The sequence below is a fragment of the Anomaloglossus baeobatrachus genome, chromosome 12 (assembly GCF_048569485.1).
Source record: "Anomaloglossus baeobatrachus isolate aAnoBae1 chromosome 12, aAnoBae1.hap1, whole genome shotgun sequence".
Classification (NCBI taxonomy): domain Eukaryota; kingdom Metazoa; phylum Chordata; class Amphibia; order Anura; family Aromobatidae; genus Anomaloglossus; species Anomaloglossus baeobatrachus.
Window position 1 is genome coordinate 48,102,986 of NC_134364.1, and position 72,089 is coordinate 48,175,074.

The 72,089-nt window shown below is 44.2% G+C and overlaps 2 protein-coding genes across 3 annotated transcripts in view; both read left to right on the forward strand.

The window, feature by feature from the left end:
- Window positions 1–2,988: 2,988 nt before the first annotated feature.
- Window positions 2,989–45,670, forward strand: LOC142257548 (potassium channel subfamily K member 1-like). Its single transcript, XM_075329697.1, has 3 exons — window positions 2,989–3,349; window positions 26,881–27,276; window positions 45,149–45,670. The coding sequence occupies exons 1-3, from the start codon at window positions 2,989–2,991 to the stop codon at window positions 45,406–45,408; spliced, it is 1,017 nt and encodes a 338-aa protein (XP_075185812.1). The 3' UTR covers window positions 45,409–45,670.
- A 13,572-nt stretch (window positions 45,671–59,242) lies between these two features.
- Window positions 59,243–72,089, forward strand: part of SLC35F4 (solute carrier family 35 member F4) — a 304,748-nt gene continuing 291,901 nt past the window's right edge. The window contains exons 1-2 of one of the 2 annotated variants that reach the window (XM_075330919.1): window positions 59,243–59,739; window positions 63,964–64,422. In XM_075330919.1, coding sequence (XP_075187034.1) covers window positions 64,320–64,422 — 103 coding nt within the window. In that variant the 5' untranslated portion in view covers window positions 59,243–59,739; window positions 63,964–64,319. The remainder of the gene's footprint in view (window positions 59,740–63,963; window positions 64,423–72,089) is intronic. The other variant, XM_075330921.1, reaches the window with a different exon arrangement.

Sequence of the window (72,089 nt, forward strand, 5' to 3'; positions counted from 1 at the left end):
TCGGGTTAATTAACCCGATGTGTACTTCAGCTACATGTGCAGAGAGCCGGAGCCGGCAGCACAGGCAGCGTGAGAGCTGCGGAGGCTGGTAACTAAGGTAAATATCGGGTAACCACCTTGGTTACCCGATGTTTACCCTGGTTACAGCTTACCGCAGCTGCCAGACGCCGGCTCCTGCTCCCTGCTCGCTTCATTTCGTCGCTCTCTCGCTGTCACACACAGCGATCTGTGTGTCACAGCGGGAGAGCGCCTTTGAAGAAAACGAACCAGGGCTGTGTGTAACGAGCAGCGATCTCACAGCAGGGGCCAGATCGCTGCTCAGTGTCACACACAGCGAGATCGCTAATGAGGTCACTGTTGCGTCACCAAAACCGTGACATAGCAGCGATTTCGGTAGCGATCTCGCTATGTGTGAAGCACCCCTTACCCTTAGACCAGCCTGAAGGAGTTCCTGGTTCCACCTGGTTTATCTCAGCATCGCCCGGGTTACCTCACAAAAACACCTGAAAGTGAGTAAACAAGTTGAAAGACTTTCTGGACTGTGACTGAGTTATTCTGCAACCTGTTGTTCTACACACCGGAGCCCTTGGGGCCAGCCTCACTCACGGGAGGCCATACCACCTGACTGCAGACCCCATCAGCCCCAGACGCTCGTTAAATCTGCAGTGGCGGTCACCTATAACCCTGACCGCAAACCGTGAGTGGCGTCACGACTCCCATGATAATAAACCTGACATACCTGTTGCCAGCAGTAATCAAGTGGAGCCCCTGTGGCGTCCCCGAAGGTGGAGTGACGTCCCTGAGGCGACCGCTACAGGTGGGCGACACACTACCAAACCAGGGCAATAGGTTCAGTGCCAGTGTCGCGGGCAGAGGGGACGCTGCGCTCGCTAACGCTCGGGTCCGGCGCTGCTGCTGCTGCTGCTCGGTGGCTCGAGCGGTGGGCCGGATCCGGGGACTTGAGCGGCGCTCCTCGCCCGTGAGTGAAAAGGTGGTTGGTTTGTTTTGGGGATTTAGTCTGTGACGCCACCCACGGGTTATGGTGAAGATGGGCACCACCGCTGCTGATGACGTGGATCCCGGGAGCGATGGTAGGGAGAAGCTGGGATGTTGTTTTCCCCCTCCATGGGTAGGGGTTGGTGGTCCCGGTGGTGAGACGGGGAGGCAGGGTAGGTGAGTTGCAGGGTTGCAGGGACAGCGCGGCGTGGTGCCGGATGGCACGGGTGTACTCACTCAGCAAGAGATGCACAAAGTCCTCGGTAAACCAAACGGCTGGATGGACAGGTCCCACAGCCGGCTGCAGTGTTTCTCCCTGGACAGGTGATGACGGCTGTCTTTCCCTGCACCTTTATGTACTGTCTTGACTACGATGGGTCCCCAACGGTAGTCCGCTCCCCGGTGTATGGATGCCAGAGGAGCCCGTTTTGCCCGCAGGCGCTGGCCCTTGGGTCTCTAGCCTTTGGCGGTAGCTGTATACCCTCACGGTGCGGACGGTTGCCTTCTAACGGGTCTTTGATTGTTATGAAACCCCTGGGGTTCCTGTCACACTCGGATTTGACTGTTGCCGGTGACTCCAAGCCTAGTCGGGGTCCGATGGCCCTGCCTGTGTGTGCTGGCTTCACTTTGCTCCCCGGTCGGTACCGGCGGGCCACCGCCCGACCCCGGTCCTACGGTTCCCCGTCAATCCACCACTCCTGCAGACGGCCACCACCGTCTGCAAACCTTGTTGTCAGTGCCTGGGCCACAAACCCAGACATTTTCCACTTCACTCCTCACACTTCAACCTCCTGGACAAATCTGTCTTTTTCCCGCCTTCAGGCCTGTGAACTCCTCGGTGGGCAGGGCCAACCGCTTGGCTCCGCCCCACCTGGTGTGGACATCAGACCCTGGAGGGAGGCAACAAGGGTTTTGTTGGCTAATGTTGCTCTTTAGTGGGGGTGGGGGTGTGTGTGTGTTACCTGTGACGACCTGGCTAGTCCAGGGCGCCACACCAGAACTGGAGCATCTAATGGAGGTGCCACTTATGGGGCGGCTGCGGGTTGTTATTTTTAGGCTGGGAAGGGGCCAATATCCATGGACCTTCCCAGCGTAATAATACCAGTCTGCAGCTGTCTGCTTTACCTTTGCCAATTATCAAAAAGGGGGACTATGTGCATTTTTTTTTTTTAATTTCATTATTTATTTGGTTAACTGTACAATCTTTGGTTAGCTGTACAATAACTAACTTTGGTTAGCTGTACAATCTATTTATGTATATTTGCACATCTTTAAACACTTAAAAATCTGTGATTTTTTTTTTATGCAATCAATTTTTGTACATGTCTTAGGACTGCACACGGATATCACATGGATGTCTTTTGTGTGCGGTACTTGTTTTTCACGGACCCATTGATTTGTATGGATCTATGTGATCCATGCTGCTGGAAAACAACAGCCCAGTCCCCATGTATTTCTCACAGAAACCTATTGAATTTAATGGGTCTACGTGTGTCCGTGTCTCCGTTACGTGTAAAAACGGACATCACATGTACCGGAGACACAGATGTGTGAAGGAGGCCTAAGGCTCGTGAAACATGTATGTGTTTTATGCGAACATGTGAAAGAGGCCTTGTGTAAAGCGCCCCTCATCCCTTTTTCATGCAGAAGGTCTCACCAGTTGTATGAAGAACATCAATAATAAAAAGCCTGAATCATGGTAAGATCACCCAAATTTTCGACTTTGAGAACATTTACATCATGCTAGAACTTGTAGTCCCATAGGATCTGTCTTGAATTCAACTAGCAACAGTCCTTGTGCACAAATATCAATGACTTCAAATAGAAGTATTTAGACCCATGATTGGTGCAGACAGTTCATCATGATCCATGCCAGGTCTTATTGGCGTTTGGAGCTAGTCAATTGCTATGTGAAGTAATCTCTGACCCAAGTTCCACCTCAAACCAGGTTCTTCCTGAATAGCTCACCTTGATTTTAAACCTTGACCGAAAATGATCAACCAGGTCCATTCTGAGCAGCTCCATCCAAGCAGTATTATTGTGAGCCACCGTCCGCTCTTCTTTCTCATGCTTTTGCTTAGTTATGTCTTGTACTTAGTCATCGGAGCCTTTGTTTTCTCCACTCTGGAACAACCCTATGAGGACCAGCTGAGGAATAAGGTGGAGGAAATGTGGAATGATTTTCTGAAGTCTCACCCATGTATATCTGAGGAGCTTCTAGACGACTTTCTCCGGAAAGTATTGTTTGTCCGGAGCTTCGGAGTGTCAGTTCTACGTAATACATCGGGATTTGGAGTCAAGTGGGATTTTGTGTCATCTTTGTTCTTCACTGCTACTTCACTTACCACTATAGGTAGGTAACTAGACTACAACATTTGGGGTTTTTCATTTTTTTTTTCCCCACTGTTTGTTAAGGCATTTTTTGAAGTCTATCAATTAGTGAAAAAAATGCTTTGAGGTAAAAATGTTTCCAAATTGCTCAAAAATTTTCATTTTTTTCGCCTTTCCATTGACTTTTATTATAAAGTATGGGGTGGCTTCATATGGAAAACCGCTGTGGTCAGGTAAACTTTTCACCACTTGGTATTTTTGGATACTTAAAGCGGTTAAAAAAAACCGACTGAACGTATGAACAACAGGTCGTTTTTACATAGAAATTAATGTTTTATTATTTTGGACGTTTTGTTGCCTGAACATACCCTTAGGATATTATTTTTACTCAAATCGGCATTCTGTAGAAGTTACTGAAATGTTTCTCAGATCTGATAAATATCAAACATTTGTGATTTGCTTGGGCGCTGTTTTATATGGACCTTTTAAAGGGACTGCCATAGAGCTCCATGATGCCTCTCCAGGAGTTTGTCTCGTTCAGGGCATATTCCATTGTATGTACGGAGATATCTATTTGCACATGCAATTCCACATGACTCAGAGCAGAGGCTGAGCCCCTCTGTGCTAAGCATTGCTGACTGGGCTTCAGGCACTACCACACGAGCTGTGAGCACAGAGACCTAACCACAAGGGGGTCTAAGGCTATGTGCAAATGGTGCCTTTTAGATACCGATGAGGCCGCCGAGTATTCCCAGGTGAAGTCGCTTTAGAAAAACAGCCACTGGCAGCTTTGCCCTGTACTCTGAGGTATAGGCTACTTTCACACATCCGTTTTTTGCCGTCAGGCACAATCCTACGAATTGCGGATAAAACGGATCCGACAGCGGATCCATTTTTTTCCCCATAGTTTTGTATTAGCGCCAGATTGTGCTGCATGGCTTTGCATTTAATCCGGCAAAAGTTGTCTGTGCGGCCGCCGAACAGGACGCACCATGTACAACCTCTTTTACACATTTTTTTACACCATGTGCAATCCGGCGATTTTTGAAAAAAAACGGATCTGACGCCAGATCCGTTTTTTTCCTCAGTTTTTGAGTCATATGGCCTTGCGTTTCATCCAGCGTGCGCCTCATCCGACAAAATTTGTCTGTGTGGCCGCCGGAAGCAATGTTTTTCGTGACCGTCAAAAAAACAGACGGTGACCGTTTTTGTTTTTTTTTTTTTAAACTGAGCATGCTCATTATCACCATGGATCCGTCGAAAAACGGAAGAAACAGATGGAAAAAAAAAATGATTCGACGGATCCGTCGCATCAGTTTTTTTCGCCGGATTGTGCCTGACAGCAAAAACCTGATGTGTGAAAGTAGCCATAGGCCTCATTTCCACTTGTGATCGGATCACAGCCGCGGAGAAGATGGAGCCCTTTCTTCCCATCTTCACTGCCTGTTTCTGCATACATCATACTGCGGTTGGATGACATGAGTGTAGTGCGATATTTCATATGCACCCATAGACATGTATGGGTGCGAGTGAACCGAGAATCTCTGAAAAATACAACATGATGCTGCGATTCATTTCTCAGGCCAGCATGGCGTGATAATTCCATTGCAGATGGACAGTGCCCCATGTTTTATCAGATTGCACTCGTCCTTGCAAAACGCAAGCGCAACCGAGCCCATAGAGAGCGTGAGCCTTCACAGCAGAAGACTCATCAGTAATGAGCATGTCCCTTCTTTTAGTTGCTTCAGGGTGTCTGTAAGCTAAAACAGAACATGTGCACTGCGATGTCTTTTTGACATTGCGGTGCATAGTGTTCACTTAATGGGGCACTTTTTTTAGATTGTTGCATGCACATATTATAAGGGCTCATTCACATGACCGTTCCGTTTTTGCGGTACGCAAAACACGGTCCGTTTTTCTCACAGATGTATAGGTGTGCCATCCGTTCCGTTCATGGGCCATGTCATCTGTGTGTCATCCATGTGCCTTCTGCTTTTTTTTTTTGTGGACCGCAAAACACGGAAGCAGCTAGATAGAGAGATGGATGAATGAATGGAGGGATAGATAGTAGATAATAGATGAGAAAGACCTATATAATGTCCCACTCCCCAGAATTTTGTAATCTTGCACCCTTTAGTGCCTTTCATGTGGCACTAAAGGGTGCTTAACCATGTATTCAGCCAAAAAAATAAATAATTTAAAAAAGCGAAGTGGGGTCCCCCTATTTTTTGTAGCCAGCTCGGGTAAAGCAGACAGCTGCAGCCTGCAGACCACAGCTGGCAGCTTCACCTTGGCTGGTAATCCATAACAGAGGGCAAATAATTTAAAACACAAAATGTGGGGCTACCCCAAATTGGATCACCAGCCAAGGTAAAGCGGACAGCTGTGGTCTGGTATTCTCAGACTAGGGCGGTCTGCGGTTCTTGGACCCTCCCCAGCCTAAGAATAGCAGGCCGCAGCCGCCCCAGAAGTGGTGCATCCATTAAATGTGCCAATCCCGGTGCTTTTCCCCAGCTCATGCTGATGTCATGGTGAGGTGGCAAACTGGGTAATATTTGGGGTTGATACCAGATGTGTAATGTCACTTGGCATCAAGCCCTGAAGTTACTGATGTCAAATTTCCTCTTTCACCAATTTATTAAAAAGAAAAAACAAACCCGGGTCCGGCGTAATCCAATAAGGGGGTCCCATGATGATCCTACTCACTGTCCCAGTCAATGAAGAACAGAATGTTCCCCATTGGGTGGGAGAGCAATGCAGTGACCTGTGCTAACGTCATGAGGTCAGCCCAGGTCACTGCAGTGCATGACCAGTGCTGACTTCATCAGGTTAGCGAGGTACATTACCTGCGGTGATGGAAACTGCTGCACTCCTGACATCAGCGCTGGTCACTGACTTCTATGCCCACCGCGTTGTCAGATCACCTCTTACGAGCGGCCCATGATGTCACCGCTAGTCACAGTCTCGGACCGCCCGCAAGAGGTGATGTAAGAACGCGGCGGTCATTGACAAGCGCTAACGTCAGGAGGGCAGGAATTCATCACTGCAGGTAATGAACTTACTAACCTCCTGACGGCAACGCTCATCATCCCCGCGGCTGCTCGCACCGCAGTGCGGGCATATGCGGACATGCTGCAGTGCGGGCAGTTGCGGGGCTGGTGCAGGAGCGAGACACAGACTGCACGGGTACCCGATGGAGGTCACACGGAAGTGCTTCCGTGCGACTTCCGGGGATTTTGCAGGTCTATTGACTTGTATTGAGTCACAGTCCGTTATTACGGAACAGAATAGGACATGTTCCATAATAACGGAACGGACATACGTCATCCGGTGTGTGGTTTTTTTTTTGTTTGTTTTTTTTTTTGTAGGATCGGATGCACACGTAAGTGCTACCATGTGTTGGCACCATAATACGCAATAACAATCTTTTCTGGTTATTGTATTTTTGCTGCTTTTCCTTTTTAATATATTTCCCCAGCTTTTCTGCAAAAAAAAAAAAAAAGCAGCCAATATTTGTAGCAATTTCACAATGTGGGAACTTGGCCTTTACTATTTTCAGACATTCGGGTCCAAGCATGGATCTCATGAGCATGCTGTGTGACTGATTGCTATCGGCAAGAAATTGAGCCAGAATTTGTGAGCAGAGACCATGTGCCACATTTATTAAAAGGGACTCTGTCACCAAGTTTTTGCTCCCCCCTATCTGTAGAGACAGAGACCCTGATTCCAGCGATATGTCACTTACTGAACTGATTGCTGTCATTTTGATAAAATCAATGCTTTCTCTGTTGCAGATCTAGCAGTTATATGTGCCGCCCCCACGTCAGCAGCTGGGCTGCTCTGATCCGGATCCGCGGTGGCTTGAGGGTCTCCGGACCCGGGGGTTGTGCGGCCACTCAAATAAAGGGGAATTATGTACAGGGGATGGTATAGACAGTTCGTGACACCACCCACGGTGTGTGGTAAGGTGGAGGACCACCACTGCTGTTGGGAGCGCCCGGCGGCGATGGCATGGCAGCCAGGTGTTTAACCCCTCCGTGGGGTAGGGGGAATGCCCCGGGGCTCTGTGATGATAGGGGGGAGCCGTGGGCTGTAGGCCTGGGAGACAGGGAGCAGAGAAACTCACAGTTGTAGTCGTGGTGCTGGATGAGGCTGTGCTGATTTGGTAGGTCAGTAAGCACACAGACTGTGATTAAACCAAACGTCCTGCAGTACCGCTGCCGCTGAGGGGGAGCACGTCCAGGTGACCGTTCCCTGTGATGTTGCCTGGTGTGTTCCAGTCTCTTTCGACCCTCCGGGAGCCTCTACCCTTCAGTCCCTCACTCTGAGGGCTGCTCTCTCACGTTGTTCTGGGAGCTCCAACTCCCCAGCCTGCTCTCCCCCCGAGAGCTACTAGAGAGCCACCACTCTCCTTGCTTCCCAGCCGACGACTGACTAGTCACCTCCCAGCCAGTCTGCTTAACCCTTTGGTGGGTGGCCCTTTCCTCACTGGACCTGCCCCCTGGTGTGTGTGTGTGTATGTGTGTGTGTGTGTTATTTGCATGCTGGTCTTAGCAACATCACTGGGTGGCACCTGGAACCAAGGAGGAGATGGGTACTGCACGGAAAGGAAAATTGTGCAATACTCTGTGATGACCTGATAGTCCAGGGGCGTCACATATACACAACTCATAAATATGCTGGACTACCTGGCAGCATACCAAGTAGTCCTGTTGTAATGGGATCAACCATTCAGACTGCATCATCAATGTAGAAATGGATTTGAACATTGCTTCAGCACTTGCCCACAAGGGGGCAGTGTCAGACTGTGCAATCACAGACACAGAGGTGGGAAATCCCCTACAGCTTGTGTGTTCTAACCAGGAAGAAAAAGAGCGGGAGGACTGTACAGACCCAGAGCTCAGCCAGCACCGAGCTAGGTGTGGTCTCCCTGAACAGAGGGCTCTTTTGCAACCGGATTCTTGGAAGAATCACCCTGTGAAAGTGGTTTCTGCCATCCCCGGTTTGCAGGACTTTGTTTTCACCGAGGATCTAACCGGACTGCAGAGCATCGCGCCTGGAGTGCATATCCAGGGGCTGTGACAACTTGACTGCAGAGCATCGCACCCTGAGTGCAAGTGCAGGGGCCGTTACCGACACAAGGGAGCCATCCGTGCAACCGTGACCTCCCTTCTTCTGCTCGGTGCCCCGGGACTAAGAGACTGACTAGAATCCGTTACCAGCGGGAGAAGATCAAAGGAGAAGACCGAGGAGCTGCATCCCTTCAGCGCTGCACCGGGACCCATCATCGTGAGACTCCAGGCCTGCGACGTGGGAGCGGCATCTTCTTTTGGGATAGACTGGTACGTGATTGTAGGGAAAGTTAGGGAAAGTTGCCGCCATTTCTTTGTGTTTTTCTCTTTTCTTTTTTTTTTCTCTTGCTGCGTACCCGGAAGGAGTGAAGATCCGGGGACTCCACCATACACATGTGCGCAGATAGTTCGGTTGACTGTGTTATAAATATGTTTCATAGTAAAGAAATGTTACTACCGGTAAAATCTGAGTATGGGGATTTTGTTGGAATAGAGCATACACACACACCCGCGGCCCTACCACCGGTCGCTTCACTGTAATGATAATTACTGCTGATTAATTAGTGATTTTATCAAAACTACACTAAGCAGCCCAGTAAGTGACACATCGCTGGAATCATGATCTCTGCCCCTACTTTTATGCTGCAGTCAGATTAGGTAGCAAAAACCTGCTGACAGATTCCCTTTAAAGGCTTTTTGACATGTTCCTGAGTAGGATAAGGAGTTCAGTATCTTAAAATCTGCAACTTTCTAAATTACTTAGTATATTAATTTGCCATCATTTTCCTGATATTTCTTATTTTGCATTTGTTTACAGCTTGTTGTCAAGGAGACAGACTACTGATACACTCTAGGAGTGTTGTTCAGTGCCTACCAGCTCTTTCCTATTAAGGCTGTTGGGGATCTCTACAGTGCTGGCCAAAAGTATTGGCACCCCTGCAATTCTGTCAGATAATACTGTTTCTTCCTGAAAATGATTGCAATCACACATTTTTTTGGTATTATTATCTTCATTTGTTTTGCTTGCAATGAAAAACCACAAAAAAGAATGAACCAAAAATCAAATCATTGATCATTTCAAATAAAACTCCAAAAATGGGCCGGACAAAAGTATTGGCACCCTCAGCCTAATACTTGGCTGCACAACTTTTAGCCAAAATAACTGCGAACAACCGCTTCCGGTAACCATAAATTAGTTTCTCACAATGCTCTGCTGGAATTTTAGACCATTCTTTGGCAAACTGCTCCAGGTCCCTGAGATTTGAAGGGTGCCTTCTCCAAACTGCCATTCTGAGATCTCTCCACAGGTGTTCTATGGGATTCAGGTCTGGACTCATTGCTGGCCACTTTAGTAGTCTCCAGTGCTTTCTATCAAACCATTTTCTAGTGCTTTTTGTATTATTTATTTTTGGTTCATTGTCCTGCTGGAAGACCCATGACCTCTGAGGGAGACCCAGCTTTCTCACACTGGGCCCTACATTATGCTGCAAAATTTGTTGGTAGTCTTCTGACTTCATAATGCCATGCACACGGTCAAGCAGTCCAGTGCCAGAGGCAGCAAAGCAACCCCAAAACATCAGGGAACCTCCGCCATGTTTGACTTTAGGGACCGTGTTCTTTTCTTTAAATGCCTCTTTTTTTCCTTTAAACTCTATGTTGATGCCTTTTCCCAAAAAAGTCAGGCTGGAGTTTGCCAAAACTTACCTGAGAAAGCCTAAAACGTTTTGGAAGAATGTTCTCTGGTCAGATGAGACAAAAGTAGAGCTTTTTGGGAAAAGGCATCAACATAGAGTTTACAGGTAAAAAATGAGGCATTCAAAGAAAAGAACACGGTCCCTACAGTCAAACATAGCAGAGGTTCCCTGATGTTTTGGGGTTGCTTGGCTGCCTCTGGCACTGGACTGCTTGACCGTGTGCATGGCATTATGAAGTCTGAAGACTACCAACAAATTTTGCAGCATAATGTAGGGCCCAGTATGAGAAAGCTGGGTCTCCCTCAGAGGTCATGCGTCTTCCAGCAGGACAATGACCCAAAACACACTTCAAAAAGCACTAGAAAATGGTTTGAGAGAAAGCACTGGAGACTACTAAAGTGGCCAGCAATGAGTCCAGACCTGAACCCCATAGAACACCTGTAGAGAGATCTCAAAATGGCAGTTTGGAGAAGGCCCCTTCAAATCTCAGGGTTCTGGAGCAGTTTTCCAAAGAAGAATGGTCTAAAATTCCAGCAGAGCATTGTAAGAAACTCATTTATGGTTACCGGAAGCGGTTGTTCGCAGTTATTTTGGCTAAAGGTTGTGCAGCCAAGTATTAGGCTGAGGGTGCCAATACTTTTGTCCGGGCCATTTTTGGAGTTTTATGTGAAATGATCAATGATTTGATTTTTTTATTCATTCTTTTGTGTTTTTTCATTGCAAGCAAAATAAATGAAGATGATAATACCAAAAAATGTGTGATCACAATCATTTTCAGGAAGAAACAGAGCATTATCCGACAGAATTGCAGGGGTGCTAATACTTTTGGCCAGCACTGTAGAATGTGCAAATGTACGGAGGTGGACTGGATGCTGTTGCATTCCTTTCCTTGAGGACAACAATCATATCATTGTATATTCAAGTGAATTATGTCCTGTATCTTTGGAAATATTGTTACATGTTGTATAGCAGTATTATTTGTGGTTGTTGGGCTATAGAGCAAGAAGCAGTTAAATGTTAGGCCTAGCCCAGAATGGGAGGAGTTAGCTAATAGGGAGAGAGACGGTTCCTTCTAGAAAGTTAGTGAAGACCCAGAGATAATACAAGAGAAGACGTATAGTCTGTAGGTCATCAAGGCCACGTGCAGTGAGCGGCGTGTGGCAAAAGAAGACCGGAGATGATAAAGTGTGATCCTGAAGCTGTCTTCTCGACTGACACTGGCATCCCAGTCCTCCTACTTCTAAGATGGTAGCTGAAATTGGAAGTCTGAATCTTGTACGAGGACTGGAATGGCCGTCTCAGTGGAGAAGGCAGCAAGAGGTAAATGGAGGGCACCAGATAGGGTTACAGTATATGACAAGATTACACTCACTGCTCAGTGTTAGGGTGGATGACCCCAGTAGTGCTTTTAGACATTTTTGTAAAGTCTCTAGAAAAGCAGATATGACTAAGGCTGGGCTCAGACAATCATATAATAGTACAGAAACTTTTCTTTCATTTGATGTCCTGTATGTCCATTTTTGATATCTGTGGGACGTCCATTTCATCCATCCATCAAAAATTGAAGAAAAAAAAGTTACACAGGCTCCTCAAATAAAAATGTGTATATGTGTATGTATATATATATATATATATATATATATATATATATATATATATATATATATTATATATAGTTAGGTCCAGAGATATTTGGACAGTGACACAAGTTTTGTTATTTTAGCTGTTTACAAAAACATGTTCAGAAATACAATTATATATATAATATGGGCTGAAAGTGCACACTCCCAGCTGCAATATGAGAGTTTTCACATCCAAATCGGAGAAAGGGTTTAGGAATCATAGCTCTGTAATGCATAGCCTCCTCTTTTTCAAGGGACCAAAAATAATTGGACAAGGGACTCTAAGGGCTGCAATTAACTCTGAAGGCGTCTCCCTCGTTAACCTGTAATCAATGAAGTAGTTAAAAGGTCTGGGGTTGATTACAGGTGTGTGGTTTTGCATTTGGAAGCTGTTGCTGTGACCAGACAACATACGGTCTAAGGAACTCTCAATTGAGGTGAAGCAGAACATCCTGAGGCTGAAAAAAAAGAAAACATCCATCAGAGAGATAGCAGACATGCTTGGAGTAGCAAAATCAACAGTCGGGTACATTCTGAGAAAAAAGGAATTGACTGGTGAGCTTGGGAACTCAAAAAGGCCTGGGCGTCCACGGATGACAACAGTGGTGGATGATCGCCGCATACTTTCTTTGGTGAAGAAGAACCCGTTCACAACATCAACTGAAGTCCAGAACACTCTCAGTGAAGTAGGTGTATCTGTCTCTAAGTCAACAGTAAAGAGAAGACTCCATGAAAGTAAATACAAAGGGTTCACATCTAGATGCAAACCATTCATCAATTCCAAAAATAGACAGGCCAGAGTTAAATTTGCTGAAAAACACCTCATGAAGCCAGCTCAGTTCTGGAAAAGTATTCTATGGACAGATGAGACAAAGATCAACCTGTACCAGAATGATGGGAAGAAAAAAGTTTGGAGAAGAAAGGGAACGGCACATGATCCAAGGCACACCACATCCTCTGTAAAACATGGTGGAGGCAACGTAATGGCATGGGCATGCATGGCTTTCAATGGCACTGGGTCACTTGTGTTTATTGATGACATAACAGCAGACAAGAGTAGCCGGATGAATTCTGAAGTGTACCGGGATATACTTTCAGCCCAGATTCAGCCAAATGCCGCAAAGTTGATCGGACGGCACTTCATAGTACAGATGGACAATGACCCCAAGCATACAGCCAAAGCTACCCAGGAGTTCATGAGTGCAAAAAAGTGGAACATTCTGCAATGGCCAAGTCAATCACCAGATCTTAACCCAATTGAGCATGCATTTCACTTGCTCAAATCCAGACTTAAGACTGAAAGACCCACAAACAAGCAAGACCTGAAGGCTGCGGCTGTAAAGGCCTGGCAAAGCATTAAGAAGGAGGAAACCCAGCGTTTGGTGATGTCCATGGGTTCCAGACTTAAGGCAGTGATTGCCTCCAAAGGATTCGCAACAAAATATTGAAAATAAAAAATATTTTGTTTGGGTTTGGTTTATTTGTCCAATTACTTTTGACCTCCTAAAATGTGGAGTGTTTGTAAAGAAATGTGTACAATTCCTACAATTTCTATCAGATATTTTTGTTCAAACCTTCAAATTAAACGTTACAATCTGCACTTGAATTCTGTTGTAGAGGTTTCATTTCAAATCCAATGTGGTGGCATGTAGAGCCCAACTCGCGAAAATTGTGTCACTGTCCAAATATTTCTGGACCTAACTGTGTGTGTATATGTATGTATATATGTATGTGTGTGTGTATATAATTATATATATATATATATATATACACATATACAAAAGCAGAATGAAACAGGGGTTCCCTTGCTGGTTTCCCACGCTGGTACTAACCTGACTGCAAACCGGACTGGCAGCACTTTAACAATTCTGGACAGGTGCGTATCTGGGTATGTGTATAAATACAAGACAAAAAAGGGGGACCAGTCGCACACCGTGAAAAACCAAAATAAATTCTACCTAAAAAATTATAACCGGAGGTATTTAGAATATTATAATGGCCATTGCAATGCTTTACCATATATAAATAATATATGTATGTAATATAAATAAATATAATATATATATATATTGCATAGCAGGGAAAAGACAGCTTATAAGCTACTTGAGAACATGGCTTTGGTGTGTCTGAAAAAAATGTAAAATTTATTAAAGCACTGCTTCAATTTTTTGCTTAACACATGGGAAATCTAAGCCAATTAATAAGTGGTGTCCAAGATCAGTCCAAAATCCAAGCGTCTGAAGATCCCTTATTGTAAACAAGTATTTCTAGGAAGCTCGTTTCTTGATAATTTTGCAGGGTAAACGGACCCAACAAACAAGAAAAAGGCTTTTTATTGGATGAAATTATTTTTAAGCAAGTCTAAAAATTATCCTTCTTGACAGCACATCATCTTTTATATACAGAACATATGCTGTCGAGAACAATGACAATCTATTTGCACAAAAATGTATGACTGTGGACAGGACTCGTGTCTAAAGGGGGCTTTACATGCTGCGATATCGCTAGCGATCGTACCCGCCCCCGTCGGTTGTGCGTCACGGGCAAATCGATGCCCGTGGAGAACAATATCGCTTACACCCGTCACACGGACTTGCCTTCCCTGCGACGTCGCTTTGGCCGGCGATCCGCCTCCTTTCTAAGGGGGCGGTTCATGCGTCGTCACAGCGACGTCACACAGCAGCCGTCCAATGGAAGCGGAGGGGCAGAGATGAGCGGGCAGAATATCCCGCCTACCTCCTTCCTTCCTCATTACTGGTGGACGCAGGTAAGGAGATGTTCGTCGTTCCTGTGGTGTCACACGTAGCGATGTGTGATGCCGCAGGAACGACGAACAACCAGCGTCATGCACCACCAACGATATTATGAAAAGGAGAGATGTGTCAACGATTTTTGACGTTTCTGCAATCGTTTATCGTCGCTCCTAGCTGTCACAAGCTGCGATATCGCGAACGACGCCGGAAGTGCGTCACAAACACCGTGACCCCGATGATATATCGTTAGCGATGTCACAGCGTGTAAAGCACCCTTAACGCTACATTCCTGTGATGAGTATTTTAGTTTCTGACTGGGTATTTTTGATAATGAAAGTGGATGGGATTTACAGAAATCTCCTGCTCTAATGGGTGCAATATCAAAAACTCCCCTAAGCCTATGTCGCACACTGTGGATTTGTTTCTCCAGCGCGCCTCTGGCAGAACAACGCACCCAAAAAACTGTGTTTTTACCGCTTTTTGGTACTTTTTTGTCCCTGCATTTTCTAAACATTATGAATATCAAAACACAAGGGGAAAAAATTAAATGCTGCTTCTTTTTGCTGCAGAAAAACTGCAGCAAAACCTGTTAAGAAAAAAAGAAGCAATGTGCTCACAGCATTTTGGATATCTCATAGACTTTGCTGGGGAAGAACTGCATGAGGTTTATGAACACAAACTGTACCAACTCTGCCCCAAAAACGCAGCAAAAAATGCAGTGTCGGCACAGGGCCTTATACTCCTCTCGGGAACCTAGTCTGCAGGTTATTTAACCACTGCTGATTGGTGCTTGGTTTCGGCTGCAGGTCATACTGTAAGGGAACCTTATGCTGACAATCTATTGTACAGGATTAGTAAATCTGCCCCAGAATGTTTACTACTTTATGTCAAAGATATGTTGAATACAGTTGATACAACAGATGGGGCACACTCCCTTTTAATGAACACTGTCTCTTAAAGGGAACATGCCACTTCCATTTACCTGCTGATATAGTGTTTTAAATCCTGCCTGTGTAACTGGAAATGCAGCTACAGGGAGAAAATAAAGTATGTCCTCTCTGCAGCTGCTTGCTTTCAGTCATGGGGGCAGAGCAGGGAGTGGTTACAGTCATCCATAAGCAAAGCTGGAATCACACAACCCAGTGCTTTTAACAGCCAGCTCTTCCCACACAGCACAGCTGGGGAGTAATAATGGCACACTCTGTGCAGTGAGTGGTGACTGTTATCAGTCCCTACACCACCCCAATGACTGGGACTGGAAGTGAGTGGCTGTAGGGAGGATTTAAGTTCATTTTCAGACATTCATGATTCCTATTTCTAAATAAAAAAAAAAGGGCACATAGACCAAAAATCAGATTATCTGTTTTTCTCATATGCAAAAAACCTGGATGTCTGACTAATTAGAATAGGTAAAACTTTTGACTTTTTAATTTTGCATCTGGTGCTAAAAGCAAATGGAGCATGTCTGGCATGGAGTGTGTGTTCAGGTTAGGGTCACACGACCATATGTTCTCCATCTGAGAACAACTGTCTGATTATGCTAATCAGCCTCTGATCAGACTGAGATCTGTTTGTTTTTTTTTTCTTGGATGTGGAGAACAAAAAAAGTCTCCATTCCTTGAATCTGTTAAAATAGGACCACACTGAAATGTCAGCCGTGTGCAGTCCAATACTTGTTCTTTTTCTCAGACCTAGACTTGAATGGCAACTGCAATCTAATTGACAAATTTCATTTTTTATCTTTTTTTTTTTTTTTTTCCTTTGGCCACACAATCCAGGGAAAAAATTGAACAAAAATTGATCCGAATACAATTCTTTCCCCAGGGGCAAGAATAAGTTTAGACAAAGTGGGACCTTGGGCAAAAGTATAAAGTGGGGCCGTAAATGCTCACATATTGCACCATCACACTCAACCATTTAGGTTACATATACTAAGTTCAGTCTGGTAAATGAGCGATCGACAATATTATGTCCTTCGGTGCATGCTCCCGGTCTGCAATACACGCATGTACAGTTAGGTCCAGAAATATTTGGACAGTGACACAATTTTCGCGAGTTGGGCTCTGCATGTCACCACATTGGATTTGAAATGAAACCTCTATAACAGAATTCAAGTGCAGATTGTGACGTTTAATTTGAAGGTTTGAACAAAAATATCTGATAGAAATTGTAGGAATTGTACACATTTCTTTACAAACACTCCCCATTTTAGGAGGTCAAAAGTAATTGGACAAATAAACCAAACCCAAACAAAATATTTTTATTTTCAATATTTTGTTGCGAATCCTTTGGAGGCAATCACTGCCTTAAGTCTGGAACCCATGGACATCACCAAACGCTGGGTTTCCTCCTTCTTAATGCTTTGCCAGGCCTTTACAGCCGCAGCCTTCAGGTCTTGCTTGTTTGTGGGTCTTTCCGTCTTAAGTCTGGATTTGAGCAAGTGAAATGCATGCTCAATTGGGTTAAGATCTGGTGATTGACTTGGCCATTGCAGAATGTTCCACTTTTTTGCACTCATGAACTCCTGGGTAGCTTTGGCTGTATGCTTGGGGTCATTGTCCATCTGTACTATGAAGCGCTGTCCGATCAACTTTGCGGCATTTGGCTGAATCTGGGCTGAAAGTATATCCCGGTACACTTCAGAATTCATCCGGCTACTCTTGTCTGCTCTTATGTCATCAATAAACACAAGTGACCCAGTGCCATTGAAAGCCATGCATGCCCATGCCATCACGTTGCCTCCACCATGTTTTACAGAGGATGTGATGTGCCTTGGATCATGTGCCGTTCCCTTTCTTCTCCAAACTTTTTTCTTCCCATCATTCTCGTACAGGTTGATCTTGGTCTCATCTGTCCATAGAATACTTTTCCAGAACTGAGCTGGCTTCATGAGGTGTTTTTCAGCAAATTTAACTCTGGCCTGTCTATTTTTGGAATTGATGAATGGTTTGCATCTAGATGTGAACCCTTTGTATTTACTTTCATGGAGTCTTCTCTTTACTGTTGACTTAGAGACAGATACACCTACTTCACTGAGAGTGTTCTGGACTTCAGTTGATGTTGTGAACGGGTTCTTCTTCACCAAAGAAAGTATGCGGCGATCATCCACCACTGTTGTCATCCGTGGACGCCCAGGCCTTTTTGAGTTCCCAAGCTCACCAGTCAATTCCTTTTTTCTCAGAATGTACCCGACTGTTGATTTTGCTACTCCAAGCATGTCTGCTATCTCTCTGATGGATTTTTTCTTTTTTTTCAGCCTCAGGATGTTCTGCTTCACCTCAATTGAGAGTTCCTTAGACCGCATGTTGTCTGGTCACAGCAACAGCTTCCAAATGCAAAACCACACACCTGTAATCAACCCCAGACCTTTTAACGACTTCATTGATTACAGGTTAACGAGGGAGACTTTTTCAGAGTTAATTGCAGCCCTTAGAGTCCCTTGTCCAATTACTTTTGGTCCCTTGAAAAAGAGGAGGCTATGCATTACAGAGCTATGATTCCTAAACCCTTTCTCCGATTTGGATGTGAAAACTCTCATATTGCAGCTGGGAGTGTGCACTTTCAGCCCATATTATATATATAATTGTATTTCTGAACATGTTTTTGTAAACAGCTAAAATAACAAAACTTGTGTCACTGTCCAAATATTTCTGGCCCTGACTGTATACACTGAGAGCACATACACATTTGTATGCAATATGAAACACATACATAGAGATGTCTTGAGATCTATTATACACCCCACTAAAAGTCCATACATTCTAGGATCCTCCAACACACACGCTCTCTCTTTTTCTCTTTCTCTCTCTCTTTCTCTGTCTTTCTCTGTCTTTCTCTGTCTTTCTCTGTCTTTCTCTGTCTTTCTCTGTCTTTCTCATACAGGACGGATCCTTCAGGGAGAGTCACTCTTTGAATCTTATACTCTGACAACAAGGAGTGCCTATATGCGACGCCCCTGGACTATCAGGTCGTCACAGGGTATTGTGCAATCTGCCCTTCTGTGCAATATCCACCTCCTCCTTGGTTATGGGTCCCCAACTACATGGTGTTGCCTACATCAGCCAGTTAAAATCCTAGGTACACTCTGCACCAGACACACCAGTGGACGGCATGAGTGGAATAGGGTCGCCCACTTGGGGGGTTGGTTGGGGAGGTCAGGAGTGTCAGTTAGTTGAAGTTGGAGAGGAAAGGAGAGAGGGGAGGAGGTCAGGAGCCGGGCTCCTTGGAAGTACTAGGTGGCAGACGGAGGTCTGGGCCTAGTAGGAGCTGGACCCCCGATCGCAGGGGATCGTGACAAGGGGCACAGCATTGTCGTGGAGGACAGCCGGCAGCCTTGTACCATCACCGGGCTGGGACCAGGGCATGACTGGGTACGTGGACCCTAGGTCAGGGAGTAGCTTCAGGCAACCTGAGAATTGACCCGACGAGAACGGAGCCTTCAAGATCCGCTCTCCACCCGCTCCAAAATCTGGGTACTAGCGTAATGAGGGGGATAGGACTTTCCACTAAAACGGTCCAAGAAATCCGAAGCGTGAACCCTGAGAGCAAGCTCCCTCAGATAGCCACACTGGGGAGCGGGACCCGACTAGTTTCATGCTACCGGGAGTAGTGAACTAAGTGCCAAGAGGAAGGTCACAGATCACCCGGCAACACCATCGGGGAAGGGACCCAAACTAGCTTTCCTCAGCGGCAGCGGTGTCCAGAACTTTGGTTTATCCAGTTGTCAGTGTCCGCTTTATGGACTGTGTGAGTATGAAAGTGTCCCTCTTCGCTCACTACGGCACTCCCATCACAGAGTCCCGGGGCATCCCCCCTCTACCCGTGGAAGGTTCTAACATCCGGCTGCCTCACTCCATCGCCCCCGGGTACTCCCAACGGCACAGGTGGTACTCCGCATTACCATACACCACGGGTGGCGTCATGAACTCTAAATATAACCCCCTGTAAATACCCCCCTTCATTTGAGTGGCCACACGACCCCCGGGTCCGAGTGCCCCTCGAGCGACCGCAGATCTGGATCCAAGCAGCCCCGCTGCTGACACGGGGGCGGCACATATATGCTTCATACTAAAGTGTATTTTTACACACAAAAAGTTAAATTTGAGATACAGTGCCTTGCGAAAGTATTCGGCTCGCTTGAATTTTTCAACCTTTTCCCACATTTCAGGCTTCAAACATAAAGATAAAAATGTTATCTTTTATGAAGAATCAACAACAAGTGGGACACCATTGTGAAGTTGAATGAAATTTATTGCTTATTTTAATTTTTTTTTTAAAAAATAACTGAAAATTTGGGCGTGCACTATTATTCGTCCCCTTAAGTTAATACTTTGTAGCACCACCTTTTGCTGCGATTACAGCTGCAGTCGCTTGGGGTATGTCTCTATCAGTTTTGCACATGGAGAGATTGAAATTCTTGTCCATTCTTCCTTTGCAAACAGCTGTAGCTGAGTGAGGTTGGATGGAGGCGTTTGTGAACAGCAGTTTTCAGCTCTTTCCACAGATTCTCGATTGGGTTCAAGTCTGGACTGTGACTTGGCCATTCTTAAGCTGGGTTTACACACTGCAACATCTCAAACGACATCGCTGTAACGTCACCGGTTTTATGACGCAATAGCGATGTCGTTTGCGATGTTGCAGTGTGTGAAACACATCAGCGACCTGGCCCCTGCTGTGAAGTTGCTGATCGCTACAAATCGTTCAGGACCATTCCTAGGTCCTTTGTTTCCCGCTGTGCAGCATGCATCGCTACAAAGTTTCAGTGTGTGAAAGACTTTGCAGCGACTTTGTTAGCAACTTCCCTTTCAAAAAGCTGCTTATCAACGTCCCCAACAACCAGCTAGGTCACTCTGCAGGTCCGGATCGCTGTTGCGTTGTTGGCCAGGTTTGCCTGTTTGACAGCTCACCAGCGACTCACCAGAGACTTAGGGAGGTTGCTGTTACGTCACAAAACCGGTGACGTTACAGCGATGTCCTTTGCGATGTTGCAGTGTGTAAACCCAGCTTAACACCTGGATACGTTTATTTGTGAACCATTCCATTGTAGATTTTGCTTTATGTTTGGGATCATTGTCTTGTTGGAACACAAATCTCTGTCTCAGTCTCAGGTCTTTTGCAGACTCCAACAGGTTTTTTTCAAGAATTGTCCTGTATTTGGCTCTATCCATCTTCCCATCAATTTTAACCATCTTCCCTGTCCCTGCTGAAGAAAAGCAGGCCCAAACCATGATGCTGCCACCACCATATTTGACAGTGGGGATGGTGTGTTCAGGGTGATGAGCTGTGTTGCTTTTACGCCAAACATATCATTTGGCATTGTGCCCAAATTGTTCAATTTTTGGTTTCATCTGACCAGAGCACCTGCTTCCACATGTTTGGTGTGTCTCCCAGGTGGCTTGTGGCATACTTTAAACAACACTTTTTATGGATATCTTTGAGAAATGGCTTTTCCTTGACACTCTCTTTCATAAAGGCCAGATTTGTGCAGTGTACGACTGATTGTTGTCCTATGGACAGACTCTCCCACCTCAGTTGTAGATCTCTGAAGTTCATCCAGAGTCATCATGGGTCTCTTGGCTACATCTCTGATCAGTCTTCTCCTTGTTTGACATGAAAGTTTGGATGGACTGTCAGGTCTTGGTAGATTTGCAGTGTTATGATACTCCTTTCATTTCAATATGATCGCTTGCACAGTGCTCCTTGGAATGTTTAAAGTTTTGGATATCTTTTTGTAACCAAATCCGGTTTTAAACTTCTCCACAACAGTATCATGGACCTGCCTGTTGTGTTCCTTGGTCTTCTTGATGCTGTCTGTGCTTTAAACAGAACACTGAGACTATCACAGAGCAGGTGCATTTATACGGAGACTAGATTACACACAGGTGGATTATATTTATAATCAGTCATTTAGGACAACATTGGATCATTCAGAGATCGTCAATGAACTTCTGGAGTGAGTTTGCTGCACTGAAAGTAAAGGGGATGAATAATATTGCATGCCCCAATTTTCAGTTATTTTTTAAAAAAGTTTAAAATCAGCAATAAATTTCGTTCAACTTCACAAATGTGTCCCACTTGTTGATTTTTCACTATAACATTAAAATTTTTATCTTTGAAGCCTGAAATGTGGGGAACGGTTGAAAAATTCAAGGGAGCCGAATACTTTCACAAGATACTGTATTAACCACCAACCTGGTGTTCCAAAATCCATATGACAACGCTTCTCGTCTTTGTGTTCTGTGGTTACTAGTAATGCTTTGTAAGTTCTGCCTGCCTGACATCAGCCTACAAATTTGGGAATTAGAATGTACCCTAACCCTAAATACATTTTATAGAAATTTATTTTTTTTTAGTTCCCCAGGTTAGTACGAGTATGCAGACAACCATGTTTAGTTTTTTCTTTATCTAAGTGGTGAAAACACAATTCTGAAATTTGTCAAAAAGAAAAAGAAAATTGTTGCTTTTGTCGCCACTTTCCAAAACGTGTAAGTGTTTCATTTTTTTGGGATATGGAGCTGTTTGCTTATTTTTTGCTCCTCGATTTTACTGATACAAAGTTTCGATCGTCTCTTATTGCATTTTATTGCAGCTACCTAAAAATGTAATTTTCGTGATTTGATTTTTATTTCTACCCCTACAGTTTAAAAATCAGATCCATTTACTTCTATAATATGATTGATTAGACTTTTACGAGCGCAGCGATAGCAAATATGGGCATTTTTTTTTTTTTTTTTTTTTAATGCTTTTATAAGTGTAGACCCTGGAGGGACGCCAAGGGATTGGGGGCCCTGGGTTGCCCTCCCATGCTTAACACTGGTCCTGCCCAGCGGTTGCAGCATTTTTCAAGTCACCGCCTGGCTCCATCTATTTGCAGTGTAGGTGGAAGCACCAAACTGTCAACTCTATGTACATAGGGATATGAGAGAATCCAAATTACCATAGTTGATTTCCTCCTCCTACTTGATGACTGGATTTTGTTCAGTTGGCTTTCCCCTGGATCGATCTTGTAGATCTTAGGTTGAAGTGGGTGGGTTCCTTTTTCCAATCTGGCTGTGCTGCTCTTATTATAACCCAGAAGCTACCGGTTGAACTATTCAAATAGAATTACATACTGTATATGACAATGCATTGACACTAAGGAGAACGCATTTCTAAGGGTTACTGATTCAGATTGCCATGACAGAAGTGACTTGATTGAAGCCATTTTCCTTCAGGTACATTCACTGAATTATACATGTTGTTACTGTGATTGACAGCCTTTTCGCAGCTCCAGCCTTTCTATGTAAGGCCGCTCCATGAATTATCCTGTATTATCTCTGATAGACAAAGGTTTGTTTCTACTGGATTAAAAAATTGTTTTACAAAGAGTCAGGCGTCTCAATTATTTCCACTCCATTAATGGCAAGTAATGTAACTAACCAGTGAGGAATTGGAGGGGGAGTACGCAGACACAGCCTATTATTCTCAGTGGGTAACAATCTATCACAATACAGCCAGAGATGACAGAATCTATGGAATGATCTATTCTTTAAGGATATAACTGGTCAAATTAGAAGGTAAAATAAGCAGGAATAAAAGTCGTAAAAAACCTGTATTGGTGCCATCAGGTAGACCATGAGGCTGGTATTAGTGTTAGCACAGCACTGGTTGATTCCATTTATTTTGCTATTGTTTTACTCTTTTGAGAAGAGTGCTAAATGGAAATTTTGCACAGTAATGTGTACTGACCATGGAGGATGGAGAGGCAATCAAGTCTGGGCTAGCAGAAACCCTGCACCATAATTGGGGGCTATTTTGAGCTTTTCTATAGCACACCCCTCTTTTTTATTCATTCAGGACTGTAAAAAATTATTCAGGCCTTTGTGTATTGAGGGATGGACTATGATTTGGGAGTGACCAATTCCCAAAGGGCTCACTCTTCTATTCAATAAGTTATCAATCATTTGTTGTCTAAAATAGTATGTGTAATCAATTGCTAATTACTTTGTGTAAATGTTTTTGTTTTTCTGCCAGTTTAAGTGGTTATAGAGGTGTGTCCTATTAGTTCAATTAAAGAGGTTGTCAACTGCTTTTACATTGATGACCTATTCCTAGGATAGGTCACCAATGTCTGATCGGCAGGGGTCCAACACCCGGTATCCCCGGCGATAAGCAGTTACCTGCGGCTGCAGCTGAAAATGCTCAGTTCCGGAGCTGCCTCATCAACTGATCGTGGCTGACTCCCATTCAAATCAATAGGAGGTGGATGGACACTATCCGAAGACGGAGCAGCCCTGGAACTGAGCATTTCCGGCTGCCTCAATCGGCGCAGAGTGTAGAGAAACGCTGCACACTCTATTTTGCCAAAAATGTGATGACTTTTTAATAGTGAAATTAAGAATATGAGTGTGGGATCTGGTGAAACAAACTACCAACTGAGTTTCGGCCTGTACAGCATTGTTCACAGGGTCGCGGTTATTAGTTGTCCGTGGCTAATATAGTGCTATGCATCTTGATGTACTGGTATTCCTTCCAGTCTTGTGTTTGCCAGCACTCGCATGCCTAAAGCTGGGTTCACACTAAGCGACAACGACGTCGCTGTTACGTCACCATTTTCTGTGACGTAACAGCGACCTTGTAAGTCGCTGTTATGATCGCTGCTTAGCTGTCAAACACAGCAGAAGCAGCGATCATAACGTCGCTGTGCTACATGTGCAGAGAGCAGGGAGCCGCGCTTAGCGCTGGCTCCTTGCTCTCCTAGGTACAGTACACATCGGGTTAATTAACCCGATGTGTACTGCAGCTACATGTCACACTGCAGAGAGCAGGGAGCCGCGCACACTACTTAGCGCTGGCTCGTTGCTCTCCTAGGTACAGTACACATCGGGTTAATTAACCCGATGTGTACTGCAGCTACATGTCACACTGCAGAGAGCAGGGAGCAGCGCGCACTGCTTAGCGCTGGCTCCTTGCTCTCCTTGCTACAGTATACATCGGGTTAATTACCCGATGTGTACTGCAACCACATGTGCACAGAGCAGGAGCCGGCACTGGCAGCAAGGGCGGAGGCTGGTAACGAAGGTAAATATCGGGTAACCAGGGAAAGGTCTTCCCTTGGTTACCCGATGTTTACGCTGGTTACAGCTTACCGCAGCTGCCAGACGCCGGCTCCTGCTCTCTGCTCGCTTCATTTCGTCGCTCTCTCGCTGTCACACACAGCAATGTGTGTGTCACAGCGGGAGAGTGACGACCAAAAAATGAAGCTGGACATTCAGCAACGACCGGCGACCTCACAGCAGGGGCCAGGTCGTTGCTGGAAGTCACACACAGCGACAGCGACGGGACGTCGCTGCAACGTCACAGAAAATGGTGACGTAGCAGCGACGTCGTTGTCGCTGTGTGTGACACCAGCTTAAGTGTGCTGGCGCAGGGAACAGCTGATTGGCGGGAGTACCAGTTGTCGTATCCCGGACGATCAGACATTGCTAGGCCATCAATGTAAAAGTAGTGCCCAATCTCTTTTAAGCTGTATATTCAGTGGTTCATGTGAACTGATCGGCCAAGTATAGGTTGCTTTTTTTTTTTTTTCTTTTTTCTTTTCTATGAAGTGAATGGGTGTCCAACACCAGACCTCTATTCATCTTTTGGAAACTGCTCATGAATAGAGATGAGCGAACCTGAGGTTCGGGTTTTGAACCGAACTCCGAATTTAAAAACCAAGATTTGGGTTTGGATGCTTTACATGAGAACAAAGCTGTGATCAGGTACGCTTGGTGCTCAGCCCTGTGCAAGCCACTTGCAGTGTTTGAGCGTCCCGCACTGGAGGTAACAACAGCGTGCTCAGACGTAGTGTTCAACAAACAAAAAAAAGTTTGAAAAAGCCCACCGACCCCCTCTTCCCTGGAAGTATTCTGCTTATGGCTGGCTATATGTGGGCAGAGACTCAAACTGCCAATCGGTGACTTGATCCGGGGTTCGGGTCAAGCTCAAACCTGTGGAGCTAGGCTCGTTTGCTGCCGGCGAACCAAGCCCCGATGGAACCGCTCATTTCTAATCACGAATTTTGTGTTGTGCACTTGACCAATGCACTTTTTGGTCATATTGTATTACCAAATTATAGGAAGATGTTCCCCAGGAAAGCTGACCTGGGTCTAGATTAAAAAGACACGCAGTTTTTGGCACCAAGAAGTAGTGTGGAAGTAGCTTGAGAGAGTTTTGAAAGTAAAGTTTGGTCCTAGCAATAAGTCAGGTCAGAGAGTGGGCAAAGAAGCTAAGCATGGTGTAATCTGCAGGGAGGAAACGTAGAATAGAATCTGCTAGTGAGTTCCACAGAGGCCATCTTTTGCCAGGTATAATCATTGCCCCTAGAGAATGTTCTCTACTGTTCTACATAGTAATCGCTATTTCAGTGGTGTGGATTGTCTATAGGAGAACTGAACCATCCTGGCAATGAAGTCTTAAGACTTTCAGATGAGTTCCATCATAGGGTGCCACCATTTGGACAAACGGTTGATGTCAAATTTGTTTTCTGTAACTGCAAGGTGTTTGCACCCAATTCTAACCACCAAAAATTGCGATGGCGATTGTAAGGACTAAGCATAAAGCCTCTAGGGAGTATTAAGCTCTAGTTGCACCTGTGTATAGTGTGCCACAAAGATCCTATTGTGTTGCCATACTATACCCACCCTGCCATTACAATCTTAAGGAAATGCAAAAGAACACGGTCTTGAAAGCGCTAAGGAGGCCACGGTGATATTAGTTTTGTAGATTTATTAAATATTTACAGCCACAACGTGTTTCAATATCACAATATCTTCATCAGGTGGATATGAGTTATCCACCTGATGAAGATATTGTGATATTGAAATGCGTTGTGGCTGTAAACATTTAATAAATCTACAAAACTAATATATCACTGTGGCCTCCTTAGCGCTTTCAAGACCGTGTTCTTTTGCATTCCCTGGATTCCTTCCCCGTTGTGGGACTCACGGCATGATCAGCTTGGCTGGAGGCCAGATTTCAATCGGCACCAGAGATGTCCACCTTCCCCAGTGACCTGTCACATGACCGGCTTCTTAGGATTCCGTTCCCCTGGATGGTCACTACGGGCCGACTCCCTGGCAGCGCATTAAACCCTCGTTCTACACCGTGGTTGTGCAGGGCTGCACAACCACATCAGGTGAGCACATTCTAATACTTTCCTTAACATTACCCCATGGATCCTTCACATGCGCTCCTCTTTTCAAATTCTTCACTATATTACAATCTTAAGAGCCCAGATAACTTAACATTATGGGACTCCAGTAAATGAAGATATTTAGAAGAAAGAGCTTGGTCTTAAATTGTTTGCTTTTATTCAAACTAGTTTTTCACCTTTTTATATTGGTGTCTTCTCCCATAAAAATGTAGTAATTTAATATTTTATTTTCTGCAGGTTACGGCAATCCTGTTCCCATCTCAGAGAGTGGAAAGATATTTTGCCTGTTCTATTCAATCGTTGGAATCCCATTCACTTTATCCTTATTGTCTATTGCCGCCCAGAACCTTCTCTTCTTTCTTCGTGATAAGCCCATCCATGTCCTTCTCCTACGGTGTAACTTTGCCAGGAATAAGCTGGAGTGGATCTACACTGGTGTCTTGATTTCTCTCCTCTCCCTCCTAGCTTTTTTCATTCCTGCAATCATTTTTAATTTTATTGAAGAAAACTGGGGCTATGTAGATGCACTGTATTTTTGCTTCATTTCTTTGAGTACAGTTGGCCTCGGAGATTATGTTCCTGGTGAGAAAAGTGGTCAACGTATGCCAGCTTTATACAAGCTTCTGGTTATCTGTAAGTATAATCTAAATATCAGTATTTTATGCTTAAAAAGACTGTCTGGATCCCCTGCTTGGATATAATTTAATACGGGGTATGTCCATACATCTTAGCTTGTTTGGCTGACAGTAATTGGTCTCAACTCCCCCATGCAGTTAAATGTTTGGCTCAACTGAGCATTTATGTTCTCGATGTCAGACTCCTTTGCCTGGACAACAAAAGGATCGGACATTTGAATTAAAAAATATCCAATCCTTCTCTCCCCTCAACATCATCTGTTGGCAAAGAATTGGAAGGTTTCATCATACACATTAGTATCTTGGCCAAGTCCACCGATATTATCAGGCTTGGCTGACGGTAATTCAGTGTTTTAGGGGCCTTTAAAAGGTTATTCTCATCTCCAAGATCCTATGCCAATATGTGGTAGGTATAATAATAATAATAATAATAATAATAATAATAATAATAATAATAATAGCAAATTCTTCCAATTAGAAATGTTGTCTAGTTCTCCTGATATAGCCATGTCTCTTACCTCATGTGCAGGGCATTGCAGCTTAGGTATCCATGGTTATGACCATGTAGGAGGTGGCCAGCTTAACCCACTCCAACAGTGGTTAAATATAAGATGTCCAATTGTATATTATAGTATGTGTATTCTAGTAGTTATGTTTTATAATAATGACTAAGTGATGCTGAGTTCAAGCAGTGCTGCGGTCAGTGCCATCTAGCGACCGAAAGTTTTAATACTATGTGTTACGCTGTGTGTTTTATAGTAAGATAAGGTATAATGTGTAATATGCAAGTAATGTAATAACAGTATGATGTAAAGTATAGAATGTTATCTGGATAGGAAAAGTTTTTAGTATGTATAGTGTAGTCGGTGCTTTCCTCTTGCCAAGGTAATGGAGAGCCAGGATGAGTTGGCTGGTGAGTCAAGCCTGAGAGAAGTTAGTTTTGAAGAGGGGTTTCAGGTGTGTGGACGGTGCTTGGTAATTTGTGCCTGCCTGGGGGCCTGGAGGGATGCTCCATGTGTCAAGAGCCTACAGCTCACCTTGGGACAGGCATAGTGTAGCTGCCCGAGGCAGCGATTGGACACGATATGGGTAGCCATCGAGACAAGAACGGGGACTAGTAAGAAGCTTAGGCACCACCGCTTGAATACTAATACCCAGGGTGAGGGCATGACAAAAGAAATACCCCAGAGAACAGCAGCAGCAGAACAGGATAGGAGTGGCCATGTCTGCTGAAAAGGTTGAATAACAAATAAACCGTTCCATGTTGTTTTTAAAAGAGATTCTGTGTGAACACCGAAGTAAGTGAAACAACCCCCCCGTCCGGGGCGGATCACAAACACCGGTTTAGTTTGATGAAGAAGGAGAACCCTGTTGGTCCAGCATTTGCTCCCCTCTGTAACCACTCATAGTGACATTTAATTGCTTGTGATCGTAACCATGGATTCCTAATCTGCAATGCCCTGCACATGAGGTAAGACACATGGCTATATCAAGAGAACTATACTACATTTCTTATTGGAGGCATTAGCTAATATTATTATTATTATTATTATTATTATTATTATTATTCCTACTACACATGGACTAGGACCTTGGAGATGGGAATACCCCTTTTAAAGGTGCCTAGATACATAAAATGCCTATCTCTCGCAACTCCCCCATATATAAAAAATTTCATGTAAGCATAGAAAGAGGCAGCAAGCCATTGCTCATCTTCAAGAAAACAAAATAGGTCCTCTTGTGCCGCCCCCATGCCAGCAGCCGGGCTGCTGCTCTGATCCGGATCCGCGGTGGCTCAAGGGGTCTCCGGACCAGGGGGTCGCGTGGCCACTCTATTAAGCGGTGGCTATGTACAGGGGTTTTGGAAAGTTCGTGACGCCACCCACGGTGCGTGGTAATGTGAGGGACCACCGCTGCGGTTGGGGAGCCCGGTGATGATGGTGTGGCAGCCTGATGTTTAACCCCTCCTTGGGTAGAGGGTTTGTGTCCCGGGGCCCGTCGGATGGTTGGTGAATGGGTGCCGCTGGGTTAGGAACAGGGGTATTTCAGTGTACTCACTCAGTCCAGGAATAACAACATCGACAGCTTGTAAATCAGAATTCTGAGCACCACTGGAGCTTGTAGGGAGCATGCTTGGGTCCGTGCTCTTGGTGTTGCTGTTAGCCTGTGGCCCTGTCCTTGGCACCTCTGTCTCTGTTGGACCCGTAGGTATAAAACTCTTCGGGTCTCGCTCACCCGTATTGCTAACGGAGTGAGCTTGCTCTCAGGGTTCACGCGTAGGATTTCTTTGGACTGTATTGGGAAAGTCCTATCCCATCGGTGCGCTAGTACCCTGATTTTGGAGCAAGTTGGGGATGACACTTGCAGTCTTCACCCCCGTTTGGTAAATTACCGGAATGCATGAAGCTACTTTCCAGCCTAGGGTCCACGTACCCCGCTGTGCCCTGGCCCCTGCCCAGTGATAGCTCAAGGCCGCCGGCTGCCCTCCTTGGCAGTCCGTGCCCCTTGATACTGTCCCCTGCGACCAGGGTTCCAGCTCCTCCCAGGCCCAGACCAATGTCTGCCACCTAGTACACAGGAGCTCTCCTCCTCTCCTTTCGCTCTCCACTGCTCAACCCTCCAGCTCCACTCTCCAAGCTCAACTGTCACTTTGCTCTCTTTCCACTCACCAACCCCCCATGTGGGCGGCCCTATTCCCTTCAGGCCCCCCAATGGTGTGCCTGGTAGGTTAAAGTGGGAAGTGTTCCTAGGATTTTGATTGGCTAAGCTGTTAGCAATACCAAAGGACCAGGATCCGTGCAGAAGGGCAGATTGCACAATACCCTGTGACGACCTGATAGGCCAGGGCGTCACACTCTGAATTTCTGAATTCAAGCTTCTACATAGTCCTATAGGGGCCGCCCACTGGACTCACGTGCATACAACCACCACAGATTTCATTTAATAAAATGCAAGTTTTACTGAAACTTCTCCCTTTAAAAATGTTTATTAATCTGATCAGCTCCTCCTGCTCTATAACAGCTTGCCTGCAGCTCAGATGCGATTTTTATCATGACGAGTTCCCTTTAAAGTGGCCATTCATTTTTTAGTTGATTGAAAACCTACTCAGTGCTGTTTTTTTGTGTTTTTTTTAACTTGCTGGTAAATTCAATATATGATATAAAAGGCTAAAGAAAAGATTTCTTTAGAGGAATCGGGCGGTTCCCTTGCAGTTTCTCATGATCAGGTTATTTCGGATGGGGAAAGGAGGGAGGGCGGGGGGCAAGTGCTAAAGAAAAATATATTTTCAAACACAAGAATGTTCTAAAATTGAGTGACATGTTTTGACATTTTACACAAGAAGATGGACTTAACATTGATTAATGTATTTCCGAGCTAGTGCAGTGGATGGTGCAGATTTTCCACTTTTAGCAGAGGTCCTAGGGTCTGAAGCTTTCTTGGAGCCTTCCTAGTTTTTACAGATGGGAGCTGGTAATGGAGGTAATGGGGGCTCCTGTGGTGCCATCAATATTCAGGTCTTTACTGCAAGGTCATGAAATGATTATAGTCCTCACAATCTTGCATCCTGATTCATATACCAATCATTGTATGTATGAGTACTCTGTGTACCGTTACATTTCTTTACATATTGTAAAAACCCAGCTGGGATTACACTGCTATATATTATTTCCTATGCAAGCTGCCTATTGGGAAGGGGCACAATGAGGAATGCTTGGGCAGGACAGGGGAACAGCAAGTACTGTACAATTACAGCTAAAATACCATGAACGAAAGGTCACGCTATAAGAGAACAGCCGTGCAGATCAATGTACTAATTGCAAAGTAATATCTCAATATACAGGGTGGTCCAAAAGTAGGTGGACAGAAAATAATAACATGGTGTAAAGTGAAACTGACTCTGTTGCCCTTAGCAACCAATCAGATTCCACTTTTCATTCTTCACAGACTCTTTGGAAAATGAAAGGTGGAATCTGATTGGTTGCTAAGGGCAACCGAGTCAGTTTCACTTTAGACCATGTTATTATTTTCTGTCCACCTACTTTTAGACCACCCTGTATATCTATTAGTAAATAAGATGTAAAGCGCCTGTTTATCATCTGCGATGTGGAATAATGAAGCATTCATAAGACTCAAGGTAAGTTTGGTATTGTATCTTAAGCCAGTTACTGGGGTTCTCTCAAGTTATATACTATAAAAACAACACTTTACTCTTAGCCAAAATCCTCTCCGTTCTCAAGAACGTAGGTATTTTTTAGTTTTAATGCTTGTTGCCTAGGTTACCGACCACCACTGCAGTTTCGCACCATGACTGAAGATGCTCAGTTTTTACAATTGCTTTTCAATAGCGCACTTGCTGACCTAAAGCTGGCCTGCACAGTTTGGGCCAGCAGTGCAAGTTTGTTGCTTCTCTGATCTTCAGGCAAATACTGTCCCCAGCAAACAGGAACTGTGAAGGTAAGTGAGTGTAGTTCTCCTGAAGACTAAACCGGAGAACAACCTTTTAAAAGCCAATGTACGCGAGCTGATAATTGGCAGCTCATAACCATGCATGATCATGGTTGTAAACATACTGACAATCAGCCGATCAATGAACAATTGTTCATGGGCTGATTAACATTAATGTGGACCAATAAGTCTTTGATGTCATCAGGATATCACCATGTACCTGTGGTGCCCCTGAATACATCAGGGTGCCACAGGGAACTGCATCCTTTTCGCAGGATGCAGGACCTACCCCCATGGTTCTAAGTCCCCAGAAACCGGTGTCACCTCCATCAGCAGCACAAATCCCAATCAACACCTCACATCATGACCTGTCAGACACACCAGTGGGTTGGTCTAGCTGGAAAATGGCTGCCCACCTAGGAGTCAATCTGAGGAGGGAAAAGGCGCAAGAAATAGGGTCTTACCCGGTATATGGGTTTAAGGCGAAAAGGGATGAATACACTCACCTGATCAGGTTGTGCCAGTCACAACCCCTGTGCAGACTTGTGTGAGTGCTGGAGTGGTTAAAGCAGCGGCCCCGTTAGAGAGAGCTATAAATGTTCAAAGTGAAAGGACGGGTTTTTTTACCGCGCTATAAACCACAAAGGGTGTTTATAAAAATAAAGATTCTTTTATTAAAACATTCCTACGCGTTTCAGAGGCATGCACGCCTCCTTCTTCAGGGAAAAATATCATACAAATGTAAGAAATACAAGGGTTTATATAGGAGTATCCAGGAGAAGTCACGCTCCTGAAAAAAAACATTTATCTCATGACTCATAGCCACGAGGAGTGAGACTACGTCATGATTGAAAAAAAACGTCATGATTGAAAAAAACACAATACTGCATGGTGTTACACGTTAAATAAAAGGGTTTTCCCTCTACCAGATTTATAATGGAGAGCATACCTTTCGTGGAATAATTAAACCAGAAAAAAGAAGAAAAGAAAAAAAGGAAAAAAAGAGACCGTTGTTTTTTTCGGCAAGAGAAGGAAAAGAAAAAAGAGTAAAAGATGTTCAATATATGAGTATGATCGGACTTGAACCTAAGGGAGTGTCAAGGGGACAATGGGAGAGAAATTCTCTACCCACTATTCTGTCCTTTGAGGGGTACTGTGAAGCAGTGGCTACGAGAGATCTATGAGGCTTAAATCTAAATTGTGAACTATAAATCTATATATAAAAGGGGATGTGTGTGATCCTTTTATTAGTGCTTATACAAAGATGAAAATTAGGATAGCCTGGGGCTTCCGTATAGGAACAAAAACGAGCTGATGTCTCTCTGAAGTAAACAGAAAGTGGATGTTACCTCTGAGAGAGGGGGGGGGGGGGAAATAAGATCGGGAAAAGAACAAGAATTCTTGCGAGGGGAATAGGTGTCCCTATAGTGAAAGGGTAAATTAAAAGTTCGCATGCGTAGAGCAGAGAGAGTGAGCGGTTTCCAATAATGAAAGGTGGTGTGAGTTCAAACCGTGGGAAAAAACAGTACAGCGCATGCGCTGGACGGGGATTTGAGAGAAAGTAACCAAATCCACCGCTATATGCAGGAAAAAAGGGGGGGGGGGGAGGAGGGTTTTGGGGCTTTGTGTTTTTAGGACTAGATGAATATATAAATATAAAATTATGAGAAATAAAAATATATATAAAAAAATATATAAAAATATATAAGGGAGATCGCTCTATAAGCAATCCGTATGAAAAAGGGGGTATAATGTGAGAATCCTTGTGCCTCTTCATTTGGGGGGTTCTGGGAAGGGGAGTCGTTATAGAAAGGGATTATTTAATTGGGTGTGTTTTAGGATTGTGGAATCACTAGGAAATAAGATTGTGTGGGATTAAAATTATTCTAGTGCATACTATAGAGTGAGTGTGGATCATAAAATTGTGAAAAGACTAGGGAATGGAATAAACCTATGTATAGGATTATTCTGAGGAAAGGGAAGGATATTTAATTAGGTGTATTTAATGAGATGAGTGAAAAACGTGAAATAATAAAATCTCCAGGAGTTGAGCCTGTGTGTAGAGTTGAAATAAAGATATAGTCATATATAAGAGGGGATATTGTGAAACAGAAATATAGGAAAATTGCTAATTTCAAATAAAGCAGACCGAAAGATAAATATATAAAATCAAAACATGATAAAAATAGAGAAACGCGCTTGGAACAAAATTAAAAGTACATCTATCACATGCCATGGATAACAAAAGCAAGTAGCATCCTCAATTATTGATGTTGTAAAAAATATCACAATTAGTTGAAAGCAAAATATATATATATATACCTATGATATTGTTGTATTATTATGGGACCATGGACATGGACAGTAAGAAAAATTGTGATAATTGTTAATATTTATTAAAAATATTTATTAAAAATATATAAATTTTAATATTCATAAAAGAATCTTTTTGAAAAATTATTTTGGGTATCTGGAAACTATCGGGTATAGTAGTTTTAGCTAATAAGGGGATAATAGACAGAAATTACTCTCAGAGATAGATACTATATGGCTGATGTTTATGGGACCCTTCTGGAAACGAATGATGTATCTGTATAAAAGGGCAATATTGATGATGGTACTTGCAATGAGAATGATAATAATATAATACATTAATATCACAATATAATGGCATCATAAAATAAAAATAATAATAATAATAATAATAATAAATTATTATTATTATTATTATTATTTTATTATTATTATTATTTTTATTATTATTTTATGATGCCATTATATTGTGATATTAATGTATTATAAATTATCCATGTCCATGGTCCCATAATAATACAACAATATCATAGGTATATATATATATTTTGCTTTCAACTAATTGTGATATTTTTTACAACATCAATAATTGAGGATGCTACTTGCTTTTGTTATCCATGGCATGTGATAGATGTACTTTTAATTTTGTTCCAAGCACGTTTCTCTATTTTTATCATGTTTTGATTTTATATATTTTATATATTTATCTTTCGGTCTGCTTTATTTGAAATTAGCAATTTTCCTATATTTCTGTTTCACAATATCCCCTCTTATATATGACTATATCTTTATTTCAACTCTACACACAGGCTCAACTCCTGGAGATTTTATTATTTCACGTTTTTCACTCATCTCATTAAATACACCTAATTAAATATCCTTCCCTTTCCTCAGAATAATCCTATACATAGGTTTATTCCATTCCCTAGTCTTTTCACAATTTTATGATCCACACTCACTCTATAGTATGCACTAGAATAATTTTAATAATTTTAATCCCACACAATCTTATTTCCTAGTGATTCCACAATCCTAAAACACACCCAATTAAATAATCCCTTTCTATAACGACTCCCCTTCCCAGTACCCCCCAAATGAAGAGGCACAAGGATTCTCACATTATACCCCCTTTTTCATACGGATTGCTTATAGAGCGATCTCCCTTATATATTTTTATATATTTTTATATATATTTTTATTTCTCATAATTTTATATTTATATATTCATCTAGTCCTAAAAACACAAAGCCCCAAAACCCTCCTCCCCCCCCCCCCTTTTTTCCTGCATATAGCGGTGGATTTGGTTACTTTCTCTCAAATCCCCGTCCAGCGCATGCGCTGTACTGTTTTTTTCCCACGGTTTGAACTCACACCACCTTTCATTATTGGAAACCGCTCACTCTCTCTGCTCTACGCATGCGTCCCCTCATTTTTTCCCACGGTCCGAACTTTTAATTTACCCTTTCACTATAGGGACACCTATTCCCCTCGCAAGAATTCTTGTTCTTTTCCCGATCTTATTTCCCCCCCCCCTCTCTCAGAGGTAACATCCACTTTCTGTTTACTTCAGAGAGACATCAGCTCGTTTTTGTTCCTATACGGAAGCCCCAGGCTATCCTAATTTTCATCTTTGTATAAGCACTAATAAAAGGATCACACACATCCCCTTTTTATATATAGATTTATAGTTCACAATTTAGATTTAAGCATCATAGATCTCTCGTAGCCACTGCTTCACAGTACCCCTCAAAGGACAGAATAGTGGGTAGAGAATTTCTCTCCCATTGTCCCCTTGACACTCCCTTAGGTTCAAGTCCGATCATACTCATATATTGAACATCTTTTACTCTTTTTTCTTTTCCTTCTCTTGCCGAAAAAAACAACGGTCTCTTTTTTTCCTTTTTTTCTTTTCTTCTTTTTTCTGGTTTAATTATTCCACGAAAGGTATGCTCTCCATTATAAATCTGGTAGAGGGAAAACCCTTTTATTTAACGTGTAACACCATGCAGTATTGTGTTTTTTTCAATCATGACGTTTTTTTCAATCATGACGTAGTCTCACTCCTCGTGGCTATGAGTCATGAGATAAATGTTTTTTTTCAGGAGCGTGACTTCTCCTGGATACTCCTATATAAACCCTTGTATTTCTTACATTTGTATGATATTTTTCCCTGAAGAAGGAGGCGTGCATGCCTCTGAAACGCGTAGGAATGTTTTAATAAAAGAATCTTTATTTTTATAAACACCCTTTGTGGTTTATAGCGCGGTAAAAAAACCCCGTCCTTTCACTTTGAACATTTACACCTAGGAGTCAGGCAGACTGGTGGGAGAGAAGAAGGGAGTCTAGTGAGAGCCCTCAAGGTGAAAGGAGCTGGGGTGTTAACTCCTGGGGAGCTAGAAGGACTGAGGTTGGGTCGCAGACAGTGGTCCAGGTCCAGAGGGGTCGGGGACTGGTAGCAGTGACATTGGAAGAGGGTGTGACGGACATAGTCTTGGAGGACTGTCGGCACCAGAAAGTGTGACGCCCTGGGCAAGCCAGGGGTCACAGGTCATGACACCACCACACCCTACACCCCGGATAGGTACACCGAAGCTGCCCAAAAATCCTTGTTGCCTTCCTCCAGGGGCTGATGTCCACACCAGGGGGTGGGCGAAGGCGGTTGGCTCCGCCCACCGAGGAGTTCACAGTCCTGGAGGCGGGAAAACCAGGCAGTTGAGTAGAGTTGAGTAGAGTTGAGTTTAGTGAGAGTTGGAGAAGGAAGTGGTAGAGGAGCAAGGGAGAGGAGTAAAAGTGGAAGAGAAAGTGACAGTTGAGGAAGCCTGAAGTTGGTCCAGGTGCGTGCCCCGGACTGAGACAGCAAGGTCAGCAGACGGCGGTGACCATCTGCAGGAGAGGCTGATCGGAGGTTGCCGAAAGGACCGTGGACGGGTGGTGGCCCGGCGGTACCGGAACGGTATACGAAGAGAAGTCAAGGCTAGGAGTCGCCGTGAATTTGCCAAATCCGTCAGTGAAGGGGACTTCCTGGGTCTCCCAACAGCTAAGTCCCGATTGAAGGCAACAGTCCAACCGTAGGAGAGAGACACCGCCACCGCCAAGGCACCAGTTTCTCAGGGCCAGCGCCTGTGGGCAAAGAGGGGCTCCTCCGGCCCATATCCAAGCTGGGGAGCGGGTTACCGGTGGGAACCCATCGCTACCAACATAGACTTAGGTGCAGGAAAAGGGACCGTCACCGTCAACTACTGGGGAAAAGCAACAGCAGCCGTCCGTGGGAACCGTCTTTCCAGCCGTGTGTTTTACCGAGAACTGTGTCCCCGTCTCAGGCTGAGTGAGTACCACAGTGCCGTGAGGCACAGCGCTGCCCCCGCGTCCCTGCACCCCACCAAGCCCTGCACCGGCCCCGCCATCCCTCATCCCCCACCTCATCACTGTGCCCCGGGACAACCACCCCCTACCCACGGAGGGGAGAACCAACAACTTTGCTGCTCCCTGTCACCGCTCCCGGGATCCCCATACAGAGCAGCGGTGGTGTCCACACAATCACCACAACCGTGGGTGGCGTCACGGAGAATAAACAATCCCAAAAACCAATCCCCTTTCACTCACGGGCGAGGAACGCCGCTCGAGTCCCCGGGATCCGGCCCATCGCTCGAGCCACCGAGCAGCAGCAGGCCGCAGCAGCAGCGGCAGCCGGACCCGAGCAGTGGGGAGAGCGCAGCGTCCCCTCCTCCGCCCGCGACAAAATCCCAAAAGAACTGACAACTACCGAGCACGATGGGGTACAGGACTCTAGGTCAGGAGCCGATTCAACATCCTGAGAATTAATCTGCAGAGGAAGGGGACCTTCCCACCGAGCTCAGAGACTGAGGGCATCAGCACACTGCGGGGGACAGGGTTTTCCACAGAAAGCAACCCACTAAACTCCCAAGAGCCAGCCCTTGGGAGCAAGTCTTCACTTAAAAACTGAAGAACGGGACCCTACAGCTTCAAGCTGTAGGGACCCACACGGACACGAAACTGTGCACGGAGGCAGGCTCCGGATTACTATGTGACACCGGTGGGACCGGGTACTTGGATGGGCTCCCCGCAGTGGCAGCAGCACACAGAGAATTTGGTTTACCTACAGCGTGTGTGTGTTTCCTTTATAAACCTCATCCAGCACCACAACTACCAACAGTGAGTACCCTGGTCCCGCCTGCACTCTGCTCTCCCAAACAACTACCAACACCCCTGAGCCCGGGGCCTTTCCTACCTGTGGAGGGGCTAACATCAGGCTGCTTAACTCAATCTGCCCCGGTACTCCTTACAGCAGCGGTGGTACTCCCATTACCGCAACCCACAGGTGGCGTCACGAGCTTATCCCCTGTAAATACCCCCTTTATACGGATCAAAGTGTCCGTCAAGCCGGGTCCGGACCCCCTCGAGCCACGATCCCGGATCCGAGCAGCCCGTCTAACACCGGGGCGGTACATACACACAGGGATGTCCTGCCGACACCATTCATGCTTTTTGTAGGGACATAATGATTGTATTAATCATTCTGTCCTCATGTTGGATTGTTTATGCCAGCTGTAAGTAAATAATTAAATAAATTTGGCTTAAGGTTAGTATAATAATGGAAATAGGGTATGAACTTAACCCTGTCCTCTTCCTTACCTGCAATATAATGGTATGTTGTATTAATTATGCAGTTCCTGTGAGCTACTGTATTATTACGGTGCAACTGCAATGCAGGAGGTGTTCCCATGAAATCAGTTGTAGGTGCCAGCCATATTATACAGCAAACAACTGTCTTATTGCCAGAATTGGAAAAAGCTTTGATCATGGCCGTTTGAGGGGTACTTTACACGCTGCGACATCGCTACCGATATATCGTTGGGGTCACGTCGTTAGTGACGCACATCTGGCGTCGGTAGCGACATCGCAGCGTGTAACACTAATGAGCGACGAGCAACGATCGCAAAATCGTTCCAAAACGGTAATCGTTGATACGTCGCTCATTTCCTTAATATCATTGCTGCTGCAGGTACGATGTTGTTTGTCGTTCCTGTGGCAGCACACATCGCTATGTGTGACACCGCAGGAACGACAAACATCTCCTTACCTGCGTCCACCTGCAATGCGGAAGGAAGTAGGTGGGCGGGATGTTACGTCCCGCTCATCTCCGCCCCTCCTCTGCTATTGGGCGGCCACTTAGTGACGCCACAGTGACGTCGCTATGACGCCGAGCGCACCTCCCCTTTGAGGGAGGGATTGTTCAGCGGTCACAGCGACGTCGCTGACCAGGTGTGTGCGTGTGACGCTGCCGTAGCGATAATGTTCGCTACGGCAGCGAGCACCAAATGTCGCACGAGCGACAGGGGCGGGTACTATCGCGCTCGACATCGCTAGCAATCGCTAGCAATGTCGCAGTGTGTAAAGCACCCTTAACTCCCCTGTGCGCACGCTGCGTTTTTTACCGCAGTTTTGCTGCAGAAAATGTTCATAACCTTGCTGCAGTCCTTCCCTAGCAAAACCCATGGTAAAAAAAAAAATGCTGCACGCACACTGTTTTTTCATCAACAGGTTTTGCTGCAGAATTTCCGCTGCGGAATTAATGTGTTCTTTTCTGCAGGTACCTGCGCTATCAAGGCCAGATACAATAGAAAAATATGCAACAAGGAAATAACCAACATTTCTGTAATAGGTAAAATAAATTTGTATTATTTAATAATCTTAGAAAATATTAAAGATTATTAAATAATATTAAAATTGATTTTACCTATTACAGTAATGTTGGTTATTTCGTTGCTGCATATTTTTCTATTGTATCTGGCCTTGATACTTCTACGGTTTAAGGTTTGGAGATCTGCAGGTTCTCTTATTTATTGTAGGGGCCGGGTCCCCTATATCAATTCCATCCATCACTTGGGTTGGTCCATTCGTTTTAATGATTTTAAATTGTTTGTAATAAAGATTTGATATTTTTCATTATATTCGGCTTGCATTGGTTTATTGGTGTATTGATAAGAATATTAGCAAATACCTCCAATTAGAAATGTAGTATTGTTTTCCTGATTCACTATGTCGCTTACCTCATGTTCAGGGCATTGCAGGACATTTAGTCTCTAATGGTCATAACCATGGATACCTAACTGTGACTAAATGCAGGTCTTGCAATGCCCTGAACATGAGGTAAGCAAAATAGTGAATCAGGAGAACTACACAGTACTAAATTTCTAATTGGAGGTATTTGTTATTAATAATAATAATAATAATAATTATTATTTATTATTATTACACCTACTATATGTTAGGATATGATCTTGGAGATGGGAATAACCCTTTTAAGTCCGAGTTCAACCAGTGATCTAACCTAACATGTTGATCCAGAAGGAGGCAAAAACCCCATGGCGCAGACCGCTCCACATTGGAGGAAAAATTCCTTCCTAACTTTCCATACAAATTAGACTAGTTCTCCAGATCAACGCCCAATAACAGAATCGAGTGCATATAACCAGTAACATATATATTAGATTTTTCAAGAAAGGCATCAAAGCCTCTTAAATTTTAGTAATTAATCAACCATTATAACATTATGAAGCAGAGCGTTCCATAGTTTTACTGCTTTTACAGTAAAGAATCTGCGTCTGTTATGATGATTAAACCTATTTCTATAAATCCCATTCACTGTGCTTGTACTGTAGTATGCAACATTTTGGAAGCAGCAAAAATACTCTGCATCCAAAATGCTGCTAACACTGATCGTGGGATTGTACCGTGACCTCAACTTTGTTGCAATCTGTCAGCTTCAATGTAAACTAGCCTTTTCTCTCTTCTTCTTGTTTTTCTTTGTAACCAGGTAGTATTTTCTGCTGGCTAATGCACTGTGTTCTTATATACTAATTACATTTTAGTTTTGGTTCATGCATTTTAATTAACATTTTCTTATTTTTTTCAATTAAACGGAGTATACAGCTGTTGCTTTTGCCTGGAGTAAGGAAGTAATCTCACAAAAGCTTCTTTTTCTAGACTCCTTAAAGAAATATACCTGGTGAGAAGAGTAGGTCTGTATCTATTTTCCATAGACCTTAGATCTGTAGACCTAATCTATGTACTGAGATTACACAAGTTCTATGAAGATGTTACCCTTGGGCTCCGTGGATATATCAGAGCCACGGGTATGGGAGCCATAGTATAAATCCATGTCACCTTAATGCAGCTTTTTAAGAATATGTGCGCACGTTGCGTTTTTGTTGCTTTTTTCGGTGCAGTTTTGTCACAAGAACCTGAAGGATTTCCTAGTGCAAGCAAAGTGAAATAAGATTCCTAAAGTTTCTTGCACACGTTACTTTTTTATTTGCTGCAAATTTCACCCATACTATTGAATGGAGAAATATCTGGAACAAAAGAACAGCACGTATTTTATAGAGCTGTTTTCCTGCCAATACATAAAGATCTGCAGCATGATCTTTCTGCTGCAAATCCTGGAATAAGTGCACATGCCTACATACCTTACTGAGATTATAGAGTCAGACTCTGCAGTGTTTGATTTTGGCCTGTCACGATCGTCTCCCTATTTTTGGAGACTAGTGGCAGTTTGAGGACTGGAACGCCTTATCTCTATCCGGGTCTCAGCATTTAAATGTTTTGTTTCATTTGGTACTGAAATAGTTAATGCCAGTTTTTCTGCCAGCAGCTCTCCTGCAGTTAAGGTCAGCTGCACCTGCTTTGTAACCAGACCCACTTGTGCTTAACACTAGAACTACTGGACTCGTGACACCTATATAGAAATACATGGTGCAAAGTAGTCAAAATGACTACCTCAGTAGTTCTAGTGTTAAATAGCCAAGTCTCCCAGCAAGATTTGCTGACTATACAAAACCATTTGTTTGAAAGCCACCTTGGTGGAAGGAGCTGCTGTGGATTCTCCTGAAGTTTGTATCCACTCTTTTTTTTGGTTATTTATTCCTTGTTTGTTTCTCCTACCCTCTTGTCTCTTTAGTGCAGTGGTGGGTCTAGTGTACCTCACCTGCCTCTCAGTAGTCAGTGCATCTATAGGGTTTTGTAGGGACTCAGGGTGCTGCTCGGCGATAGACAGTTGTTGAGACTGTATAGGGTCTGGCTAGGAGATGAAGGACAGCTACAGGTGAGGTTAGGAGGTGCCCAACTAACCTCTCACTAGAGCCAGGGCCCATCGTTGGTATTGTGTCCCCGGTGCCCCCCCCCCCACACTACTTGTCTGTGGTGTTTTTTAAGTGCGTTTTTTGTTTTGCTTCAGACCTCTGTTGGTCTGATTGCACCCGTCATGCGTGTTGCGTGACATGGCCGACTTAAATTGGCTTTCAGGTTCCCTTTAATTCTAATTGCCATAAAAGATCATCTTCAATGTCACAAAACGCGAGGAATCTCTACTATTCGTACACTAGAAGTGAACATAAAATTACTAATTAAGATGTCAATATATGCATATTTATAGACACCCCCCACTTCTCCCGTTATTACTACACTGGAACAGACTATTGACATGAGAAAACCTATAATTATTGAAATGAACATCATCCATGTGTAGTCAACAGCTGATGAGTCAGATTTCTGGCAGTGGGAAATGAATATTGATATTGCACTTGGAAAACTAATCTTAAGAATAAAGTGTTTCACCATTTCTTGTATATCCTCTTATTTTTATTGCATTGACTCTTAGGAAAAAACCTCAACTGGCTACAATATCATCTTCACTCCTCTTCACTCTTCCTATGAAGCTCATTGGGTGGCAATATTGCCGGACCAAAAGATCTGACCAGAGATCAATTGTAATTGGTATGGAATGGTAGAGGTGACAATACTGCCGGACCATGAGATCGGACCAGAGATCAATTGTAATTGGTATGGAATGGTGGAGGTGGCAATACTGCCGGACCAAGAGATCGGACTAGAGATCAATTGTAATTGGTATGGAATGGTGGAGGTGGCAATACTGCCGGACCAAGAGATCGGACCAGAGATCAATTATAATTGGTATCGAATGGTAGAGTTGGAAGGGGCCTCCTGGGTCATCTGGTCCAACCCCCTGTTCAAAGCAGAATTCACTAAGTCACTCCCCACAGATGTCTGTCTAGTCTTTTTTTTTTTTTTTGAAGACTTCTATTGATGGACGGCTCACCACCTCTCGTGGCAGCCTGTTCCACTCGTTGATCACCCTCACTGACTAAAATTTTTCTCTAACATCTAATCTGTCGCCTCCCATTGCTTCTAGTCTTGCTGACCAGCAAGTTGGTGTCAGAGGGATGTGAGATATGAAATGGACACACCTTAACATCTGTTTTACTGCCGTAAAACCTGGACTCCCACGGTTATACTGAACCAAACTTAGATCAGTCAGTATGGTTCAGTATACCTGTCGGTAGAACAATGAGTTTTCTATTCCGGGTTTCAGTAATGTTAAAAGGGCTTCAGTTATAATCTGTGCTGGAATGGTAATGAGGTTTCTATCTTCAGGTAGCACCACCGCAGTGAATATTGGAAATTACACAGTCCTTAGTAAAATCAATAGGTTCTCTGGAGGATAATGCTCGTTTGTTCATTACAAAGAGTAAAAGCCTTTTCTGTGTACATACCATTTGCTCTGACGTATAGGGTTGTTAAAGTCCTTTTATTAATTCACAGTAGGTATGGTGTACTTCTGGTGTTGCACCTTTTGGAATTATGACCAAAAGTCTCAAGCTTTGTTAAAAACGCCCCACATTCTTTTGGTAGACCTGTTGTAGGTTTTGGCAAAACAAAGCTATGCTTGGATGTTCTTCTTTGTAAGGAAAATTTGTAGTGTCTTGTCTTACCACCCACACCACGTAGCAGAATACATTTAGACTGTTTTGAAATACAGTAAAGAACCACTACAATCCAGAAATTCCTGCAGCTCCTTTAATGTTGCTGAAGGTCTCTCAGCAGCTTCCTATAGACCAATTTTCTTCTGGTCTTTACATCAATTTTTGAGGGGCTTTAATTTTTAGGTAATATCACTGTTGTGCCAAATTTAAGCCACCACTTGATGACACCTTCACAGTTTGAATACCATACCCTTATCCTGACAAAAGATAATTATTATTTATTTATTTATTTATTTTTTTTAAAACATTTTTTTTATTCAAATTTTTAAACATAACAAAAAAAATTAAACAGTTCCATGATCAAATAGTAAACATCAGCAAACACAAGATTGATTTGTTCATCAATGCAACTGTAAACCTTGCAAAGGAAGAAAAAATAAAAGGTAGTATCACAAATCAAGAATAAGAATGTCAGTGTGAGCCCTTCCACAATTATGTTCTTGCTATGGTGTCGACTACCATCTCCATATGGTACATGCTTAGTGTCTAACAATGGTCCCAAAAACTCCAATAAAAGATAATTTTTTAACAATGAGATCCCTTTGCTGTGTTTTTAAGCTGTTTACAAGCCATGGCTTTTGCTGTAAAATGCAACTAAGAAAATGTCTAAAATCTTGAGATGACAGAAGTGCACTGACTACTCTGTAATGTAATTCTGAACACAACCACATCCCCAATTATAAGGGGGGATTGCAACCCCAGTGTTTCAATTTTATTTTTCTCCCCTCTCAAAATTCCAGTTTCTCAGTGGATTTGGGTGACCTTTTTAAAGGTGGAAATTGTTTATTTTTTTTTTCATTTTACAAGCCAAAAACCTGGAATTTTAGCAGGGGTGTGTAGACTTTTAATATAGGCTGAATAAATATTTGACTATACAATATCTGATGGCAGGCCAATACAAATATGATAATGTTTCATTCTATATAATTACCTGAATTATTTTTTTTTAACTGCCCCAATCACTTAAAACCTATTAGTGTTTGACATCCCCCAGATCACAAAGTTAAGGTTCAGGGAAACAAATTGTTTCCATTTAGTCATTGTAAATGTACACTAAAATATATGTTCGTGCTATCATTAGCAAAGTGCCTGGAGGCAAATCTATATAAATGTTTGTGTCTGGAGAATGCTTAGCTTGCTTGTGGCCGGCGGCCATAACAATTGTTCAATAGCAGAAGTCATTTAATTACCTGACATTTATTTTTGGACGTTTTCAAACCTTTTTTTTCTTCTGTGTTTTCATTTCAGGTTATTTATTAGTCGGGCTGATTGCAGTGTTCCTTGTGGTTGAGCTATTAAAGAGTCTTTTCAACTGCAACCAGGTTTTCAATCTGTTCTTATTTGGGTGTGACGACAACCGGAGGGCCGAGGAGATGGAACAGGATCTACCGTCTGACTCGGCGCTTCCTTGTGTGTCTAAGCATGATGAAACGACGAGGAGAAGGCTTCCACATTCCGCGTCTCCCATGGAGAAGTCATATGGGACTATCAACCCATGCATTAGTTGATGGCTTTAATATTTCTATTACTTTTCTCTACTATGAAGAATATATACCACTGGGAATGCCATGTTTAATTGTATTTTTCTTTGTTGACTGGTGGAGACTAATGTAACTTATAATAATTAACTTTATAACGTGTAAAACAATATAAATTATCTAATCTACGGTCAATAAAGATCCTCTTGGGGTAGGTAGTTTCACGTCTTGAGCACCTATAAGTTACTGTAATGCCAGTATTTCAGTTTTACCTCCAGTATTTGTAGCCAAAACCAGGAGTGGGTGATAAATACCCAAGTGGTGCCCGTGTTTCTATTATACGTTTCCTCTGATTTGTTCCACTCCCGGTTTTGGCTACAAATACTGATGTAAAAAAACCTCACTAAATACTCAATGTGTGCACAAGGCCTTAGGGAAGAGGTATAATGTCATTGATTATCTCTCCCTAGTTACCTTTTGACCTCCTGAGATTTTAATTTCTTTTTTTTTTTTTTAAGGTGTATTTGTTTTGTAGGGATTTAAAATAATATTCTGAAAGATGGGAATGGTAAAATAGGTGCAGGATGGTGAAAGGTAGCAATCTGTTCTCTAAAATTTAGCCTGACCACTAAAACCTGAAAAATAACACTAAAGTTAAAAAAAAAAAAAAAAAAAAAAAAAGAAATAAGGTAATAAAACAAAAACAAACACCACTCCCCATACCTGGTGAGTCTGTGGCTTGCTTGGTTCTCCAAACTGGAGCAGTTGCGTGGGATAATATGTAATAGCAGGAGCCCAGGAGGAGCTACCCAAGGGAGGTCCATATAATAATCTATTTTATTCTTCATGTTATGTTACTGCCAATTTTTCTAGCAGAAAGTAAGTATGTGCAGGGATGTTAAAGATTGGAAATTATCTGGACTTCCCCCCCCCCCCTATTGGGGGATTTTGCCTTGTATGTGGTTTATATGCATTTTGGTGGTTCAAACATCTCCTTTTTGTAGGATTTGTGTGGTCATATGTGGTACAGATGTGGAGAGCTTTCCATTGATGCATAGGCTTCAATATGATGAGGGACATTTTGGTCTTGGGTTTTCAATGCTCATGATTAGTGTTGTGTGTTTGGCACTACTCGCTACTTGATTGAGCATTTGGGTCCTTGCGGAGGTCGGCTGAGTATCGCGGTTGCTCGGATATTTTGTCTGTGAAACCATGACCACAATGCACAGGCTTGCTTCACTGCTTGATGTGTGCAGTTGCGCAAGGAAAGGCCATTTGCAACCTCTGAAGGTTTTATCCCCCGGGAAAGAGACAATGTTCCTTGACGTAGCGTAACCAAACCCCCCCCCGGTTTATGGCCAACTGTATGCGGGCGGAGAACCAAACAGGCCAATCATTGGCTATCCATAATGCTCGTTACTTGTGTCAAGCTCATCCGAGTGTCTGACTAGCTCTAATCTGTTCGCACATCACCACACACGATGGAAAACAAGGGGCGATTTATTTTTCTTTATCTGTCAGAATTCTGGGGCTGATTGTACCAAAAGGTTGTCTTTTATGACTTGCGGCATATTTATCATTTACTATTCCATATTCCCCATGCTTGACTCATCTGCAGCCCCTTACCCTTTCAATATCAACCTTTTCCAGCCTGAAGAATCGCACATTTGAACCTCTCAGGCCATTCTTTAGGCTGCCAGGTTACCTGTGCTGGAGCTTCTTACAAGTCCCCACAAACACATCCATGAAAGGATCCAACTCTAGCTTCCTTCAGGGTTTATTTCAGCACTGCTCACCACTCTGTTTATCTGGAGGTTGCCCATCCACTTACTAATTGGTCTATCTTAGAGCTACTGTACAGTCACTCAGACTGATTGTAAACTTAACAGAATACTGCAAGCCACCCTACTGCACTTCCAGCTGCCATATTCTTTTTCACAAGTGGTCACCATATACACTCACGTCTCCCGTAATCATCAGGCTTTGCTCAGTGAAGATGCTGAACTGCTTCACTTTGAAAGATTCATCCAAGTATGTGGGAAGATCTCCAAACATCTCTCCAGCTTCCAGTCTACTAGCAATGCTCAGAAGGTAAACCATAGCTTCCAGCCTACCACCAAGACTCAGAAGGAAGGTAAATTACAGCTTCCAGCCTACCAGCAATACTCAGAAGGCAAACCACAGCTTCCAGCCTACCACCAATACTCAGAAGAAAGATAAACCACAGCTTCCAGCCTACCACCAATACTCAAAAGAAAGATAAACCACAGCTTCCAGCCTACCACCAATACTCAGAAGGCAAACCACAGCTTCCAGTCTACCACTACTGCTCAGAAGGCAAACCACAGCTTCCAGCTTACTACCCGTGCTCTGAAGGTAAACCGTTCTCAAAGGTCCAAGCCAGCAATAGACCCTACAGATTGATCATTCATATTTTTCTTTGGTGTTCCTTGTGAGCTAGGAATTGAGGATAAAATTCTTAACATAATTGCATGAGGACTAGAATTGCTTTCTGGTATTTTTATGGCCTAATTATCAATTCACCGATAGGACGGATGGTCCCCGGCAGCTACCAAGAATCTTTCTTGCAGGGCAACCAAGTATGTGTATAAATCAATCAACACCATAGAAATGCTTCAAGCCTGCAGATTACAACTACTTATTGGAGAAGAACGCCTCTTTATTGCTGTGGGACTGACCTACCAAAAATGAATTTCCAAAGTTTTTTATTCTTTCAACCTAATGCATAAATTTGGTGGATCGAATTTTCTTAAAAGCTTTTTTTCTTTCTTTAAAAGGAATAAACACTTTTTATATTTACTATGTAAGGTATAATTAAGACACGTTTTATACTTCTCCATGGCATCCTGGTTTTCCTCAAAAAAAAAAAAATCCCCTTGTGGCACTGACCACATTGCTGCAACCTGATAGTGTGTACAGAGCCCAAGAATGCTCCATCCCAATATTGCCTTCAACAAAACAGATCATTTTACTCTTTAGGGCACCGGAGTATAAATGGAAGCTATTTAGCTCCCAAGTTATTCAATCTCCATTAGGTGGAAATTTATAGTAGCTATCCTTGCCCAGAGCCTGTGCTGCTCTTACCCATTTATTAAACCTGTCCTGTGTAATGTGTATGTAGACCGGGGATGCCCACTGGTTCAGACTTTTACTGCCAAGAGGAATAAGTAATTGGTGAAGGTTTACATTACCACTTTTATATGGTAGGATGCTTAGATAAAATGTCCTCCTCCATATAGTTGCGACCATCAGGGTTTCACAAAGTAATGTTAAGTAATATTTACTTTATATTCCCATGGTGTCGCTTTTTAATGATGGCATAATACCAATGCCTTTCTGTATTTTGGATTTTATTCAATGTCTATGCCATCGATCACACTGGCAGTTTAATAAAATTGTGCTGTTGGCAGATGGTGCCGGGATGTCCTTTTTCCAGCTAAAAACTGCATTACCCTTTTTTCTTTGTCATCTTGCCCAAATCAACCTTGTCACCACATAAGCTTTGTATCCATTTTAATGGAGGGCCCGAATAATGGTAAGGAAATTATACATCTAATTAAAATAATTGAATTTGTTTTAAATTTCAATCTAAACTCCTAAAACTTTAAGCCGAAAAATACACAAAGAAAAATGAGTAATGACCTGATGTGTTGGGGTCTAAAATTAATGTTGGTCCTGAAGCACAACTAATTTTAAATGATTGCTAGCTAGAAAAAGCAAAAGCGATGCTGGTGCCCAAAAACAACTGATCAGTTAACCCGTGATTTTAAAAAGTTAAGCAGGCTTTACATGCTACGATATATCTAACGAGATGTTGGCGGGGTCACATCGTAACGTGACGCACATCCGGCCTCGTTAGTGATATCGTAGCGTGTGACATCTATGAACGAGCAGAAATACTCACCTTCTCGTTCATCGTTGACACGTCGCTCGTTTTCTAAAAATCAAACGTCCTGTTGTTCATCGTTCCCGAGGCAGCACACATCGCTCCGTGTGACACCCCGGGAACGACTAACTGCAGCTTACCTGCGGCCGCCGGCAATGCTGAAGGAAGAAGGTGGGCGGAATGTTTACGTCCCGCTCATCTCCGCCCCTCCGCTTCTATTGGCCAGCCGCTGTGTGACGTCGCTGTGACGCCGAACGTCCCTCCCCCTTCAGGAAGTGGATGATCGCCGCCCACAGCGAGGTCGTTTGGAAGGTAAGTACGTGTGACGGGGAGTTACAACATTGTGCGACACGGGCAAGAAATTGCCCGTGCCGCACAAACGATGGGGGCGGGTGCGATCGCACGATAAATCGACACATATAAAGCAGCCTTTAATCCCATCTTCATAGATGGGAATTGTCAGATAATACTTGTAAATATAAGACACTTGCAATCTTCAGCTATTCTTCAGATATTTACTCTTTTTTTTTTTTTTGTTTAGAATTGTTCCGTTGGAGATTGTCCACCACCATGAGACAGCAAAACATACACAGTGCTTGCAAGTTCTTTTATTAAGCTTGTAAGTGCTGTTTTGAAGCTAGCCAGGATTACTAGTTTGTGTTATCTCCTATCCCAGCCAGCTACGACACAGCGCTTACAAGTTAGGCAACAGCAGTGGTCAAACTCTAATGCCAAGAGAGCTAATATCTCAATAACAGTTGCACGTTTCATTTAAATGGTTTTTATTGATTTTTAAATGTTGGGTAGGGTATGACCTGGAAAAGTATGGGGACAAAGAAGGAAAAATTAGGGATGGTAATTACATGGGGGAAAACGGGGGAAAATAAACAAAGCAATTTACATAGAAAGAACAGAACTTTTTTCCTTTGGTTAAAAGTTGGTTAATCTGAATGCCTGTAACATTTAATAATTGTAAAAATACTCAATGTATGAAAACCTGGCATTCTATAGAATACCTAGGCAAGGTATACAATCCCTGTTGTTTTCAGGCAAGGTATGAAATATGTGTTGCTTTATACTTTCCCTAGGCATTACATAAAATGTCTAGGTACTAGGCCAGTTTCACACATCAGTTTTTTGCCATCAGGCATGATCCGGCAAAAAAAGTGATGAGACGGATCCGGTGAAAAAATGGATCAGTCGCATCAGTTTTTTTCCATCCGTTTCTTCTGTTTTTTTGGGTTTTTTTAAGGATCCGTTTTGATACTGAGCATGCTCAGTTTAAAAGAAAACGGAAACTGGCGTCGGATTCCGGCATATGACGGATGACGCCAGATCCGGCGTCCATAGGCTTCCATTATAAAAAAAACACCGTATGGCGCCGGGTCCGGCGCGATCCGTTTTTTTGCCGGAGACAAAAAACGTTCCCTTCAATGTTCCATCCAGCTGCCAGACAAGCGAAAGCCGGATGGAACGCAAGGCCATCCGGCGCAATCCGGCGCTAATAGAAGTCTATGCAGAAAAAATGCATCTGGCGCCGGATGCGTTTTTTCATGTTTTTGCCGGATTGCACCTGATGGCCAAAAACTGATGTGTGAAAGCAGCCTTAGGCTACTTTCACACATCCGGTTTGAGCACTGCGGCTCAATACGGCTGTGAAAACTATGCAACGGATGCGGCGAAAACACCGCATCCTTTGCATAAGTTTTTACATGCGGCCCGTCCGTTTTTTTCCGGTTGCGGCATGCTACTGAGCATGCGCAGTGGAAAAAACCGCATGCGGCGAGCGGATGCGTTTTTTTCCGCATCGCGCCGCATCCGGCCTCCATTGGTATGCATTGAAAAATGCGCCGCAGCGGCCGGATGCGGCGCGATGCTGTGTTTTTTGCCGGAGCAAAAAACGTTGCAGGGAACGTTCGATCCGGCCGCAGCATCGGGTAAATCTGCCGCATGCGGCAAAAACCGGACCGAACGCAAGCCCCTGCGGCACAATACGGCACTAATGTAAGTCTATGCAAAAAAACCCGCAACCGGCGTTACAAAAGCCGGTTGCGGTTTTTCTGCAGAACGCCGTATTGTGCCGCAGGGCAAAAATCTGGATGTGTGAAAGTAGCCTTAGTAAGAATGACAAGAACTGCTCAGGCAAGGTATGAAATATCTGCAAATATATGCAAGATCACAATTCAGTGTTTGTCAAAAGCGCTTGCTTAAGGTTCAAGATGTTCCTGATCACAAAATACCTCTTCGATCTGCTGCTACTGCTCAGTCCACAGGAAGTGGCCAAGAATTGTTGAGGTGTATGTGCAAGACGTTTGGACGGACCACCCTGTATACTTTCTGGAATGAAGTAGTGTGCTTGCTGTGCCGTAGCAGCAGACTTCCATTTACTGTTTTGCAACTGAGCCAGTTTCACCCATCTGCTGGCTGTCCATATTTCATTTCTTTCAATCAGATTCCACTTTTCAGCTCTTAGCAACCAATCAGATTCCACTTTCATTCCTCACAGACTCTTTGGAAAATGAAAGGTGGAATCTGATTGGTTGCTAATGCTAAGGGCAATTGAGCCAGTTTCACAGATCTGCTGCTGCCTGCTCTGTCCACCTACTTTTGGACGGACCACCCCTGTACTAGTCTACACTCCGCCTGTTTGTCATTTAGGTATTGTATAGATTGACTAGGAAATTTATGAACATCTGATGTATTTCATACTTTGACGACCCATTTCTGGCATTGTATACATTGCCTAGGTATTCTATAGAATGCCTGTTTTTACACATTGCCAGTAACATATATACATCATAGCTGGCTATAGAATGGCATAAAGAAAGTTTAGTCCTAGTCAATGGAGTCATTAATATACAAGTTGTGTGTGACGGTTTTGATCCAAGGAAGCTATTTTTTTATTGTATTTTTCATAGTTCTTCTCTCAGAGCCAAATTATATTCAAATGTATTGCAGAGGGAAACTCTCTCTCCATTAGGTCCTCTATTTTGGGGGGAAACACCTTCTTCCATCTGGACACTATAAGGCTATGTTCACACACTGCGTTTTTTACCTGCGTTTTGGGTCCGTTTTGGGTCCGTTTTTGCTGCAGAAATTTCTTGAGAAATTCTTGTAACCTTTCTGCAGACATTCCCCAGCAAAACCTATGGCAAAAAAAATTAGCTGTGCACACACTGCGTTTTTTTCTTAAGAAAATTCTTTCAGTAGATTTTCTTAAGAAAAAGAATGAGCATGTCACTTCTTTTCTGCAGCTAACTGCATTTTTTGCCATAGATAATTGGCACAATAATGCAGGGAGCAACCAGCGGTAAAAACGGACCTAAAACGGACCTAAAACGGACCTAAAACGGACCTAAAACGCAGGTGCGTTTTTGGTGCGTTTTTTAACACAGGTGCACTCTTAAGAAATTTCTTAAGAAATTTCTTAAGAAAAATCATTTTTCTAGTGTGAACATAGCCTAAGATGTTTTATGATTAGTAAAAATGGCAGATGATATGTCTAAATTTGTTTGGAATGTCTTCAAGACCTATTGAGAGCAGAATTAGCCGGGGAGTGAGTGGGATATTTAAAGGAGTAATTTTTAATATAAGGCCTTGTGTGTCCAACCACAAATTATCAAGGATTTGGCAGTTCGAACATATATGGGTTAAGGCCACTTTACACGCTGCAATATCGGTACCCACCCCCATCGGTTGTGCGACCTGGGCAAATCGCTGCACGTGGCGCACACCATCGCGCGGACCCGTCACACTACTTACCTGCCCTGCGACGTTGCTGTGACCGGCGAAACGTCTCCTTTCTAAGGGGACGGTTCGTTTAGCATCCCAGTGACGTCACAGCAGCGTCACTAAATCGCCGCCCAATAGAAGCGGAGGGGCGGAAATGAGTGGGACGAACATCCCGCCCACCTGCTTCCTTCCGCATTGCGGGCGGGCGGCAGGTAAGGAGAGGTTCCTCGTTCCTGCGGTGTCACACGGAGCGATGTGTGCTGCTGCAGGAACGAGGAACAACCTCGTTACTGCTGCAGTAACGATTTTTGAGAATGGACCCCCATGTCACCGATGAGTGATTTTGCACATTTTTGCAACGATGCAAAATCGCTCATAGGTGTCACACGCAACTGCATCGCTAAAGCGGCCGGATGTACGTCACAAATTCCGTGACCCCAACGAGATCGCTTGAGCGATGTCGCAGCGTATAAAGCGGCCTTGAGGCTTCCTTTTTCCCCACAATTCCTCCAGCACACGGGTGATTTTTCTGGATAAATCATGTTTCATTTCTTTTAAGTTGCTAACAGCTGGGAATATAAGACCATAAATCCCTTCTGGTAAATTGCCCGATTCTCCAATGCTGCCGGTCAGATGGTTCTACTGGTCTTTAGTAGGTGAAGTGCCAACCAGGTGGGGTGATATTTACCAAGTAAATATTTTGCTTTTGCATGACACTTTCTGCTTTAAGACAAGACATTCAAATGTATGGCCAACCATGAAATATGCTAACGGGCCATGTTTATCAGAGACAGAGCTGCTCTTTGCTAGTCGCTTACCACTCTAACCAGACATGGAGACCTAGCTGCGCACCTCCCTACACACCTAATTGGGTATGTTGCATTTCAATCTTTTAAAGTTAATTCTAGCTTGTGATCTAAGATGCCCCAAGCTGCATTTTAACCTTTGCAAAATTGAATAGATGCTTTTGCCATGACAACAAATGCTCTAGCGTGAAAATGTTTTCCCTTAATATAACATTTTGAAGACGCCTAAAATGCAGCACAAAACTCCAATATTACTGTGGAAACCACAACCTTTTTTCCCAGTTACAGTCTCCCTATAAACAGATAATTATTGCCCATGTTCAGAGACACTATATACTAATGGTGAAGAATATTTCAAGTCTGGTGAAACACGGATGAGGGTAAGCTTTTATTATAAGAAAAGAAATTGAGATGACAAAACATTACCGTGACTTGGCCTGTGCTAGAGAGGGGCCTGCCGACACCAGCAGCTCATTCTGCTAGATGTGTGTCCGTGGCTGCACATTCAACTGAAATGTATTGCAGTGCAGAGACTAGCTGGCTCCCTGCTCTGCACTACACGCTGCCGACCAATTAGAGGCCGGCAGCTGACATTGGCATGTTAGTCATGGTTGGTGCATGTCCGTTACATCTTGCGCTGCCCGCCACTTGCTCACTGAAGTTAGCAGCTAGTTATAGAAGAGAATGTAGAGAGGAGACATTATACCAGAAAGGGGCCCAGGTTGGAGGACATTATAAAAGGATGGCAACATTATTACGGGAAGGTGGTCAGCATGGGAGAAATTATACTATGAAAAGGCCCAGGATGGAGTATATATCTGGAAAGGGCCCAGGATGAAGACGTTAGACCAGGATGGCAACATTATTACTGGAAAGGGGCAAGCATACGGGAAATTATACTAGAAAAAGGTCCAGGATGGATGATCTTATACCAGTAAAGGGCCCAAGATGAAGACATTATATCAGAATGGCAACAATATTACTGGGAGGGAACAGAATCAGGGATATTATTACAGGAAGGGCCAGGATCAGGGACCTAATTACAGGAAGGGGCCAGGATCAGGGACTTAATTACAGTAAGGGGCCAGGATCAGAGACATAATTACAGTAAGGGGCCAGGATCAGTGACATAATTACAGTAAGGGGCCAGGATCAGGGACATAATTACAGAAAGAGGCCAGGATCAGGGACATAATTACAGAAAGGGGCCAGGATCAGGGACATAATTACAGAAAGGGGCCAGGATCAGGGACATAATTACAGAAAGGGGCCAGGATGAGGGACATTATTACAGAAAGGGACCAGGATCAGGGACGTTATTACAGGAAGGGGCCAGGGTCAGGGACATTATTACAGAAAGGGGCTAGGATCCGAGACATTATTACAGGAAGGGACCAGGATCAGGGACATAATTACAGTAAGGGACCAGGATCAGGGACATAATTACAGAAAGGGGCCAGGATCAGGGACATAATTACAGAAAGGGTCCAGGATCAGGGACATAATTACAGAGAGGGGCCAGGATCAGGGACATAATTACAGAAAGAGGCCAGGATCAGGGACATTATTACAGAAAGGGACCAGGATCAGGGACGTTATTAAAGGAAGGGGCCAGGGTCAGGGACATTATTACAGAAAGGGGCTAGGATCCGAGACATTATTACAGGAAGGGACCAGGATCAGGGACATAATTACAGTAAGGGACCAGGATCAGGGACATAATTACAGAAAGGGGCCAGGATCAGGGACATAATTACAGAAAGGGGCCAGGATCAGGGACATAATTACAGAAAGGGGCCAGGATCAGGGACATAATTACAGAGAGGGGCCAGGATCAGGGACATAATTACAGAAAGAGGCCAGGATCAGGGACATTATTACAGAAAGGGGCCAGGATCAGGGACATTATTACAGGAAGGGGCCAGGGTCAGGGACATTATTACAGAAAGGGGCCAGGGTCAGGGACATTATTACAGAAAGGGGCCAGGATCAGGGACATTATTACAGGGCCAGGATCAGGGACATAATTACAGAAAGAGGCCAGGATCAGGGACATTATTACAGGAAGGGGCCAGGGTCAGGGACATTATTACAGAAAGGGGCCAGGGTCAGGGACATTATTACAGAAAGGGGCCAGGATCAGGGACATTATTACAGGGCCAGGATCAGGGACATTATTACAGGAAGGGGCCAGGGTCAGGAACATTATTATAGGAAGGGATCAGGATCAGGGACATTATTACAGAAAGGGGTCAGGATCAGGGACATTATTACTGGGCCAGGATCAGGGACGTTATTACAGGAAGGGGCCAAGGTCAGGGACATAATTACAGAAAGGGGCCAGGATCAGGGGCATAATTACAGAAAGGGGCCAGGGTCAGGGACATAATTACAGAAAGGGGCCAGGGTCAGGGACATAATTACAGAAAGGGGCCAGGATCAGGGACATAATTACAGAAAGGGGCCAGGATCAGGGGCATAATTACAGAAAGGGGCCAGGGTCAGGGACATAATTACAGAAAGGGGCCAGGGTCAGGGACATAATTACAGTAAGGGGCCAGGATCAGGGACATAATTACAGAAAGAGGCCAGGATCAGGGACATAATTACAGAAAGGGGCCAGGATCAGGGACATAATTACAGAAAGGGGCCAGGATCAGGGACATAATTACAGAAAGGGGCCAGGATGAGGGACATTATTACAGAAAGGGACCAGGATCAGGGACGTTATTACAGGAAGGGGCCAGGGTCAGGGACATTATTACAGAAAGGGGCTAGGATCCGAGACATTATTACAGGAAGGGACCAGGATCAGGGACATAATTACAGTAAGGGACCAGGATCAGGGACATAATTACAGAAAGGGGCCAGGATCAGGGACATAATTACAGAAAGGGGCCAGGATCAGGGACATAATTACAGAAAGGGGCCAGGATCAGGGACATAATTACAGAGAGGGGCCAGGATCAGGGACATAATTACAGAAAGAGGCCAGGATCAGGGACATTATTACAGAAAGGGACCAGGATCAGGGACGTTATTAAAGGAAGGGGCCAGGGTCAGGGACATTATTACAGAAAGGGGCTAGGATCCGAGACATTATTACAGGAAGGGACCAGGATCAGGGACATAATTACAGTAAGGGACCAGGATCAGGGACATAATTACAAAAAGGGGCCAGGATCAGGGACATAATTACAGAAAGGGGCCAGGATCAGGGACATAATTACAGAAAGGGGCCAGGATCAGGGACATAATTACAGAGAGGGGCCAGGATCAGGGACATAATTACAGAAAGAGGCCAGGATCAGGGACATTATTACAGAAAGGGGCCAGGATCAGGGACATTATTACAGGAAGGGGCCAGGGTCAGGGACATTATTACAGAAAGGGGCCAGGGTCAGGGACATTATTACAGAAAGGGGCCAGGATCAGGGACATTATTACAGGGCCAGGATCAGGGACATAATTACAGAAAGAGGCCAGGATCAGGGACATTATTACAGAAAGGGGCCAGGATCAGGGACATTATTACAGGAAGGGGCCAGGGTCAGGGACATTATTACAGAAAGGGGCCAGGGTCAGGGACATTATTACAGAAAGGGGCCAGGATCAGGGACATTATTACAGGGCCAGGATCAGGGACATTATTACAGGAAGGGGCCAGGGTCAGGAACATTATTATAGGAAGGGATCAGGATCAGGGACATTATTACAGAAAGGGGTCAGGATCAGGGACATTATTACTGGGCCAGGATCAGGGACGTTATTACAGGAAGGGGCCAGGGTCAGGGACATAATTACAGAAAGGGGCCAGGATCAGGGGCATAATTACAGAAAGGGGCCAGGGTCAGGGACATAATTACAGAAAGGGGCCAGGGTCAGGGACATAATTACAGAAAGGGGCCAGGATCAGGGACATAATTACAGAAAGGGGCCAGGATCAGGGGCATAATTACAGAAAGGGGCCAGGGTCAGGGACATAATTACAGAAAGGGGCCAGGGTCAGGGACATAATTACAGAAAGGGGCCAGGATCAGGGACATAATTACAGAAAGGGGCCAGGATCAGGGGCATAATTACAGAAAGGGGCCAGGGTCAGGGACATAATTACAGAAAGGGGCCAGGGTCAGGGACATAATTACAGAAAGGGGCCAGGGTCAGGGACATTATTACAGAAAGGGGCCAGGGTCAGGGACATAATTACAGAAAGGGGCCAGGGTCAGGGACATTATTACAGAAAGGGGCCAGGATCAGGGACATTATTACAGGGCCAGGATCAGGGACGTTATTACAGGAAGGGGCCAGGGTCAGGGACGTTATTACAGGAAGGGGCCAGGGTCAGGGACATAATTACAGAAAGGGGCCAGGATCAGGGACATAATTACAGAAAGGGGCCAGGATCAGGGGCATAATTACAGAAAGGGGCCAGGGTCAGGGACATAATTACAGAAAGGGGCCAGGGTCAGGGACATAATTACAGAAAGGGGCCAGGGTCAGGGACATAATTACAGAAAGGGGCCAGGGTCAGGGACATTATTACAGAAAGGGGTCAGGATCAGGGACATTATTACAGGGCCAGGATCAGGGACGTTATTACAGGAAGGGGCCAGGGTCAGGGACTTTATTACAGAAAGGGGCCAGGATCAGGGGCATAATTACAGAAAGGGGCCAGGGTCAGGGACATAATTACAGAAAGGGGCCAGGGTCAGGGACATAATTACAGAAAGGGGCCAGGGTCAGGGACATAATTACAGAAAGGGGCCAGGGTCAGGGACATTATTACAGATAAGGGGTCAGGGACATTATTACAGGAAGGAATTAGGATCAGGGACATTATTACAAGATGGGGAACATTGTTACATGGAGGCACGAACTCCTATGTCTTCACAGTATCACAAGTTTGGCAATGGGGCCCATCAGACTGTGCATGCACTGCCACCTGACCGTGAAATGCAATTGGATTGGAATTTTTAGACAAATGTGGTTCCGGAGCTATCCTGTGGATATGCCATTAAAGTTCCTTGACCACAAGTCGACATCACGCCAAACGTCTCTCTTACAAGAAGTATGAAAGGGTGATGAATGCATTATCCTCCTCTATTTGGAAAGGTATGATCAGTGGAGACTCCTATACATACGATCCCTTTAATTCCAATATAAATCAAATTATATTTGATTATATTATATTGTCATCATATTGTAAAGTGACACGTAGTGTTACATTTCAATATTCCTCTAATTTATTCTAGTCATTCTGGAGAAATACAAGCTGTAGTTTGATATCTTGATACAATAATGCTGAAGCAGTAAATTGTCAGACTATGTGGTAGGGAAAGGCTTCGTGCATGCCATCCCCAATGCAATTCAATGATTTTACCGCAGCGCCCTCTAGCGGCGCGTTCACAAATCTGCAGGCAGAAGTTGTGCGCTCCTGGATGACAGAGGCCGGCTGGCATAGGAAGCACAGAGAGCAGCACTGCTGGAGCAGCCAAGCCGCAAGGATAGCAGAGCAGAAGCGCAGAGCTGCTGCAAAGCTGAGCCTGCAAACAGCTGAAATATTCCATTCACGAGACAACTTGGACCGTCACAGAGAGGGGGGCAGATGTGAGGGGGCGCTGCAGCAGCATCAGCACTATCAGAGGCCAGGAGACTGGAGTCAGCACGGGGAGCAGCTGCTCCGAGCATTTGTCACTCGGGACCCTTCCATTTTTTGCAAGCGCCAGACACATTCAGCACCTTGGACAGCAGCACATGGGATTGACGGGTCGGAGCGCAGCAGGCTGGGACCTCCGAGAGCTTCAGCACCTGGGATAGCAGCGCTGGAGAGCCACAGGAGCGCAGCAGCCTGGAAATCACAGCAACTCCGAGAGCAAGTGCAAGCCAACACATCGGGGATAATCACCAGTGATCAGTGTGAGTGTTATCAGCACCTAGGACAGCAGGACTAGTGATCAGTGTGAGTGTGGTCAGCACCTAGGACAGCTGGACTAGTGATCAGTGTGAGTGTGGTCAGCACCTAGGACAGCAGGACTAGTGATCAGTGTTACTGTGGTCAGCACCTAGGACAGCTGGACTAGTGATCAGTGTTACTGTGGTCAGCACCTAGGACAGCAGGACTAGTGATCAGTGTGAGTGTGGTCAGCACCTAGGACAGCAGGACTAGTGATCAATGTGAGTGTGGTCAGCACCCAAGACAGCAGGACTAGTGATCAGTGTGAGTGTGGTCAGCACCAAGGACAGCAGGACTAGTGATCAGTGTGAGTGTGGTCAGCACCTAGGACAGCAGGACTAGTGATCAGTGTGAGTGTGGTCAGCACCTAGGACAGCAGGACTAGTGATCAGTGTGAGTGTGGTCAGCACCTAGGACAGCAGGACTAGTGATCAATGTGAGTGTGGTCAGCACCCAAGACAGCAGGACTAGTGATCAGTGTGAGTGTGGTCAGCACCTAGGACAGCTGGACTAGTAATCAGTGTGAGTGTGGTCAGCACCTAGGACAGCTGGACTAGTAATCAGTGTGAGTGTGGTCAGCACCTAGGACAGCAGGACTAGTGATCAGTGTGAGTGTTATCAGCACCTAGGACAGCAGGACCAGTGATCAGTGTGAGTGTGGTCAGCACCTAGGCTGCAGGACTAGTGATCAGTGTGAGTGTTATCAGCACCTAGGACAGCAGGACCAGTGATCAATGTGAGTGTGGTCAGCACCTAGGACAGCAGGACTAGTGATCAATGTGAGTGTGGTCAGCACCTAGGACAGCAGGACTAGTGATCAGTGTGAGTGTGGTCAGCACCTAGGCTGCAGGACTAGTGATCAGTGTGAGTGTGGTCAGCACCTAGACTGCAGGACTAGTGATCAGTGTGAGTGTGGTCAGCACCTAGGACAGCAGGAGTAGTGATCAGTGTGAGTGTTATCAGCACCTAGGACAGCAGGACCAGTGATCAATGTGAGTGTGGTCAGCACCTAGGACAGCAGGACTAGTGATCAGTGTGAGTGTGGTCAGCACCTAGGACAGCAGGACTAGTGATCAATGTGAGTGTTGTCAGCACCTAGGACAGCAGGACTAGTGATCAGTGTGAGTGTGGTCAGCACCTAGGCTGCAGGACTAGTGATCAGTGTGAGTGTGGTCAGCACCTAGGACAGCAGGATTAGTGATCAGTGTGAGTGTGGTCAGCACCTAGGCTGCAGGACTAGTGATCAGTGTGAGTGTGGTCAGCACCTAGGACAGCAGGATTAGTGATCAGTGTGAGTGTGGTCAGCACCTAGGACAGCAGGACTAATGATCAATGTGAGTGTGGTCAGCACCTAGGACAGCAGGACTAGTGATCAGTGTGAGTGTGGTCAGCATCTAGGACAGCAAGACTAGTGATCAATGTGATTGTGGTCAGCACCCAAGACAGCAGGACTAGTGATCAGTGTGAGTGTGGTCAGCATCTAGGACAGCAGGACCAGTGATCAGTGTGAGTGTGGTCAGCATCTAGGACAGCAGGACTAGTGATCAGTGTGAGTGTGGTCAGCACCTAGGCCACAGGAGTAGTGATCAGTGTGAGTGTGGTCAGCACCTAGGCCACAGGACTAGTGATCAGTGTGAGTGTGGTCAGCACCTAGGACAGTAGGACTAGTGATCAGTGTGAGTGTGGTCAGCACCTAGGACAGCAGGACTAGTGATCAGTGTGAGTGTGGTCAGCACCTAGGACAGCAGGACTAGTGATCAGTGTGAGTGTGGTCAGCACCCAAGACAGCAGGACTAGGGATCAGTGTGAGTGTGGTCAGCACCTAGGACAGCAGGACTAGTGATTAATATGATTGTGGTCAGCACCCAAGACTGCAGGACTAGTGATCAGTGTGAGAGTGTGGTCAGCACCTAGGACAGCAGGACTAGTGATCAGTGTGATTGGTGGTCAGCACCCAAGACAGCAGGACTAGTGATCAGTGTGTGATCTGCACCTAGGACAGCAGGACTAGTGATCAGTGCGAGTATGGTCAGCACCTAGGATAGCAGGACAAGTGATCAGTGTGATTGTGGTCACCACCTAGGATAGCAGGACAAGTGATCAGTGTGAGTGTGATCATCACCTAGGACAGCAAGACTAGTGATCAGTGTGAATGGGGTCAGCACCTAGGATAGCAGGACTAGTGATCAGTGTGAGTGTGATCAACAACTAGGACTACTGATCAGTGTGAGTGTGATCAGCACCTAGGACAGCAGGACTAGTGATCAGGATGGCTGTGCTTAGCACTTGGGACAGCAGTACTAGTGACCAGGATGGGTGTAATTAGCATCCATGACAGCAGGACTAGTGATCAGTTCAAGTGTAGTCAGCACCTGGGACAGGAGCACTAGTGATCAGGATCAGGATGACTGTCATCTGCACCTAGGACAGTGTGTGATCAGCACCCGGGACTGCAGCACTAGTGATCAGTGTAAGTGTGATCAGCACCCTCGACAGCAGCACTAGTGATCAGTGTAAGTGTGGTCAGCACCCGGGACTGCAGCACTTGTGATCAGTGTAAGTGTGGTCAGCACCCGGGACTGCAGCACTTGTGATCAGTGTAAGTGTGGTCAGCACCCGGGACTGCAGCACTAGTGATCAGTGTAAGTGTGGTCAGCACCCAGGACTGCAGCACTAGTGATCAGTGTAAGTGTGATCAGCACCCGGGACTGCAGCACTAGTGATCAGTGTAGGTGTGATCAGCACCCGGGACTGCAGCACTTGTGATCAGTGTAAGTGTGGTCAGCACCCGGGACTGCAGCACTAGTGATCAGTGTAAGTGTGGTCAGCACCCAGGACTGCAGCACTAGTGATCAGTGTAAGTGTGATCAGCACCCGGGACTGCAGCACTTGTGATCAGTGTAAGTGTGGTCAGCACCCGGGACTGCAGCACTAGTGATCAGTGTAAGTGTGGTCAGCACCCGGGACTGCAGCACTAGTGCTCAGTGTAAGTGTGGTCAGCACCCGGGACTGCAGCACTAGTGATCAGTGTAAGTGTGGTCAGCACCCGGGACTGCAGCACTAGTGATCAGTGTAAGTGTGGTCAGCACCCAGGACTGCAGCACTAGTGATCAGTGTAAGTGTGATCAGCACCCGGGACTGCAGCACTAGTGATCAGTGTAAGTGTGGTCAGCACCCGGGACTGCAGCACTAGTGCTCAGTGTAAGTGTGGTCAGCACCCGGGACTGCAGCACTAGTGATCAGTGTAAGTGTGGTCAGCACCCGGGACTGCAGCACTAGTGATCAGTGTAAGTGTGATCAGCACCCGGGACTGCAGCACTAGTGATCAGTGTAAGTGTGGTCAGCACCCGGGACTGCAGCACTAGTGCTCAGTGTAAGTGTGGTCAGCACCCGGGACTGCAGCACTAGTGATCAGTGTAAGTGTGGTCAGCACACAGGACTGCAGCACTAGTGATCAGTGTAAGTGTGGTCAGCACCCGGGACTGCAGCACTAGTGATCAGTGTAAGTGTGATCAGCACCCGGGACTGCAGCACTAGTGATCAGTGTAAGTGTGGTCAGCACCCGGGACTGCAGCACTAGTGCTCAGTGTAAGTGTGGTCAGCACCCGGGACTGCAGCACTAGTGATCAGTGTAAGTGTGGTCAGCACCCGGGACTGCAGCACTAGTGATCAGTGTAAGTGTGATCAGCACCCGGGACTGCAGCACTAGTGATCAGTGTAAGTGTGGTCAGCACCCGGGACTGCAGCACTAGTGATCAGTGTAAGTGTGGTCAGCACCCGGGACTGCAGCACTAGTGATCAGTGTAAGTGTGATCAGCACCCGGGACTGCAGCATTAGTGATCAGTGTAAGTGTGGTCAGCAGCACTTGTTATCAGGATGAGTGTAATCAGTACCAGGGACAGCAGCACTAGTGATCAGCACCTTGGACAGCAGCACTATTATGAGTGGGATCAGCACCCTGGACAGCAGCCGTAGTGATCATGATAAAGAGTGATCAGCACCTTGGACACCAGTACTAGTGATCAGGATAAATATGATTAGTATAATTTTAAATTAACATCTGAGAAAAGAAGCAATGTGTTCGTATATTCGTGGATCACCATGTCACTAGTGTCAGTATAAATGTGTATCAGGACCTTTGACTAGTATTGGATTAAGTGTGGATCACTATTTTTTTATGTTTCAGCCCTGGGCTTGATGTGAATACACAGCGGTGCAGCATCTGTGGTAACAGTGCAGTTCTGAACAATAGCACTACTGTCAATCACGAGCACTACTGGTTCATCACTTTGGCAGCACCTACATTTGACATCAGCGAGGTGTCTCACATTACAGTGCCTTGGACTGTGACATCAGCACATTGGCTTGCAAGAGGCTCACCATACAGTAATATTTCAGAACATCGCAGCACAAGTATTCTCCAGGACTCTGGGTGGCACTAGGGACCATCCCATAAAAGAGCCTTAACATTAGAGACTGAAGCAGACAGAACTCTCTAAGGAACATTTCAACCAACACATCACTGCAATTCCTTCAACCTTTATGGATGTCAAAGCAGCCCCCAATGGTGTGGCAACCATAGAAGATAGAATCTTAAGGATCACCGGATATTATGGTTATTACCCAGGTTACTCCAGCCAGAAACGTAAGATTATTACCCAAATTCCTTAATGTGTCTGACATCTACCTTGAGCTTTTCTAGATCATTGCAGTGCATGTACACAAGCCAACAGATGGAGGTGTATGGGTGATATATTAATAGGCATACTATGGCATTCCGGAAGTGTGTATGCACTGCATGATACATGCCTGGTTGTGGCAGATGATTAATGCAGGCAAAGTGTGATGTTTGGGTTTGTAAGGAGAATTGTTAGACCTCCTGAGGTGCATGCAGTTAGTTGTTTATTGCATGAGGTCTAAGGCACTGCACAACATTGGCATTCAGAATCTGGAATAAATAATGTAAGACGGTGACAAATTGCAGAAAACCTTTAAGTAAAGGTTGGGGGATTATTGGCAGAACCATGAATAAATGTTCTTAAAGCATCTCCCATGTATTGAACACCTTCCTAACAGATTGTAGTTCCACCGTAGATTACCCAAGACTCTAATGTATTAGTATTGGATCTCATACCTATATATTGTAGACTCAAGTAAGAGAATTCTATCTATCTAATATCTATCTGTCTATCCATCCATCCATCCATCTATCCATCCATCTATACTGGTATCCATCCATCTATCCATCCATCCATCCATCCATCCATCCATCCATCCATCTATCCATCCTTCTATACTGACATCCATCTATCTATCCTTCTATCCATCCATCCATCTATCCATCCTTCTATACTGGTATCCATCCATCTATCTATTCTTCTATCTATCCATCCATCTATCCATCCATCTATCCATCCATCTATACTGGTATCCATCCATCCATCCATCTATCCATCCCTCTATACTGGTATCCATCCATCTATCTATCTATCTATCCTTCTATCCATCCATCCATCCATCCATCTATCCTTCTATCCATCCATCTATCCTTCTATCCTTCCTTCCATCCTTCCATCCATCCATCCATCCATCTCCATGACTATATAATGTGACAACCCATTACGCTAACAACTTCAGCAGATTTGGATATTGTATCTTTATCACATCTATAGTTTTTTGTTTTTCCTTTCCTTTAATCATTGTAACGTCAGAAATGAGACAATGTATCTAGAAATAACTTTTAACCCCATTCAAAATGATGTGTCTGTATGTTGTGGTCTAGAGAGACTTCCCGTATCTTGACGCCCACTTACGTTGTGGGGGATGGCTCATCCAAAGCTCCATCCACAGTGCGGGGCCTCCTACTACACTGGGTGGGATCGGAGCGAACGCTGATCCAGATTAACCCCTTAAATGCTGAAGTAGCGAGTGTAAACCTTACAAGGAACAACTTAAAAAAAAAAAGAAAACGTGAAAGAAAAACTAATGAGTTAATAGACACCCCAAAGTCTACTATTAAAAAATATAACCTGTCCTGTATAGGTTTACATCATGTGTCGATATCAACAGAAAAGTTAAAAAAACAAATTGCACTTTAATGAATCAATTAAAAACATTCCAAAAATGCTTTTTGCTTATAAGGTTACCCAAATCAGCAAATTATGACCTTTCATGGGAATAGATGATATGTTTCTGATTGCTTGGGGTCCCAATCAGGGGCGGACATATCATTGGTGCACCCAAGAGCTAACCGGGCCCATTTCTACCTCCAAAGGAGGAAAAATTGTAAATTTTGATATGTTATTAGACTGAAAGGGGCTCATATACTGTTTTTGCACTGGGGCCCTTTTCTGTCTGTGTTCACCAGTGGTCCCACTGCTGGGACCCCTGTCGATGCTATGAATGGGGTCTTGCCTTGGTTTATTAGTATATTCATTGTCTATGTGACTGCTGGACATAGGCAAGTAGAGCGCTTTGTTACTTCCAGCAGTCCCATAGACAATCGATGATCAATCAAATTCTTGTGAATGTAGGTCAGTTATGAAAGGGGTTAACAATAATCATAATACAAATGTTAAAAAAGATTCTGTAATTTAATGGAACATGTAATAATTTGTGTCTGATTTCAATCTCTTTGAAAAGACATTTGTGTGAAATCAATGGTATACAGATGAACAATTCGGCTCAGTGGAAGTCTAAGGACATGATATTATGGCACTGTACAAATATGGAGGAAGAATGAAGCCATAATTTGCTCATCTGCATAAGCTACTTTGCTTCTTTTGCCAGTTGTCCTAGTAGTAACCGGCACGGTACAGCCATTATCTCTAAATATAAGAAGGTATTGCTGATGGTGAATGATCCTATCACATGGAGTTTTGCACAAACTTCGCCGACTGTCATGGCGTCGTTGGGCTCTGTTCACATTGCAGATTCTGACACTCTGCCTGATGGTTTCTCTGGTGCCTGGGGTCAGCACACGCAGACTCAGGCATCAACCTGCTGTGTGCTGATTCATAGGCAGGCTAGAGGGAGTTAATTTCTGGTAGTCTGCTTGATATGCACCTTTGATCACATGTGGTGGGGTACCTAATCCCATCTGCTCCCCTCCTATTTATGCTGGATGAAATCTTCTACCCATGCCAGCTATAGTCTATTGTGTGTTGGTCTGTGAGGTTTGGCGTAACAGATTTTATGGTGAAAGTGTTGCTTTTTGCTTGGAGCAGCTGTGGAGTTTACCCATGTTGTCTTGTTGCTTTCCCTCCTTATCTCTTATTGTCTTATATGTGTGTGTGTGTGTATATTTGTGTGCTGAGTGACAGCGTTTTGGTTTACCCTTTCTGTCTATTTCTGTGGGTTTCATCTCACTCCTGCCCTGTCCCTCCCTGGGGGAGGGGATATCTGATCAGGATTGATCAGGAACATGGCCAGGAAGGAGACTCAGGCCTCTCCACCATCAGGAGTATCCCTGAGATTAGGGATAGCTTGGGGCCCCCTAGCTTAAGGTTCAGCGTAGGAGCCCCGATTTCTGATATCCCATAGTTATCATGACAGATCCCTCTACATATGATTGAAAGAAATACTGCAGGAAAAGCTAATATGATGGGTTAGAGGTAAAATTTCTTGAGTCAAAAGCAGCAAAGTTATTAACGTCTTACATGATTTCTTCAGACCTTGCATGAGAATTAACACAGCATCAGTTTTGTGACGTGTTCCTTTAAGATTTAGAAAGTAACATTCCGAGTTGGAAAATCAGACAATGTTGTGAGTTCTAAGTCTAGGAAACGACAGATCACAAGTATTTATAGCAGCCTCTTCCAGAGAGCATCTTTCCTTACATTTACTAATGGATATGAAAGTTGTACGCCAAAATGAACAAACTGTCTTAGCATACTTGAAGTATATGTAGTTAATTGTGGGTTCAGGATAATTGGCTCGTTACATAATTAAACATTCGGTGGAGTTGCTAATTAACTTTTTTTTTTTTAAATTACTGTTATCAGTTCATATAGAGAAAGTGATGTTTAAAGTGAAGGTTGATCCTAAGGTATAAAGAAATGCAATTTCATAAGTGAATAACGCAACATTTTATAATGTGTAATTAACTTTATGCCTAATTCGGAACAATATAAAGATGAAGTTTGCTTGGAAATATTGTAATTAATCATTTACTATAATGCATAGCAACAGTAAACATCCATAGCAGGGCTATATACAGTTGAAACCAGAAGTTTCCCTCCACTCTCTATAAAGACACATCTGCAGGTTTTTCCCTCCGTTCTCTATACAGACACATCTGCAGGTTTTTCCCTCCGCTCTCTATAAAGACACATCTGCAGGTTTTTCCCTCCGCTCTCTATAAAGACACATCTGCAGGTTTTTCCCTCCACTCTCTATAAAGACAAAACTGCAGGTTTTTCCCTCCGCTCTCTATAAAGACACATCTGCAGGTTTTTCCCTCCGCTCTTTTTAAAGACACATCTGCAGGTTTTTCCCTCCGCTCTTTATAAAGACACATCTGCAGGTTGTTCTCACTATCTGACAAGAAATCATAATAAACCTTTCCCATTTTAGGTCAATTAGGAACCTAACTTATTTATATTTACCAAATGACAGAATAATGAAAGGCATTTTTATTACTTTATGCAAAGTCAAAAGGTTCCATCTAATTCATTAGTGTTTGGTACCATTGCCCTTAAACTGTATGGAGTACTTTGCACACTACGACATCGCAAGCAGATGGTAACGATGCCGAGCGCGATAGTCCCTGCCCCCGTCGCAGCTGTGATATCTTGTGATACGTAGCGAAAATTATCGCTACGGCAGCTTCACATGTACTTACCTGCCCTGCGACGTCGCTCTGGCCTAAGGGGGCGGGTCGTGTGGCGTCACAGCGATGTCACACGGCAGGCGGCCAATAGAAGCAGGGGGGCGGAGATGAGCGGGACGTAAACATCCCACCCACCTCCTTCCTTCCTCATTGCAGCCGGGACGCAGGTAAGGTGATGTTCCTTGCTCCTGCGGCTTCACACACAGCGATGTGTGCTGCCGCAGGAACGAGGAACAACATCGTAACATCGGTCCTTCCGAAATTATGGAAATGACCGACGCTACACCGATCATACGATTTCGACGCTTTTGCGCTCGTTAATCGTAGTAAGAAGGATTCACATACTCCGATGTCGACAGCGACGCCACATGTGCGTCACTTTCGATTTGACCCCACCAACATCGCGCCTGCGATGTCGTAGTGTGCAAAGTATCCTTTAGACTTGAGTCAAATGTTTTGGATCTCCTTCCACAAGCTTCTCACAATAGTTGGTAGGAATTTGGGCCTGTAACTGAGCCATGTTTGTAGGTCGCCGCTCGCACTTATCTCTTCAGCTTTGCCCAGAACTCTTCAGTAGGATTGAGTTCCAAAACATTGACTTTGTTGTCCTTAAGCCACTTTGTAACCAGTTTGGCATTTATGCTTCGGGTCATTGTCCATTTGGAAGACCCAAACTTTATGTTCCTTGCTGATGTCTTGAGATGTTGCTTCAGTATTGCCGCATAATCTTCTTTCCTCATGATGCCATCTATTTTGTGAACTGCACCAGTCCCTCCTGCAGCAAAACAACCCCACAACATGGATTCTGTCACTCCTGTGTTTCACAGTTGGGATGGTGTTCTTAGGCTTCAAAGCTTCTCCCTTTTTCCTCCAAACTTAACTATGGTCATTATGGCCAAACAATTCAATTTTAGTTTTGTCAGACCACAGGACATCTCCAAAGATTAAGGTCTGTGTTCCTGTGTGCATTTGCAAACATTAATCTGGCTTTTTATGTTTTTTTTTGGAGTAATGGATTTTTCCTGGCAAAGTGGCCTTTCAGCTCATGTTGATACAGTACTCGTTTCACTGTGGATAATGACACAATCTTACCAGCTTCCACCAGCATCTTCACAAGGTTGTTTGCTTTTGTTCTTGGGTTGCTATGCACATGTCTGACCTAAGCATGTTCATCTCTGGTACACAGAACCTGTCTCCTTCCTGAGCAGTATGATGGCTGGACATTCCCATCTTGTTTGTACTTGCGTATTATTGTTTGTACAGATGAACGAGGCACTTTCAGGTATCTGGAAATTGCACCTAAGGATGAACCAGACTTGTGCAAGTCCACAATTCTCTTCCTGAGATCTTGGCTGATTTCTTTTGACTTTCCCATGATGCTACAAAAAGAAGCAGTGTGTTTCAGGTGTGCAATAAAATACATCCACAGGTGTGCCTCTAATTAACTCAGATGTTGCCAATAAACCTATCAGAAGCTTCCAAAGACATGACATCATCATATGAGCTGTCCCATATTGTTTAAAGGCATAGTGTATGTAAACATTTGACTTTGCAGAAAGTAATAAAAATGCCTTTTAACATTCTCTCTCTCATTATTCTAGTATTTGGCAGATATAAATAATTTTGACCTAAAATAGGAAAGGTTTATTCTGATTTCATGTCAGATAGTGAGAAAAACATGCAGATGTGTCTTTTTAGATAGTGTATGTATTGGTCTGGTTTCAACTGTATGTCCACTATATGGCAAATTTATTGACAATCCTGTACCTTTTTTTTGTATCAAAATGGGGCAACTTTAGTTGTACATCATTTCTGCGCATAAAAATTCTTTTGAAAAGTTAGTGTGAAAAATGAGCATGTTTAGATTGAAAGGGAATCGGTCAGCAGGTTTTACTAGCCAATTTGAGGGGAGCATGATGTAGCGGCTGAGACTCTGATTCCAGTGATGTGTCACTTACTGGGCTGCTTGCTGCAGTTTTGATAAAATCCCTTTTTTCTCTATTGCAGTTCTACCTGTTTTCTGTATATTCCCGCTCACACCACTGATTGGCAGCTTTGTGTGTGCACAGAATCTTTCCCACAAACCCATATGTCATTCTGCTCAGCTTCTCCTTATCTATACCATGGTGTTCACAGATCATACAGCATGTGCAATGTGACAGGTTTCCATTAAAGTGGTTGTCTAATCACCTGGCAGCTATTGAAATGACTGGTCCGCCATGAATTGCGCAGCCTATATGAACTGGGTCATCTATGACTAATATATAATATATTAAAACATGCAGAGAAGTGTTAGACAATCTCAGAAGGAGAAGTGTTAAACTGGATGTATGTATATTTTGAGTGACGGTAACTTTTACTCATTACAATGGCACTCATCATCGGAAAGGTTATTGGAGTAAATTGGAATGTTTTTGTCATGAGAGGAAGTTTTGCTTTTGGCTGTGTTGCATCTTTACATTTAGCACTTCAATATAGAGATGTTTATCCACTTTTTACACTACCTGATACTTTTATAATGAGCCAAAAATCCAAAATCGCCATTTTTGTTTACTGCCGGTGACAGCACAACTAAGTGTACCGGCAGTATTGCAGAAACTGCGTATTATTGCGATACATAGGACAACCAGGAGTATTGAATGCAAAGTTAATGTCCTTATTTTAATAATACAATACACACATAATATAAAAAAATGTAAAAAGGTAATTAAAAATGGACAAGTTAATAAAAAAAACCCACACAACCAAAGAGAAGGATATTAATTGGTGATCGGCATAGTATAGATGATGATAGAGGGGACTAAGTTGAACCAATGTCGTGATACATAATGTGTGTCTCTACATAAAGTGCATGTGCATCAAATATTTGACTAGGCAGAAAAAAAAGCCACACTCAGTGTATACAGAGGGTAATATAAAGTGTTAAAAGGCTGCAATAAGCTGTATAAATCAAACCTTACCAATACTAGCTGATCAAGGTAATAGAAAACCCAACTCTTTGGCTGCCAGAACCCCAACGTATGTTTCGCTTCTTTTGGGTTAGATTTGCTTCATCAGGGGGACAAACGTTATTAAGGGATAGCCAGGGATTTGGGATTTCTGATACTCTGATAGGCTAGTATAGGTAAGGTCTGATTTATATGGCTTATTACAGCCTTTTAACCGTTTATATGACCCTCTGTATGCGCTGAGTGTGGCTTTTTTTCTGCCTAGTCAAATATTTGATGCACATGCACTTTATGTAGAGACACACATTATGTGTCACAACATTGGTTCAACTTAAGGCCCCGTTACACGCAACGACATTGCTAACGAGATGTCGCTGGGGTCACGGAATTCGTGACGCACATCCGGCCTTGTTAGTGATGTCGTTTCGTCTGACACCTACGAGCGACCGCTAACAATCCCAAATACTCACCAAATCGTTAATTGTTGACACGTCGTTCATTTTCAAAATATCGTTGCTCGTTCTGGACGCAGGT

Excerpts from the sequence above, each read along its gene's own strand:
- LOC142257548 (XM_075329697.1), top strand. The coding sequence starts at position 2,989 with ATGATCAACCAGGTCCATTCTGAGCAGCTCCATCCAAGCAGTATTATT. Across the intron at positions 3,350-26,880 it reads TACTTCACTTACCACTATAG|GTTACGGCAATCCTGTTCCC; the intron begins GTAGGTAACTAG and ends TATTTTCTGCAG. Across the intron at positions 27,277-45,148 it reads ATACAAGCTTCTGGTTATCT|GTTATTTATTAGTCGGGCTG; the intron begins GTAAGTATAATC and ends TTTTCATTTCAG.